Raw genomic sequence first — 52,316 nt, 5'->3', positions numbered from 1 at the left:
AAATAAGTTATAGAAATGCAAAATTGTAAAAACATCACTAGGTCGTAAAAGGTGACTGAAACAAGGAAACATTTGTTCAAAATCTTTGAATAATTTCTGAAATCTAAAAGAGTAGACCTTCGCCTGAAATCGACATATCCATTCGAGTCAGCAGGACATCTTCTGCAGAATGATAGAAAAATGGACCATGGGAATCTGTATGGTTGTACTAAAAATGCTTTTTCGAAGCTTAACCCTGGCAGTTTCGAATACTTTTAAAAGCAAAAACTGAAACACAAGTCATCCAGAATGACAGAGTGAAGTTTCCGCTTCTTGTTAGAGGTTGTTGTCTGTAAATTTTGTCATCGATTAAGCGTCGCTGAAGGAAAAAATGCCTTTGATGTGAGTTGTTCAAGCTCACGCTTTAAGAATTATTATTGGACCAATGATGCTTCCAGCTTAGCAATCAAGGTTATCTAGACGTTCTAAAGTTTTATATTTCACTAGCCTACTTGTTCTATCGTCGTTGTTTTGTGCCAATAAACAAACGTTGATAAAATATCAGAATGATAAGCAAAACCATACCAAGTTTGCAATAACGTTTCAAAGAAGGAATTAATATCAAATAGGTGTCGCGTTATCCGGACGATCGATAATTCAGTTAAATATTAAAATCGTCATTTTTCGCAAACGGAGTGTATAAAGCTTAAAAAATAACCGTCAGAGGGAAACCTTGAGCTGTCCTGTAACTTCACTTGTGCATTTGCATTCGTGTAGTGAGGCCTTGGTCTGGTTAATTCAGTGTTTTCGGTCCACGCCTCTGTTTTTCGTAGGCTTTGCTGATTTCAGGTCAAGTCATGTTATTGATCCTAGTTGAAAATACTTGAGTAACGTACAACCAGGGCCGGATTTACCAATAGGCTAGACAGGCTGAAGCCTGGGGTCCCAACGTCCAGGGGCCTCGAAATTCGGTTTCGAAGTTTGTAACTCTTTTAAAATTTCGATAAGTCTCGATTTCGAGTAATGGGTAGTACCAAATTTAAGTCATAAGTAGAATAGACAACCGAAAACAGACATTGCCGTTAGCTACAGCGTGGGTCAGGTGTACGTCAGAAGGCGTACACCGATGCATAGCGCTCAAGTCCGTTTTCCCGCAGTGCAGGATAAAGATATGAAAAACAGAAACAAAAAGTTTAAACCCTACCTAAACTATAGATCTACACATACACTGTTGGTTTGTGGAAAGAATTATCAAATGAAGAAATAGCCTAGCCTACTGGATAGAGAGAGGCCCTTCTGAAGTTCAGCACAGTTGTGGTACATTTTCTAGTTCCAAACGAGTGTACAAAAAGCAATCCAGGTTTTGCACAAAAACTCTGTTTTTTGCAACGAAAGTCAATGGTGAAACATATAGCAGAGAGTGGCTTGTATATTCCTCTGCAAAAGGACGCGTAGCCTATATTGCTTTGTTTGTAAAAATTTTCCAAATGATGCATCTTCTTCGGCTTTATTAGCTTCTGATGGTTTTGATGACTGGCACAACTCTTATCTTATCCAAGTTCATAAAAACTCAGAAAAACAAACAAATGCCATGTTAACCTACCTAACAAGGCAGCGAGGATATACGCTTACTTCAAAGCTGGAGGAGCAAATAAAAGCAGAACAGCAGTATTGGTGGCATGTAATGGAAAGAATCACAGCTGTAATTTGTAGTCTTGCAGCACGAGGTTTGCCTTTTAGAGGGGACAATGAACGATTTGGATCTTCCAAAAACGGCAATTATCTTGATCTTTTAGAACTAGTGGCAAAATTTGATCCATTTTTACTTGCTCATATCAATCGCTATGGAAGTTCAGGATCAGGAAATCTCTCTTATTTGTCAAAAACTATTTGCGAAGAGATGATTCAGCTCATGGCCAAAAAAGTTAAAGAGTCAATTGTAGGTGCCGTGAAAAAGTCGTGATATTTTAGTTTTTCTGTGGATTCTACTCCCTATATTTCCCATACCGATCAGTTAACTTTGATTATCAGATACGTGTCTCCTGTAAACGGTTTACCAAGTGAGAGATTTATAACTTTCCTTGAGCTGAAAGACTACTTTGGGGTAGGCATGGCAGATTTCGTGCATAAATATCTCACTACTGAGGTTCAGCTTGATTTTAATAAATACCGAGGGCAGTCTTATGACAATGCTGCAAACATGGCTGGTAGGTACAACGGTATGCAGCAAAAAATCCTAGAAAGAAAAAAAATTGCAAAATCTACTCCATGTGCAGGTCACTCCTTAAATTTGGTAGGCCGTTCAGCTGTTGATTGCTGTCTTGATGCAGTGAACTGTTTTGGCATTATCAATGAAATTTACACCTTTTTTCAGCTACCACAAAGAGGTGAGCAGTTCTAAAATCATTTTTGCAACCTCAATCAAAAGTGCCAAAACATTTGTCAGATACTAGGTGGGATGCACATGCTAAAGCCACGGAAGCTATTTTGGAAAGTTACAGTGCCATCACCAATGCTATCAGTTATTTACACGCCAATGTAAGTGCGAAAGGTGATTCCAGACTTCATGCTAAGAACCTTTTGCAAAAAAATGAAAAAATTGGAATTTGTGTTTATGTTGCATTTTTGGTCCAGAGTGCTAGGTCGTTTTCACAGTGTTAGCAAAGCCCTTCAGAAATCTGAATTGTTAAGTACTTGTGCCGAATTGTACAGTTCACTTGTAGACTTTCTCAGCGAAATTAGAGATGAGTTTGACGAGTTTGATCAGCAAGCAAAAGCAACCTTGCCGAATATTAACTACAGAGCTGTCACTAGGAGACAAAGAAATGCACCTGACGCTTTAAGTGAACTCTCTTCAAAGGAAAGATTTAAAATGAATTATTCCTTTATCCCTATGCTCGACGCACTTGAAGCCAATTTAAGAAGACGAGCTAATATGTACAGCGACGTTGCAGAAATGTTCCTCTTTCTTGCCAATCTGAAAGCAACTAAGGTAGAAATTGTACGAGGCGTAGAACTTTTAAAGGAAGCGTATCCAGAAGATGTTGACCCGAAACTTATTAATGAACTTCTACATTTTCATTTATACGTGAGACAAACACAAAACCAAGGGCTCACCGGTACAGAACAGCAATCTATTTCCTTGTTTCATGGAGACCTTTATGAAATTATGTGCAAGGAAAAAATTAACACTGCCTTTCCTAATGTAGAAGCAATATTAAGACTGCTTCTAAGCTTAATGGTCACTAACTGCTCAGGAGAGAGATCTTTCTCAAGGCTCAAAAGCATCAAAAATAAACTGTGATCGACGATGTCTCAAGATAGGTTGTCCGCACTGAGCATTCTGTGCATTGAGAGTGAGAAACTTAAACAGATAAATTTTGATAAACTATTGCATGATTTTGCTTTGACAAAAGCTAGAAAAAAAAATTAGTAGCCTAGTCTTACTCTATTTGATGGCTGTAACTATTTCTTATATCCTCGTAAATAAAATTTACAATTATTGTAACGGTTGTTTGATCAAAGAAATTAAAATTAAAAACAAAACTGCCTTAACAAAATTTATATTCTTTTAATTAAAAATTTGCACGCATAAATGTGAAAAATGAAAAGAACGAAGAGTTTAATGCACTCATATTTTAACATTAAGCAATGACATGTGATGTTGTTTAGAGAGAAATTCTGAGCTCAAAAATAGGGAGGGGCCTCACAAATGGAATAGCCTAGGGCCTCTCATGGTCTAAATCCGGCCCTGCGTACAACATACTGTAAGTGCCATGAATAAGCCGAAGCAGATTGTAGCATGAGCAACAAATCAAAACATTGATGATTCCCAGACTTTGCATGCTACTGCATTCTATTTACATGCAAGTCACTGAATTGTCTGCAAATTACATATTTTTTCCTAAAGGATGCGATCGAGCCTAGTCTGCTAAAATGATTGAAGTTTAATATCTATGTGTTCCTACATTGAAAGAGTTTAGAGTTTACGGTCTGCAGCTAATGCCTCTACACCACACTTTCGAACAGGCCTATGGTTTGACAAACATTATTACAAAACATTTTACGAACAATCATTAAAAAAATTGGGGGCCTCTATAGATTTTGGGGAGAAGAGGGGTGAGATGGTGCTCACACGTCCCTGGTTTTACCGGTCTACTGTTTCGGTCTACATTTTCGATGCTTTGAATTAAATTCTTTAGGTAATGTACTTGGTTAGATTGTAGTCAAGGGTAGGCTATTTGCATGAGTTTTAACACATTAAATGCTTCTCTTAATGTAAATGTCATTGCTGCAGCGCATCTGAAGCCAAAAAAACATGAATGTAAAATATTTTGCACTCGCTAATAAAATTCGAAAGGCAACTAGATTGAATTATTCGAGTTATAAAAAAGACAACTGGTCGATTTAAAGTATCTTGTAATAAAGCAAATCGCAAATTTAAATCTTCCAACAAACCATCTTAAACACAAATTGAAATGAGCTTTTAGCGAATATTGAAATTTTAACAATAACATGATTTTGATTTATGTTATTCCAACGACTTTTTGGTCATCATGATTTCGCCTCTCATACGTAGCCTTTTGTCCAGCAAATGCAAAAGTGTAAATTTTATAAGAAATCCATCACGTCTTCATTTGACGTCGAAAAAACGTAAACGCGCTTGATATTACAACACAACCTAATTTGCGACTCACAGCACTAACTGATCGCAAACTAGGTAGGAAAATTAGTTCTCTGCATTGATGCAATGTCTGCAGACGTTGAATCAATGTAAAAAAGTTTCTGGTTAGGCAACATTCTCAGAAAAACCTGTTCAACACATAAAACCCTTTTGCCATGACGGTAGCTTTCAAACTCCATTCAATATTGATGAGCTGCCATATTGGCTTTTTTCTTGCAGATTTTCTCAATTACACTCTAATGTTTCTCATTAGCAAAGACACGACTGAAGTTTTCGGTAGCTGGCCACTCATAAGATACCTAAGCTACAGTGCTTTTACAGTACCAACGATCGTTTTAAATACAATCAAAAAGTAATTGATATTAACAATTAAATGAGTGTAATAAATCGCATAGCCCACTTCAAAAAGCGGAAGGCCGTTTGTCTGCAAGCTACTTATTTTCCAAGCTTGTGTCATCATCTTATGATTGTGTTCCGTGACACATTATCATTGTTTTCCGTGAGACATCATCACTGTGTTTTGTGAGACAATGATAACTGCTTTAGGCGTGTCATTGAATAAAGAGAGCACTTCAATCTTAGTTTACTTTTTTAGGTAGTATACATACGGCGTTGGCTTTCCAATTATGCAAACCTGGTTCGACTCCCGGCTTGAGCTGGTTGTTGAAAGCACCGCTCACCCAGGGTATAATAAATTGGGTGGGCATAGTTGCTGAGAGAAAGGTGGCCGAGAGAAAGGAAATGGCCACCTTATTCTATTTAGTGCCGAAAGATTAATACAATGAGTACCTTATCCCCCGACAATTGGAATCAAGTATGGGATCACCTTTACCTTTTAAAGCTCATATATTTTTCAACTGGCTTTTAATAGCATACGGTATGTATACAGTGTACACGTTTCCATTGCATCGGTGATTGTTTTAATTAAAAATTCCAAGCATCAGCAGAATGTCTAATACATTTTCAGTTTTTCTGCATTTTTAAAGTTTAGATACATTTTTGATCTAGAATGGTGCATTGTTTCTTGTAAACAAAAAAGTGCAGAGGACCACAAATAAAATTTCGACAAGACAAGCGATCGATAGAATACAATTTTACGTTCGTGCGCACTTCACCATCTCCGTTTTCTTTACCGACACATCAATTAAATTCCGCATAATGGAATCTCATTGTGGTATTGTTGAGTAGGCTATAGAATATTGCACCAAAATAGCTCCATAAGTAAGTTATATTGATAATGCAGTTAAAATGCCCTTGTTAGCGTCCTTTTAGATTAGCTCAAGCCTGTCTACATTTTGATGGAGTGTGGCTTATATCAACTTGGCAAAAAAACACCATTTTAAAAATAGTTAGAAAAAAATTAAAAAACAATGTATCTGCTTTTCCGTTTATTTACATATTTTCTTTTTATTTCCCAAAGATGGACTGACGACTAACAATACAATAGCATCATGTTTCAAATGACCTATGTGACAATTTGCAGGCTACTTGCAGAATCACATACAGATTCAAAAATATCAAAACCTGCGTATGTTTGTGGTTGGATACGTAAAAAACGTAAGACACTCTCAAAAAAAAAACGTAAGACATTCTCAAATACTTTTGTCTCTGAAGTGGGAATCACCGGCTGTACTTTATTTGATTTTTCTTCTAACAGAGTGTTTCAGCCGTGCTTGTGTTAGGGATATAAATAGTAAGTTCTATAAATTTGGAGTAGCCGAGATGGCAGCACGCATTGACGCATCGTAGTGCATTATGAAAGTGACAGATTTGTCGATGTGTGAGCATGGTTTAGTGCGTAGGTAGACACGAATTTGCCTCTCGGCAGGAGAGCACACGCGGTCGTTCTCCGATTACTTCACGGCCGAATTAACGGAGTGCAGGCCTTTTTTGGACGTTTTATAAATAGGCTACAGGGTATTGAACGGTTGCTTCAAATGCAAACACATGTGAAAGAAACATAAAAGTAAAACGCAAGTTCGTAGCAATAGTATCAGTCAATTCTCGGTTTTAGAGAGATTTTTGGACGCCTTGAAATTGGTAGTAACTATTTTAGCTGTAACAAAGCAAAAAAGGATAAGTGAGTTTTAGAAGGTTTAAGAAGTATATAACGGCAAATACGTCCAAGCAACGTTGTCTTCAAGTACTTGCATTTGTACTAAGAAAAGTAGATAGCCTACCATAACTGGAAAGCATAGCCTACTTCTAGCTGTCATCATTTTAAATTGGAAAACTTTTAAAATGGCATATTGAGCGAGCTTAGTTTAATATGAGATAAGTATGGTTGAAAAGTTTAGACTGAAATTAGTTAAAACATTCTAAATTTATCCTACTCAATAAAAAAATTGCTCGAGGGGCTCAAAGTATTATAAAATAGTTTTGTATATTTGTAACCACATACCGTGTTGATATTCGTTGTAGTTAAGAGTTGACCAAAAATAACGTAACTTTCATAAAAGAAAGATGAAAATACGATCGGGTCTATCAAAAGCCATGAACGCAAGAGACCGGTGGTTTTGTTTAGTTGCTTTTGATTGTGACCACTGGATAAGAATTTTTTTGCTGGTTTGATGAACCAGATGAACCAAAAGTGACATGGCCAGGAATGTAGGCCAAAGAGGATGTCAAAACCCTATTTGACATCATATGTGTTAGAGCTAGGGAAAAATATGTATGAATGGTGAGTTGAGCATCTATCACTGACAGGGGTGGGGCTAAGAGACAATGGGTAAATATGTTTTTCTGGCACAGTATCAAGAGGCATCAAACTGACTTTACATTCTTTGAGACAATGCATAGGGTGTAACAATAATGGCTCACACACTGTTACCAGATGGCGTAAAAATTGTCATTTCTAGGCAGTCTGAAGCTTTAATTACGTCACTGATTACGTTGAGTCAACTACGTTGTAAAACACTGGCGAACGCAACAGCAGTGTGCCAATGTAGTATGTGTTCTGTGAACGTCAATCAACCGCATTACAGTCTAAGATTGAAACGACTTTTCAGAAAGAACATAACGATCTCTTCCCTTTGCAGAATCCTGGCTGCGATAGGCTACTGGCTATAAAATTTGTTTCCGAAATTTTGAAAAGTTTTAATTATTTTTGTGACGTTCCGCACGTAGAGGTCATGACACATAACCACATTTCATCTCAAGATGACGAACAAATAGAATCAGACTTAAAAACCAGCAAAAGAAAAAGCTTGTTGCCAATGGAACTTCTGTTCAAACAACACAATAAACACAATTCAATGAAAAATATTAACAGTGAAATGACTAATGGAGTTTGTTGCGAGGCTGATGGACCTTCCGTGGAGAAACAGGATCTGACAAAGGTGAGTTGAAAGCAATGGCTTTCGGTGACCTACTACTACCACCACGTTTAGGCTTGTTGAAGGTTTAAATTTCGTCATACTGTTAACACGAGCTTCTAAAATGAATGGATTTTGCATTTGCTACCTTCGCTCAATGAAACAAATTTGTTGTTGAAGTGAAATTTCTTTACTGATAATTTGCAATATGAACTCCAACTACTTTTTTTATTGCTTCTTTTTTGAGTAGTAAAATTTTCATCTTAGTTTTTCATTATTTTCACGCTGGTGAAGAATGACCTGTTGCTTTGTTTCACGAAATACTTTTCTATTTGACAGGATGAAGACAAGGAACTGAAGCCATCTGATTTTATTTTCTTTGCTTCTAATTCCACGTTTCATGGCATTAGTCACATATTTACTTCAAGTCCATTTTCGTTTAGAAAAGTTCTTTGGGCAATGGCTGTACTTTCCGCACTTGCTCTTTGTATATATCAGGTTTGTTAAAATAATGTGTAAGCCTAAACCTTTTTTCGTTGCTTTTAAGTTCAGTGGCAAAGAACTTACAACTTGTGTTGGGTACAGTATTAGGTAGTTGAATACTAAAAGGGTTGCTTTCGTTTGAAATCATGTAACCACAAAAGCATTAAAAAACATTCGACGAGTTGAAAACAATAAATTTTTATTTAGCAAAGAAGCACTTTTCCAGTCAAAAATGTCTCTCCACATTGTATGTTCGCTGTTGAGCAAGAAGTTGGCTTTGACTTTCGCTTAATTCTATGATAACGTTTAGCTTATGATCAAGGATCATCAAGTCAATCATAAACAACCATAGTAGACTTCCCTTGCGTATGTAAGTTTTCTTGTCTAGTAACTTGTCTTCAGTTGTCTGATCTGATCAAAACAAAATCCAGAAATATTATCAATGTTTGCTGTGACGTTTGATCGTGGTAAGATCGACGAGGCAGAGTGGAAACAAATGTCTAGTCGTACCCAGGGTTGTATTTGGTGGTTTAATGCTAGGCCACGGATGTTTGAACGTTGAAGGCGTTAATAAAGTAGACAACAAGGCAAATAGCCTACGCCAATCTTTGTGGCCACATTCAAGCGCTCAAACATGTGATTAAATGTCTTGGATAGCCAGGATAGTCGTGTACTTTCGAGGTGTCGAACTGACACCTTACCGAGCGTGTGTAAAAATTGCATTTTAACTTGGAATCAACGACATTTACTGCTGTGGCAACATGATTCTAATATATTTTAGGCTTACGACCGCTACGTTTATTACCGATCCCGACCACACGTGACAAAGCTTGATGAGCAGGAAGCGTCAGAAATGTACTTTCCTGCTGTCACCATTTGTAACATGAATTCGTTTCGACTCAGCGCAATTACTACTGATGATTATTATTATACGGGGCAGGAAATCTTGCGGTTATTTGCCAACGATTTCGACATACCTTCAAAGTAAGTGATAATAACAGCAGAGCCGTTTTTATTATTTTCAAAGTATTTTATAATCAAAAAAGTGTAAATGTTGTTAATTAACGGCAAAATATTGTTGCACACTGGAGTTGTAAGAGACTTGAAAGCAATTTATTGAGTTTAGTAATTTCAATTCAGACGTAGTCAATACACAACACATGCTCATTCGCATAATCTGAAAACCACACAGGCTTCGTAACTCGTACAGAATTTATTTACACAAATTATTAACTCAGGGTGTAAACTCAATTTAATAGGAGTTTTTCAACAACATAAATTTATTGCGATTAATTTTTGATGTTATTAATTTAAATGTTTGGTGGCAGCTGACTTTGGTGATCATTTGGTCTTTCGTTGGCATCTAATTTGCCATTTGTGTTTGTTGTGCTTGCAGATTTTTTTTTGTCAACAAAAACAAACAGACTGAACTAAAATACAATTATGGTTTACAGCGGATTTCGGGATGACAGAACCTGGCCGATCGTTGAAAGACAGATAAAGCCAATTCAAGAGCAAAGAAACGACTACAAGCCACAATCTGATAATTTCAACATGTTTGAGTTTTATAACCGTACGGGTCATACAATTAAAGGAATGTTGAAAAGTTGTAAATATAGAGGACAAGATTGTTTAGACCAATATTGGACGCAGGTAAACGTAATCTTAGTGTTTTGTTTACTTGTAACTTTAGAAACAATGGCTTACCATAAAAGTCAAAATGAAAACATGTCACAAAGTTGATGTACATGAATTAGCCTACATGAAACAAATTTCGTTAGTAAAATGCAGTAGCCATTAGTTTGCCATTTTTGCTTCATTTGTGTTTCAAAACGCTCGTAATATGTTTGAGATGTTTTCTTTACTCTCGAAGCATTGCAAATGGCAAACTGAGTCACAAGAAGACGCAAAGGAACTGTTACCATCGTCATTGCGATTCCTAGCATGATTGTGTTCTCGCTTTGAGTCCATGATCATAGTTCGCTACATAGCTGCAGTAGGCTACATAGCTGCGTAACAGATTTCTGTAACTAGAAGTTCATATCGTTCGGTCATACCTGAGATTGACATAGTTTTGCTGAAAGTCTTGTTTTGGTTAGCCTATGTCACTTTCTTCTTGTTCGTAATCCGTTGATCGTCTTACCAGCCAGAACATCAGTCTATTTTTACATTGGCTCAACGTCCGCAGACGTTGATTTGATTGTAAAACAAACGATTTTCCTGGCTGGGCTAACAATATTTCACTGCAATGCTTTGTGGCAACATTGTCATTCAAAGTTGTTTAAAACTGTTTTCACACTGGTTTTGTGATGACGTCTGACATCATGCAAGATTGCTGCATTAATTTGCCAAGTGAATTTTTCTTTTAGTGGAGTATAATTTTTGTATTTGACTCACCTACACCTTAATTACTTTCGCATCTATTGCAAACAATTGAAAGAAGATACAGAGAAAGAATTTCTCCAAGCAATTGCTGCTAATCAGTTCTGTACTTTGTCATTTTTCCACTTTCTATGTTGTTGTTCCAGACAATGGTTCACCTAATCAAACGTCATATAAAAAACCGTTCAAGTCTACTGAATATTACGTCATGGAAGTTGCTAGAAAATGTGCCAAAATTGCACCATCGTTCATAAGACTTGTGTCAAACCTGTTTGGACCTGTTTGGGCCTGTTTCAGTTTGAAACTTGTTTAAACAGGAAATATTACATCAGCTTTAAACACCTGTTTGAATGACTTCATAATTGTCTTTCATTATTGCGTCACAGTACTGCATATGTGAGTTTGAGATATTGCTATCTATTCTGGTCATTTCGTAAAATGATTGTTTGAAAGTTGGCCGCACATTTAACTGTTTGCTTAGTGCTTGCTAACTGGACAAAAGTTCCGTCTTTTATCCAAGTAATCTGTATCGTAGTGACAGTTTTTAGAGGTGTACGGCGTTGCATCTCGATTTCGATAGCCGCGGGCTAATTTTACAGGAATACACTTATTGAATAGACGTTTCAAGGAGTGTTTCTTTTTCGGTCGATACATACAGACGAACGGATTCGGGAATCTTATGTTACAATTTTTCCACGAAGAGATTATGGTTTACCGCTGTGACCATAAAAAATAAAACACGTTTTTGTTAGCTGGTAGGCCAAGAAGCACTTGAAGGCATAAAAAAAATAAAAGACGTGTTTGTTGTCAGCTAGTGCAGAAGAACTACTTAGAAGTACAAGAAATAATAAAAGAAGATTTGTTGGTTGGTAGTCTACACTCTTACAGAAGCAAGGAAAAGTAAAGACATTTCTTCTCAGTTTGGTACTGAAGAAAAATGACTTTGACATTCATTGGCAAGAAAGAAGATTAAAGACAATCCATCTGTGCTTGTAGATTCAAGTAGAAGAATCCAAGCAAGTTTTGTGGACTTTAGGACTTCATACTCGTACAGCTACGGTATCGTGCATTTAAATTCTTTTTTGTATTTTTTACGGTCTTTACAGTTAAGTTTTTTATAACTTAAATTTGTGTGTTTGTGTAATTTAACTTTTTAATTGTTAAATTTAGCCCCAACATTTAATATGTCTACACTCGGTGGCGACAGGGACTCGACCGCCGTCGACTCGACTGAGTTTAAGCCTGATGATGTTCTTTGCGGTCGGGCAGGCCATTCTGGGGAGGGACCCAGTAACGATGAGGCTAAGTCAGTTCGAGAGGCCCGGCATCTTAGACGGGATATTTTGACTCAAATTGGGAAACTTTCTGTAGCCCTAGGTTCTTTGAGTGATAAGCAGGAACTGTTAATTTTTCGATCTAAGTTCTCTACTTTAGAAGAGGAATTAAGGCATTTCCATGCTCTTTTGAGTAAAATTGTTAACTCTGCAATCTTGGCAGAACTTCGTGATAGGGTAGATCCCGAATTTAACTCGTTAAAAAATAACTTCGAACAAAAAGAAAGTGAGTTCTCAGATAGGTTGGATGCTGACATACATCCTGAGGATAGCGCCTCAAATGTAAGCACTAGGATGTCTGAGAGCTCGTCACGGATAGTTACACAAATTAACCTACAGTTAAAACGAGAGGAGCTCCAGATACAAGCTGAGGCCGAAGCAAGAGCTGCTGAGGCCATCGCGAGAGCTGAGGCCATACGAGCTGAGGCTGCCGCGAGAGCTGAGGCCGTACGAGCTGAGGCCATCGCGAGAGCTGAGACCGAAGCGAGAGCTGCTGAGGCCGCCGCGAAAGCTGAAGGTAGAGCTGCTGAGTTCGCACTCAAAGACGCTCAGTTGAGGGCCGAACAACGTAAAGAGGTAGTTTTAGCTGAATATCGTTCTGAGTTGGGCTCCCGGCGTAGCTCTAGGAAGGGCTCTTCTAGGCATTCCAGAAGTGAACATCAATCGCAGTTTAATTTACCTAACCTTTTCCAGACGCCTGTTGAATCCGTAAGTGGACCTGTACAATCCACATGTTTTCCAGCTGTTTCAGGAGGTCTCGGGGCCGCGGCTAAGGGTCTTCCGAAGGCTGTAGAGCCAAGGTCTGCAAATTACAACCGAACTCCTCCCCAGAGCGTACAGGTCACGGGGCCGCCATTAGCAGTAATGCTTTGCCCCCTTCAAAGTTTTCTGCGCCGCTAGTTGTTGATCGCCCAGCTACACGTAATTTGGGTGGTTGTGAGAGGCGTATCGTGTCTCCTGATTTTAACGTGTGTGAGGATCGTGATCGGGCTGTGCATGTGACTGAGCCCACTCAGCCCCTTAAGGGATATAGCTTGTCTTCTCCCGCTAAATCGAGTTCTCAACAGCAGGATTGCTTTTTTGAATACCAAAATAGTAGGACGTTTTTGATAAGGCGGCCTTGATTGGTTACGATGGTAATAATATGCCATTTATCTTCTTTAAAAATCGTGTTACGGCCTTAATGGCAGCTTCGCTCTTTAAGGGGACTTGTTTGACTTTGTTACAAGCAGCTTGTGTTAGAACAGCTGCGCAAACGATTGCTAATTTGGTTTCCGACACTCCTGGCTTGTCAGAGGAAGACAGGATAGAAATGTCATTAGCTCGCTTGTCCCAGCGTTTTGAGGTTCGTGGAGGTCTTTTCGCCGAACCGGAAATTAGAAAGTATCGTTATGGTAGCAAATTGAATTCAATCTCTTCCAGTGATTTGAAAGAGTTTAAAGATGAATTGTCGCAGTGTCTGCTTTACGCGCAAGCTTATGGTCAGCGTGATAAATTAGAAGGACGTTTTGTTTTGGATTTGGCTAAGCGACTCCCGTTTGACGCTAAGCAGCGTTATCTTGACTTTTTAGGTGATCAGTATGGTAGCACTGAGGAACCTACTTTTCAGAGTTTGTTTGAATTTGTAGTTCGAGAAGAAACGCGTAAGTCGACTGATTTTAGCATTATGCTAATGGGCGATTCTGGTGAGTCGCAGCATTTTAAAAAGTTTGGCAAAGGAAAATTGCCTTCATGTCCGATTAGGCAGACGTCCGTAAAACCCCATGATGATGTGATGTCAGGGAGTTCGCAGTACTCGACTGCTGTTGGCGCACCGCGCGGTGGTGTGGCCAGACGTAGAGACATACCGGCATGTTTTTATTGTTCGTCACGTGGTCAAGTTGAATATCATTTTTTGTCTAATTGTAAAGAATTTTTGCGCTTGACACCTAAAGATCGGAGAGATGTCATTGTGAAAGCTGGCAAATGCTTGAATTGTTTGCGCCAGCATATGGTTAGGGATTGCGTTCATGCAAATAACTGTCGTAAGTGTGGGCCTAACAACGATAGGAAACACTATTTTCTTCTGCATGATTTTTATGTGACGTCACGTGATTCTCTGGATTCGGTCGGCAAAGATGATACTGGTGCCAGAGTTCCTGTGCGTAATGTTAAGATTGGAAATGTTAAAGCAGCTTTTAACCGCGTTACTGCTGCTCGTGTTTTGAATCCAATGACTGGCAAATCGAAGTTGGTGTATTGTCAGCATGATCCTGGTTCGCAGTTGACGTTTGTTTCGAGTGATTTGGTGTGCGAACTTGGTCTTAAACCGTACGATAAAGCGTCGTTTAAAATGGATACCCTGGCTGGTCAGAAACCTACTTGTGCTAACCTTGTTAAACTCAACATCCAGTCGTTAGAGACAGATGAACTGTTTTGTGATATAACTTCGGTGGTTAACCCAGCTTGGGCTGACGATGTTAAAACTTTACCGCATAAACAAGATTTAAATGGTTTCCGTCATTTTTATGACGTGAATATGTTTCATTTGAATGATTGTAGTACTGTAGATGTACTGATTGGCAACGACAACGCTTATTTGATGTGGGCCAAAGAGGAGCGTGTTGGTGAAAATCGTAGTGAACCGCATGCTTTACTCACTTCTCTCGGCTGGTTGGCTTGTGGTGGTAAGTCACCCTTAGATGAAAGCGTTGCTAACGTGTGCAGAGTGCAGACGTCTTCAGAGTCGGATGTCATCTCTGGCTTTCAGCGTAAAATTGAGTCTCGTGATATGGAAATAGCAGACCTGAATAAAGTCATTCAGGATTTGACCTTGCAAAATGAAACCTGTGAATTGTCTCGCAATGACATTTTGGCTAGAGAACTTGTTGAACCGAATATTGAGTTGAAAGATGGTCGATTTGAGATACCTGTTCCGTTGAAGGAAGATATTGATCTACCTAACAATTTTGTGTTGGCGTCAGATAGAGCTGCTGCTTTAAGGAAGAAGGCTTTAAAACAACCTGAACTTCGTGATTTCCTTACTGACACCATGAAAGATCTTAAATCTAATGGCTATATTGAGCGTGCTGGTGAAGCAGAAAATGTAAAGGGATTTGAATGGTATTTACCATACTTTGTGACGTCACAATTAAAAAAGCGTATTGTTTACGATGGCAAGTCTGAATTTCGAGGAACTTGTGTTAATGATGTAATGTTTTCTTGTCCTGATTTTTTAAACCTTCTGGCAGATGTCTTGGCTAGATTTCGGCTTGGTAGGTTTGGTTTCATGGCCGATGTGATTAAATACTTTTTTCACATTTTGGACTCTTCAATTAGTAATCCCAATTTTATTGAACTGCTTACGTACACAGGCAGTGCCGTTCGGATCGTGAACGAACGCCCTTTGGTACCTTTGAGTGACGACCCTAGGGATTTTACTGTCATCACCCCTGCCTCACTTTTGACCCCATACTTAGACCCATACTGTGCTGTTGGGCAACCACATGATCGTGACCAACTAAGAAGGGATTATCGGTTCAATTTGTCACTTTATCAGCAGTTTTGGAGTAAATGGATCGATTTTTACTTGCCAGGTCTTCAGGGCCGGAAAAAATGGCTAAAAATGGCCGAGAATTTGGAGCCTGGTCAACTTGTAGTGGTAGGTTCTCTCCAGGACATTGGTAAACGTGGGAAGTATCAACTTGGGAGGGTGCATGAGGTAGTTCCACAAATTAGGAAAGGGAAGCCTGTGGTTCGTAGAGCTAAAGTTGCCGTCTGCAACTATGATGAGAGTACGGGGAAAGTGAAAGTAGACTATGTGTTGAGGGATATTTTGTGCCTCGCCCCCGTAAAGAACACCTAAGTGTTAGGGTTTGAGCCTGGTTTTGTCTGCGGTGGCCGACCCTTGTCTGAGCCCGGAACAGTCGGTTATTATCGCAACCATTGTATATAGCGTCATTTTAGTGTGTACCTATGGTACCAATTTCATGTATCGTCGTGTTTATTCTTATTGCTGTTCATTCTTTGCATGCCCTTTGTATTTGCGTATTAACTTAAACGTGAGTGATTCAAACAATTTGTGTATCATGTGTTTTTATTCATTGGCTCACAATTGTCGTCAATTCTTTTTTAGTTATGCCATGTCAGACTGTCATAACTAGGGGCCGCTATGTTCCAGACAATGGTTCACCTAATCAAACGTCATATAAAAAACCGTTCAAGTCTACTGAATATTACGTCATGGAAGTTGCTAGAAAATGTGCCAAAATTGCACCATCGTTCATAAGACTTGTGTCAAACCTGTTTGGACCTGTTTGGGCCTGTTTCAGTTTGAAACCTGTTTAAACAGGAAATATTACATCAGCTTTAAACACCTGTTTGAATGACTTCATAATTGTCTTTCATTATTGCGTCACAGTACTGCATATGTGAGTTTGAGATATTGCTATCTATTCTGGTCATTTCGTAAAATGATTGTTTGAAAGTTGGCCGCACATTTAACTGTTTGCTTAGTGCTTGCTAACTGGACAAAAGTTCCGTCTTTTATCCAAGTAATCTGTATCGTAGTGACAGTTTTTAGAGGTGTACGGCGTTGCATCTCGATTTCGATAGCCGCGGGCTAATTTTACAGGAATACACTTATTGAATAGACGTTTCAAGGAGTGTTTCTTTTTCGGTCGATACATACAGACGAACGGATTCGGGAATCTTATGTTACAATTTTCCCACGAAGAGATTATGGTTTGCCGCTGTGACCAGTTGTACATATGACAACTGATTCTGAGTGACTGTAGATATGTATCGTTTTTTTTTTTTTTGTGAAATACATTTGGTAGAATAGGTAATGGGGTGTCTTGCCTGCTTTCACAATGAGAAATATGATGAAATAGATGATGAAATATGATGAAATAGAGAAGGAAGCCTTCGATAAATGAATTCTAGATAAGGCTTCAGTTAGTTTTGTTGTTTTACTTTTCAAAATATTTATTGCAGAAAAGAAAACACCTGTAGTATTATGAAAAAAAAAAATGTAAAAAGACACTTGGTTCAACGCACTCTTAAGCTGCCGAGCAGATCAAAGACAGAACTTTTTTTCGTTGTTCATACGTGTGTTGTTGTGCTGTAATCAACTAAATCCAAAATGGTTAATATAAAGCGGTGATCTTGCTGTTTGCTTTGTCCATCGAAAATCAAAAGGTCAGCCAAAATTACGAAGATGCTTATACATTTCAGGTATACACGCGATATGGAAAATGCTACACTTTCAACTCAGGAAAAGAGCATCCTTTATTAAAAACTCTCAAGGGAGGTATTGGCAACGGATTGGAAATTCTTCTCGACACCGAACAGGACGAGTACATGCCAGTCTGGGCTGAAACAGGTAAAGTTACTTCATTAATCGAAGCGTCCTGTGCAATATAAAATATATTGCACAGGACGCTTCGATATTTAGTATATTGATTTCCTGATGATCAATTAGTTGCTTGAAGTATCTTTAGGCTACGCAGCCTACGCTTAGAGAAAGATAGACTTACTTTGAAGTAAATCAGAACATTTAAATCTTTGACAAGAACAAATATTGTGATTTACAGTATAACAGGCTGGTATAAAGAACTGTTTTCTCGATAGCCTAAACTCTAAATCTGTCGTTTACGAAGAGCACTACTATAAGTAGCCTACTGAATATTGCTGAAAAACATATACTGCGTTTGTTTGGTATAGCTTTTGTAATTTCAAACGATTCGCATATCTCCAATTAAATGTGGAAATGACAGCTGGCGTAATATAAGGCATTTTTCTGCTAAAAACTTGTAGCAATGCCACAAACACAGGGATATCTAAAGATATCTAAAGATATCTAAAGATATCCCTGCACAAACATCAGCTACACTGTCTCTAAAACGAAATAATTTAAGCTTTGATCAACGTGCGTATTGAAAGCAAACGGACGGGCGAATATACAACCAACTACTGCGTGGGGTGCATGTAAAAATATTAAAGCTGATTTTAACACTAAAAACAGTTTGTATACAAATTTTGAAGTGTGTTTAGTTAATCAATGATTAGCCTACTTTTAAAAATGCAAGATAGTTTAATCATAAACCAAAACTATTCTTGTATGTTGAAACAATCATCTTATCACTCCTGTCGTGTGCGGCAACCTGCAGATGAAATTTCAATCGAGGCAGGTTTCAAAGTACAGATTCATACTCACACGGAGCCCCCTTTTATTCATGAGCTTGGTTTCAGCATTTCTCCTGGATTTCAAACTCTGGTGGCTACGCAAGAGCAGAGGGTAAGAGCATGCTCACCTTTTGACTTTTGTTCGGAATTCAACAAGCCTGAAACCAATTTGAGTTTTAGACCACTAAGATTCAACCTACAGCGGTGAAGTCATAATTTAGATCTGAATTTATGACAGCTTATTGATATTCGTGATGTATTTGCCAAGTGTGTTAGACTTAGCTTACCTTAATAATTATTTCATCTATGTTAGTGTGTTACTATTTTAATTTCAAAGTTGTGTAGGCGTAGATAAATTTAAAAAATATGGCAATTCAGTGCAGTAGGTACACTGGTATGGCCATGAAGATATATACCTCCATGTGACATTTTCTCATTTGTGGAACCTAAGCTCCAAAAATGGTACTACTGCCAACCTTGCCAAAGTGCTCAAACTGCAAGCAGTGAGCTTGCGCAATGCACAGCAAGGTTCCTCCAGTAAAGTGCTCAATCGGCGTAATCCATGAGTGTCCATAATTGCAGACAGTGCACACCGTTTCGGCCTACCTATATTTTTTTAGTTTTCCTAGCAGGCTACGTAAATAAATTTAAACATAAGGCACAATATGGGCAGCCATCCAAAACGATATAAGTAGGTAACATTTCGCAAAAAAATAAAATCTAGAAAAAGTTGGCTTATTACATTCCATGATAAAACTTTATCACAAAACCATTTTTAAAACATGAAGCCGCGTTTGTGTGAAAAGTAAAAGCTTAAAAAAAAAACTTGATTTCATCAATTTACCGTGATAATCTCTGCTGTTTCTTACATACTGTAGCAGTTGATTCAAAATGTTTACACGACTTCAAAGGTAGCAACAAAAATGTTTAAAACTATAAGCTATTCCTATTTTTATGGAAGCTAAATTAGAAGTAACATACTGTATGAACAATGTATCAACAGGTTTAGAATTCCATGTTTTTTTGCAAAGATAGCTCTTGAAGTACTGTGAGTTATGGTATTTATTTTAGAAACTTGTCTGACAAAAGCAAAGTTCATGACAGCTACTATTTGCTTTCAAATGATTAGCTTACTTTTGCATGTTTTTTTTTCAGATAACATTTTTGCCGAAACCGTACGGATCTTGTATATCGGGAGTGAATAAGTCCAGACATTATCACTACAACAACTACAGTATATCGGCTTGCCGGATTACCTGTGAAACAGAGTTTGTGGTAGCAGAATGCGGATGTAGAATGATTCACCAACCAGGTATAGGCAATGTACGAAGATTAATCAGGTATCGGCATTGATTTAACGTTTGCAAAGCTTCCCATGTCATTTTCCTCAAAGTCATGTCACTGACGGTAGACACTACCACAGTCATTGATTGATTGAATCTTTATCCTCGGACTGGGAAGCTTCTTGCAGAGCTTAATCCTGGCAGTTTCGCATACTTGTAGAGGCTTTGAATCACTGACGCAGGCCCGGTCACCGAGATTGACAGAGTGAAGTTTCCGATTGTTGAAGTCTTGTTGCCGGGGAATTATTCCATCCATTAGATGCCGCTGAATGGAGAGCAGTCCTTAACATGCGTTGCTCAAGCGCACACCCCGAGAGTCGAACCAGCGCCGCTATTGATCTTGAAGTTTCTTCCTTCAGAAGTGACGCGCTAACCAATTGAGGTATCGGGGCGGACAGAATTTGCTGTTGCCAGAATTTGCTGTTGTATGCCATAAACTAATGTACCCTGCGGGCAGTGCCGAATTTACCACTAGACTGGAAAGGCTGAAACCTGAGAACTTAAAGACTTAGGGGCCTCAAAAATTTAAGATGTAGGCCTACCACATTAAGCCTATTAAAAAACGTTTGAACGTATATTTGCATAAATTTTCACTTGGTAACAATGCAAAAAGTTTAAAACGCAACCAGTTCTAATAGTAGTAGATGTTAATAAACAGGTCATAATGCCAATTACCGGTAGTTAAAAATTGAATTTTCTATTGATTTTTTCATGCATTTTGACAAATATAAATACAAATACGGAAGCTCTGAGAAACAGCAATAACCAACTTTCTTAATGGCTTCAGGAAATGCTTCCTTCTGTAGCCCAGAGACCTACAAGCGTTGTGCAGATAGGACATTGAATTTTCTCGAGCAAGAAGATGAAACATACTGCGTTTGCGGAACACCCTGTGACGTAACAAGGTCAAGAAAAAACATAGCTTACTGTTGAAAAGATTCCCATGCATTGTATCAATATCAATATGGTTGGAGCTTTATTAGCTGCTTTAGTTTATACGGTGTTTATGGTTGTGATTGCATTTGATAATTAAGATGTATCATAAAATTGCCTTTCTTGGCGTTTTTACAAAATTGTCACCCCGGTCGCGGAAATGTAGACTACAAATATATCTGAAGAAGTAAAATTAAGCCATGTGGTGCTTCAAAAATTCAGATTTCAATCTATTTTAATATTTTTTGTTTTCAATGTAGATCATAACTAAATTGCTTAGCTATAGCAAAAAGTCAGATATCGCTTTACCACAATTTACTTTATTGACTCACAACATCGGAGAACATTTTGAAAGTCTGCTATATGATAACAACGCTAGCTTAAGTATGCTACATAGTTGTATGTACAACTTGTGATGTTTTTCAAAATACAGTACATGCGTTTATATAGATTTTTCATCGCAATCGATAGACCGTCCTTCCTTTTCGTGTTTTCTTTGCACTTCTTACAACCTTCTTGTTGAATGTTGATTCATTTTTATGTCTTTACAGGTACAACTTACAATCTTCAACTCTTCAGCTACCCAGCACACAAGCTCTCAGCTACATGGCGTACAAGTATAAAAAAAGTGAAGAATACCTGAGGTGTTTTGCAAACGTGTTATGTAATTTACGTTTGATTTCAATGACTTTTTTTACGGAAAAATTTTCACAGCAAGCCAAGACTTTAGTTCAGACCTAACTGAAAGCTAGAAAGTTAAATATTTTTAAACTGACCTTTTTTGGTGATGGGTTATGAACTTTATTTGGTTTAAATTTTGACGTTTGTTTAAAACTTTAGTAAATTATAATTTAGTCCATTCAAAGAGAATTGAAAACCGCTTTTTAGCAAAGTTGCATGCAACAAAAAACCTCTTGAATGGATTTTAGGTCAAAAATTTTGTTACCTCCTTTTAACATCTAAGTTTAATGTAGATTATGGGGCATTAATTCCTTTTTCGGATTTAAGGCAACGCTACCCATAAATTATTCACGTTTAAAGATTTTTATTTTTAGGCAGACATATCTTCGAAATAAACACGATTTTGCGGACGTGTTTTTGCTTAGATTGCTTTTTCGTTTACCTATCCATTTGTTACTCTGCTAATATTTTTCTTGAAAGCAACCGCACTGACATCATTTAAGATTAGATACAAAAATTTCGGTTCGCTACCACAAATGCACTAAAAGTGCTCACCATGTCACATTTTAAAATATTATTGTAACAAATGTATCAATACTTATTTGTCTTCTAATTCAATTCTCAGTTCTGAAAACTAAACATCATCGAGCAAAAAATACACAATGTTGATTTTGTTTTGATCTTGATTTTCTTTTTGATATTTTCGTATTACATTGAGTAGGCTAACAATAGACTAAAAAGAAAAAAATTGCAGTGTCTTTGCAAGTTTGTGAAGTAGGTCTAAAGTACAGTAATTGACGTAAAAGAAGTAACTATGCAGAAGGTTTTGAAGATGAAATTTAGCATTTTCCTCTCCGCCGAACAAAAAAAGAAGCACGTTGTGCATTTGATTGCTACCCCAAAAACAAAGTATAGGCTAACCCAGCACAGCTTCATTAATAAACGACTGCTTTACATTTGATGCTGAATCTAGGGAACACGATATGAAACCGTGGATAGGCTAATACTAACCACACGTTGAAGCAACCTAAATAAATGGGAGTGCTTTGAAAAGTCGTCAATTTTGTTTTGCCACATAATAATAGTATTTGCCGAAAGCTATTGACGTAAGTAACTATTCTCGTAGTGTTGAAAATGTGAAGATTTTAACATTGCGTTCTAAACTTTTCAGAAACAATTTTGCCAAATTAAACGTCTTCTTTGAAGCTTTGAATTATGAAACAATTGAGCAGAAAAAAGCGTACGAAATACCAGGACTGTTCGGTGAGTAGCAATAGTCTTACCAGGTGGCACTTTGTTTGTTAAAAGCAAGGTAATGTTTTCTGCTAATAGTAATTTTATTTCACAAATTCAGCTAAGTTTCTTCCTAGGGTACGCTAGGTAATTTTAGCTTTCAATAAAATGGAGCATGTGAATACGCTATTATGGTTTAACCCTTCCGGGGTTCATGAATTGTCACCTATCTTATTCCATAACCTTATAAATGGAATGAATGTTTGAAAAAAATTAGGTTGAAGTAACTTTAAGTTGTTGCATATCGCGTGTGTTGTCACTGCAGCCTTCTTTCGGAATCTCAGTTTGGCATACCAATGCATCACACTTCAGTCAATGTACTAAATACCATGATCTGGTGATTTTTGCACTGAAGCCACACCTACCCAGACAGCAAACTCGGTCATTTTTACACACTTTTATACACTCGACACACAATCAAGTCAATTTTTTTTCATGTGAACTTTTTTTTTACTTGAATCTTTTCACCCCGTCCTTCTAACTTATTATTATGTACAATTGTTTGAAGGTGATATTGGAGGCCAAATGGGTCTATTTATTGGAGCCAGCATCTTAACCATCTTGGAATTACTTGATTATCTTTATGAAGTATTAAAAGTAAGTGGTTTGGGCTCATATCTTAAAAACCACCAGAAACGTATGGTAGCCTACACATTTTAATGACTTTTATGTAAAAACCTGCAGTTTGCTTAAAATAATGCAGATCAGTTGAATAACACCGCACGCCAACAAACATATTTAAAAACTATTTGCAAAATCATTATGAGAAATAAGTCAATAGTTTATTTTTATTTTTGTAGTGGAAAATATTTGGCAAGCCCGCAAGAAAAAGGAAGAATTCTCTTTCCACTAAATCTCCAAAACAATCATCTACAGAAATGGAAGGTAAAAATTATTCAATTAAATTCAACAGAAAGCAACAAATATTTTTATCTATTTATCATTTCTTTCAAAATCGGCTACTTATCTATTAAACAAGACAACAACTCCAGATGGATAGTCCTGCAGTAATGTTCATGTAGCCTTGTAGTCTTGTAGGAAGGACTAATCAACACCAGCTGGCACCATTGATAGTTTGGAGTGTCCGCCTACCACTCCTGAAAGCAACTTTGAAGTAGGATTGCGTGAAGAAGACTTTTCTATATGCACTCTTCTGGATTCTGTAAAATTAAACCGCAGTAGCCCATTGTGATTGACTACAAGTGCTGCTACTCAACTGCGCTTGCCAATAAGGCTAATTTTTAGTGACTTAACCATGGCGTTTAACCACTGCATTGTGGAGCAACGTTTAAATGAAGGCTGTTTGCGCAATGAATGTATTTGTAGATTTTGCATCAAAGGCAAAGGGCATTTGACAGAAAATCATCAGGAAATTTGCTTAGAAAGCAATTGAGATAGCTACAATACCAACAGCAGACGTAGCAGAGGAGACGCTTTTGTATAAAAGGCTACTTGTACGGGAAGTACACCCACTAAAATTTTGAAAAGTACAACGTTATGTGAAATGTCGTTAAAAAAATAGTCCTTTATGTGAAAGCAGTCCAATTGATCGTTGTTTTTTTTTTGCATTTTCAGTACTCCACTACCCACAGCAGCAACGAGATGGAATACATCGCAACGACATGAATAATCGAGCTTCTTATACAAACTACAGCCATATGTTCTCATTGCCCGAGTTCGACTCTGCTTCAAAGCCTTTCCTTGAAACTCAGACAAGTCTCGATGAAAGAAATTCTCAGTTAATGCATCCCGCCTCTCAATATTTGGGAAATTCTTTAGTAACGCTGAAAGAGGACACCAGGCCTGAAAAGATTTACTCACCACTAACATCGCCACCCAGGGAAGTACCCATAGATTATCCTCCTCAAATGTTATCACAGAAGATGCAAGACACAAGTTTGAGCTACGGTGACTTTTACAAGAAACCTGAAAGTGAATGCAATAATTATGAAAGCCAGTCCTCTCCATCTGGTTGGCTATTCAACGATACCATGGATAATTCCAATTTGGGTTATTCAGGTGCAGCTGTAACTCCTGTGACATCGCACAGTTCTGTTAGACAAAGAGTGGGAGAAAGCTCGAGGTCAAATGGAGCATCACAACAGCAAGGAGTTGCTTCAAGTAACTGCCCTACCTACAGAATGGCTGTTGATTTACAAGATTATCCTATGTCCATTGAAACCGACATCAACTGAAGAAAGAAAGAAAGTACAACGTTGACGAAAAACATATTTATTCTGCATGTTGTGTGGAAATAAAATGGGCACCGAAAATAAAGATTTATTAGTACTTTACGAAAAGCATTATCAAAAAGGTTTGGTTAAATTCAGTAAAATCAAGTTAAGATTTTTCTGGTACGGTGCAATGAGCCACTGCCGGCCGACAATATTGATTCTTAAAATTTTTGCATTGACATCGAGATAAAGGAGCTAGATCTCAGGCTTCGGCTCGCCTCAGTAATCAATAGAAATATAAAAAAAAATAAAGAGCAAGTTGAGACTCGCAAAAACGTAAAAAATGCTGTCAAGACCATCGTTTCAATTTCAGTCTACTTTATTATTATCACAGCAGATGGCCATAATAACACTTAAAAAATACAAAAACACTTTGATTAATCAAAATTACGTTTAGACCTCGTGAACATCATGTTTCTAATATCTGTGTTGGTTTGGATGTTGTCTCTATGTGCATGTGGTGTTATTCTCCTCTAAGAGCCTGGTATCCATGTTCTGCGCCACGATACTACAATCTTGGCTTGGAAGTTATTTGTCATGCATACGAGATTAACTGAAGCGTGATATGAAACTTCTTTAGGGATGACCGTTGTCAGTTTGAAGATGATGTTTACGATTGCTTTGCCAAGTGTCATCCACGCCACTCTACTACGTTTGTAGGGTTTTTTACGTTTCTAAGCCCCTAGTGTAGGGTTCTGCCTTTCTAATTGTTATATTTTTTGTTTATAAAGGTAAAATTTAAAAAAGAATATATTAAAAGGATATTGAGGCTCTCTGTCTCTAATTAAAAAAGGATAATTAAAAGGATAATTTAGGCTTCTGGCTGTCTAGTCTAGGGGTATGACTTCCTACAAAAAAGCAAACGAATTAAATAGAATGATACATTTTATTGTTTATCAATGTTACAAGTTTTAGTGTTCGGGGAGTTGAGAAAATTGACTAACTAATCTAGTTTATTGAGACGGGTGTCGGATGAGTGACATTCTCCCGGCGTGAATTTAACCTTCTCGTTCTAAAATTCAGTCCGTTCGTTTTGCCAGTCTAATTTCGAATTCCAAGTCTGAGTGTTTGCATTTTTCAATTCCCCGCTTATATCATAATATCCCGGTAGAGCCTTTTCATGAATAATAGCTATCGTAAGAATCAAGGGAAACGCTATACCGGTTTCATAGTTATGTCGCATTAGAAATACAGATGTGTTGAGCTAGATTCTGTGTGAGTGGCGTTTGTTAACAGGAAGCTTGACTTATGTTCTATGAGAACGTTAGGTTTTGAATTTGCAGCATTGAAATGCATTTTGCAATAATGATGAATTTCGGTTAAATGTTAAAATATAAATTTGTTAGTTAAAAACATGGTACATGTTACACTAAGGCGTGTCAATTTAAAGAGAAAAAATGATTTTTTTGAATTTCAGATAGGAACTTATTTAAAAATATGTGTATGGCCGTGAATATACCAAATCCAAACTTTTTTTTTGATTGAACAAAATTTTGCTTGGTAAATCTTTGTTTGTTTTAAATAGTGATAAAAAAACCACAAATATAAAAACATTTTATTTTTTCCCCGATTATTGTTTCTAATGAGACATGTGTTCTTCAATTCCATAATACTATGGTGTTTATTAATTGCTAGGAAGTTTTTCTCCCTTTAAAGATCATTTTTCAGGTTCTACAAGCTATTTTTTTCCCAGATTCACATTTTAGAAAATTTTTACAGTTGTTTCTCAATAGTTAACATTATACTCGTTAGTGTTATAGCATGAAGATAAGCATGCTATTGCAATTTGTTAATGTAATTTTTTCCATGAACTAATGTAAAAACATGTAGACCAAAATTAAGTCGCCTACCAAAAACAAATCAACTAACATTAACGATTACCGACAGCAATAACCAACGATAAAATGACAATATAAAACACAAAATAATGGTATTTTCTTGACAAACAAGTTTCATCAAGTCTTGTTTTGATTCATTCCTTGACGTCATGCGCCGACTTGCTACTTGGCCCCTGATGCAACCCTCACGTCTTTCATGCCTGTACACTTTTCCAGCTGCCTCAGTGACTTGCTTAACGCACCTTTCAATGGACTGACCATGACAAGGCCACTGTGGAACTTTCATAGGGTCGTTAATCAAGCACTTAACTTGCGCTATTGAAAATTTGCAAGTCAAAGGTGGTTCGTACTTGGGGCTCGTCCAAACACTCTGTCGGACCAGTCGATTAGCTCAATTAGAGATGAAGCATCTGGGTTAATGAAAGGTGTCTTTCTGGGTTGTACTGAAACATCTCCGAGTGTGTCATCATCTCCTCCCCTCAGATCTATAATATTTTGTACTCCAGCTTTTCTCTTCTCAATGTCTTCTGAGCACAAAAGAGTCTGGATGATGTTTTCCCTGAATGCATACCATGCTGAACGTTTGATGGTTGGCATGACAGCATCCACTACTGTCTTGTTTTGCATCCGGAGTTGGCGCAGAATGTGACGTGGCCCTTCGACCCAAGAGTGCTTAATTTTAATACTGAACCAACAGGGATAATATACCCCGACGATAAATTCTACCAACATTTTTAAATTATGAAGAGTATTGCCTTCAAGGCCATGGTTTGAGATCCATATTCTGCAAACCCTATTTGCTGTTGCCAGCCACCTGGAATGGCTCACAGGACTAATCTCAAGGAGAGTCAAATCATCAGGAAGCTTTCCTATTTTAATGGCCTCGGTAATTTTATATCTGTGAGCTTGATCAGTAGACAGATCCGTTATAACATTTTGAGATAAAGCAATAAGGGGTTCTCCAATGGGAAGTTTAACAAATGAGGGTCTGTTACTATTCGGCTAGTCCAATTCGGCTGGTCCGATTCGGCTGGTCCGATTCGGCTAGTCCGATTCGGCTGCAGTCTTTTTCGGCTGCAGTCTTTTTCGGCTGGTTTGTTGGATTACAGAAGGATTATGGTTGGATTTTCAAAAATTTGACAAATAGGGAACTAGCTGAGAAAGACTGTACCCGAATAGGGAACTAGCCGAATCGAACTAGCCGTAACGGGCCATCCTGAGCAAATGAAGTATCCACTTCAAGTGTTGTGGCAATGTCTAACATCTTCCCAATGTCACCTGTCCACTTGTTGTTAGACAAGGTCTTTCCATCGATTGTTTTCATTAAATGCCTTAAGGGTAACTCGTTGGTGTGGAGGGCACAAATCAACCATATCAGCTTGCGTCTGAGCTTCACTTCTACCCAATGGATAACACCACCCGCCCAGCCAGTATTAGCGTTCGTGGAATCGTTCCAATTGCCTGCAGACTTGTCAATCTCTTTATAAACGAAAAAATCCACGAGATTATCTGCAATCCCTTCAGCTAGTCTTTGTTAGAAGATCCTTTCACAGGAGTGAAATGATAAAGATATCTTCCTCCTGGTTCATTGCATACTGAATAGTGCGCTTCTTTGATGACGCTCGGGAATTGTTTGTCTGAATTGTCTGCTTTTATTAGAACCTTTGTCATGTCTTGGCGGCCGTCAAAGAAGATTCATTTAATGTTACCATCCTTGCAAAACTCATCAAACTTTGCATCCAAAGCGTTCATGACTTTTAATTGGGCTCTTTTGACTTTACTATGATCAACTACAAGTCTCTTGTCTTCTTGTGTGATCAATCCACCATCCATAAAGGCAGCAGTAGTCATAGCAGCCGCTGCATGTAGGCCAAGACCATATCTAATTCTCGTCATAGCCACATTACGTATTTCTAATGTATTGTAATTTATTACAAGATTTGCTTGGCATTTCTGTGCTTGATGTCACATATTGAACATCATCAATGTTTTCATCATCGGAGGACATGGTTTCGTTAGATGATATTGAAATCTCTTCCCTAATTGTTTCAAAATCCTCCACAATCAGTCTTCTCTCATCTTCTTGTCGTTTCTGCTTTCGACCTGCCTGTTGTGCTCAGGTATATCTGGCAAGGCAATCTGATGTGGCCCAATTGATCCGATCTTATTTCTCTGGCCGTTGATAAAAGCAAGCTCTTTCCCTGGAATCTTCTTTTCCTTTGGGCACGCACATATTATGTGAATTTGTATTTTGCAAATATCTGCTGAGCAACCAAACTCGGAACACGGAATAATGTTGCATGTACAATTTAGGATATCAAAAAGCCTGTCAAGCTTTGCAATAAATGCCTCTTTGACTTGAATCTTTCCTCTTCCAAGAGATATATTTTTTGCCTGTTCCCAGCTCAAACGAATCGTTTTTAAGATTGCGGGTCGGCACGTAATAATTAGGTATACAAAACAAAAATTTGCTCGGCCCCATCTTTTCAATAGTTTAGGGTATATGTCCATTGCCAGATCGGATAGAGGGTAGTTTCTCACATCCTCACAGCTTCGTTCTCTCAACAGTAGCCCATATCTCAGAAGACATCGCAGAGTGGGAAGCTCAGAAGGCAACATTTCTTGACCTGTTCCAATAAGATTGCTCATATGCGTCAAAGTCCCTTGTCTTGTCCTCTTCGAAGAAGCTATCGAAATATTTTAATCTTGAAAATAAAGTAAAATACAGCATGATAACAACGTGATAATAGCGTGGTAACAGCAATACAAAACAACGATATGGATTTACAAAAATAGGCATCTGATGAAAAGAACTTTTCATGTTGAAAAGTTGTATGAAAGAAAATAACGGAGTCTGATCGATGGATAATTTCAACCATAATAATAACAAGAAATTATTCCCCCCGGGATAAGTTAAGTCCGCCGTGGGACTAATATCAGGTGTTTAGAAGCACATCAAACCGTTTGATGCTGAAACATACAATTTCTCACAAAATTTCGTGGGGGAGGGTGGTCCCCCCTCCCCCCTCCCATAAATCCACACCTGGCATCTGATATAAAAAAAAACTTGAAAGCTGAAAAAGTATCTTTAAATGAAGACTAACAAATTAGAAACAATTTAAAGTCATATCTATATGGAATTGAAGAAATTTTGACGAAAAAATGACCATAATCGTAACAATTTTTTTTTATTTGTTGTATTTTAAATAAACCTAAATTTACCAAGCTAAATCTTGTTTCCTCGAATAATAATTTTGGATTTTAAATATTGATATCTATACACATGTTTTTGTATACGTTCCCTAGCAAAGTTCCAAAATAATTTAAATCAACACGCCCTAATGTTACACACTTTCCTCCTTACGGCAAAATAACGGATAAATAATATTACAATATCTCGGTTATATATGTTGCAACAATATATAGGTGTGTGGTTATAAGATATGTACTTTACAAAGAAACTTGACAATTGTAGGCTAACAATTGCTAGGGGAAGACACATGACCCCCCTCCTTTCGTGGGATGAGGAGATTAAACGCACACATAAGTTAACAAGTAGTCGATAACGTGATTGCAGGGATAACAGTCGTTTATCATAAGAGATAAGGCGATGTCTTAAGTTCCCTGGGAGCCATTTTGGCTTAGTAGGCTACGATATACAATAATTGCAGGACTGTAATAGGCTACAGTAGTTGCGGTTACAGGGGTAACAGTCGGTTATCATAAGAGATAAGGCGATGTCTTAGTTCCCTGGGAGCCCTTTGGCTTGGTAGGCTACGATATAGGCTACAATTATTGCGGGACTGTAATAGGCTACAGTAGTTGCGGTTACAGGGGTAACAGTCGGTTATCATAAGAGATAAGGCGATGTCTTAGTTCCCTGGGAGCCCTTTGGCTTGGTAGGCTACGATATAGGCTACAATAATTGCGGGACTGTAATAGGCTACAGTAGTTGCGGTTACAGGGGTAACAGTCGGTTATCATAAGAGATAAGGCGATGTCTTAGTTCCCTGGGATCCTTTCGGCTTAGGATGATATACACAGATTGCACTTGCAAGATAAAATACACAAATATGGCAGGCTAGGCTATATAGGCAGGTGAGTGTCCTTGACTGTTCATGCCCCGCGTCCGGGGAGATAGGCTTGACACTCCTAGAAGCAACCATAATAATAATAGAATAGCGGTAAGCTACGCGTGCGCGAAGGTTGTGCGAGACTGACATGGCGTTCATGAGAGTAATGTCTTTGAGGACCAGATATGCTATGTATACAGTTCAAGCATGTTGAGTTCGAGACTATGACAGACAGTGCTGATGAGCAGTTCAGTTTATGTCTGTTGACGGATAATGAGCACGACATGGGAGTGGCCAGCTTGTAAGGTCGCAAGCTGTAAAGCAGACGTCTTGAGCAGCTGAATGCTGGATAGACAGTGCAACTGTGGTGCACGTCGATGTGTCGCAAGCAGCAGTGCTTCTTGTGTGAAGAAGGCTTGGGTGCGTAACAATGTAACTACGCGTGGTGTCGCAATGCAGCAGTGGACATGGGATTGACCATGTTGAAAGGTAACGATGCAGCTTTGGTGCATGTTGGCGGCTATGCGGTTAGCCGAGTTGACGTCGTCTGCGCAGGGCTTCTTTAAGTAAAGGCATCTCTGAATAGAGGCATCTCGCGTGGAGGTAAGTTGATGAGAGTCACCGTGTGGTGGCGATAGAGAACTCTGTCGTGTCATCCGTCGTAGTGCTGTAGTCTCTCAAGGTCTCTCAAGGTATCTCGCATCTCATCTAGCAACAACCATGCGGTGAGGTGGCGCATCTGCAAAATTCGATACAGAGTAGCATCCGCAAGATACATAATTGCAGTATAATAAGTAAAGTACGTACATGGTAGTATAACACAGTAACAAAAAATATAGCATAAAATTGATGAAACCACTAGGCGACATGATTTAGTCATGGCGGCAATTGCCAGCTTATGCGTGAAGCTGTTAAAATGCGAGAACAGGCGAGAAATAAAGCTACCCTTGTGTAAGTTGGGCTTGTGGGGTTTCTCCCCCGTTTTCCTGTGTGGGTTGACGCTGGGATTGTCTGCGCTGTTGTATTTTACCAACAGATGATCGCAGGCTTTTAGCGATGGCAGGAAGATAGTACTTTAGCGCTACAATAGTAAGAACAGCACTCCAAAAGAAGGATAAAAACAGCAGTACGACTAGCAATGTATTAATAAATGGGCTTGTAATAGAGGAAAGAATTTGAAAAAAAACATTTGACATCACTTGGCTAAGCGTCGATGACCCGAATTGCATATCTGCGCTATCGTCGCCATCGATGTTGGACTGTAAGAAATCGTGAATGCGTTCATTGTCAAGTTGAGAAGCACTGATAGCGATCAGGATTGATTGCAAATCTTCGAAACCGTAATTTGATTGATTGTATAGAGATTCGATTTCAAGAAAATCTGGGGAGTCAACCGGCTGAGTTAACGGTGCAAGGTGGGCTTGAAGCAACTTAATCTTTTGTGGATGTGTGTTAGTGAATAGTTTTCGTAAAGATAAAATGCCTCACCGATGCGGAACGTAAGAATCTTTCCAGGCATGTATTTTTCTAGAAGGTAGACTCCAGGGTAAGCATTTCCGTCTCTCATGACTTGACCGGTCTCTTTGGAGCCATTGTTTAAATATTCTATTAGCGGACGTTGAGAGTAATAATTACCATATCGCAAGCTGGGAAGAATGGTGCCGTTTATTCTAATGCACGAAATTTTTGTAATTAAATCTCCCTGGGTAATAGCGGCGTGTGTTCCACCTAACAGGGCGGAAAGTGATTCACCTGGGTATTGCTTTGAAATAAGATGATACAAGGTGGTGAAAAGAGATTGAATTTGGCATTCTAGAAAGTGAATCTCGTTGGTTTGTTTTTGAAGAAATTCAGTGATAGTGTCAGACGCTTCCTGTAGCAGGCGAGTGGGGACCAAGCCTAGTTTCCTTCTAGTTATTGGGTTAGCATTTTTTATTGTTTTTCCCATAGTGTCATGAAATGCAATTGAAGAAATATTAGTACAATTAAGTGGTTTTAATATTAAGCCAGCTACGTCACACAGCGCATTTTTTCCATAACAAGAGGAGGTTTTTGGGGGACACTTTGCCTGTTGATGAAGACTGATTCCCAGATCCTTAACTTCTATACGGTATGGTTGTAGCGATTCGGAGTGGAAATGCATTAATAGAGTATGATTACCCATTGGTGTTGTTTTTGGACAGTTTATGCGTGGTGGGACACTCCAAACGAATCGTCTGGATCCGACAGTACAAGAACCCCGATTAATATTACATTTAGACATTGTAGCTAAGGCATTAAATATGGTGTTTGTTAATGGGTCGTAACGGGATTTGGTTTGAGTAACTACTGAATTTAAAGTCTTCCCCTCGGTAGTTGTAGGCCATTTATATTCTAATTTAACTGGGTTATGGGTGCCCCACATATTTTTAGAGATTTGTTTGAGGGAGCCTATATTGGTAGCGTGATGTGTTTTTGTCCAATACCAGCAGCTACTACTAGATGGCGGCGTTACTGATTTTGTTGTCTGATGATGAGTTTGCGCTCCGAAAAAATAGTGCGTGGTCGACCATGTTGTTTCAAAGATTTGACACGAGTGAACAGTTAGCGGGACATAAGCTGCAGACGGATTATATACTTCAGCAATACAGCTGTGTACTGAATTATGTTGATGTTTGATGCATCGTGTAGGTTTTTCTATAAAATATTCAGCTTCTGTCAATTGAGGTCTGCACAATTGAATTTCTATTTCCTGTGATTGGCCGAGTGCCAAAAAACAGAGACCCAGTAATGTATAGACAGACATCATGCAACGTAATCACTTAACTTTGCAGGTCTGTAAATGACTCTTCCTCTGCGGCTGACGTGTACTGGCAGTTTCGATAGGCGTGGAGAGTGTTGTTCGTCGTTGCGTTCCGTGGATGGAGACGTGACGTTTGTCTTCGTTGTTCCAACGTTTGGCGTGAGCGAGTTGGATAGTGCGGAGTTTTCTGCAAAGGAATCGAGTGTAATTAAGTTTGCTAGTCCAATTAATTGATTACCGTCGTCTGACATTTCCTCATTTCTCTTTTCTTCCAACAGATGTTGTGGGAGTCTGGCTGCTTTTAATCGGTCAATTGATACTGAATCAGATTTACCGTTTATTGCTAAAACGAAATACTTTGACTTTTTTTCTAATACAAAATAGGGTCCTCTATACGGCGGTACTAACGTCCCTGCCTGCAGGTCGGTTCGTACAAAAACGTGCGTGGACTGCCAAAGTGCATTGTCGATGTATGGTTTCCTTGACGTGTTGTGGTGGCGTGTTGCAGTGTACCTTAAATTTGACATAATTTGCGATAGTTCAGCGGCATAATCTGATTCTTTGTGTGGTGGCGCTATTTCGTCAAAAAATTCACCTGGCAGCCGTAATTGAGTGCCGTACAGCATTTCTGCTGACGAACATTTTAGGTCCTCTTTCACAGAAGACCTGATGCCTAGCAGGTTTAAGGCTAGATGGGGGAACCAATTAGGGGTGTCTGAGCATGCTTTTAAGGAGGCTTTTAGTTGCCTATGGAATCTTTCTACCATGCCATTCGCAATTGGGTGGTAGGCGCAAGTTGTTGAATTTTTCGCTCCTAGTTTTTTACACATTTCTTGCCACACGTGAGATGTGAATTGTGCGCCTCGGTCCGTTGTTACAATGGCAGGGCAGCCATAACGGGCGACCCAGCCCAAGAGGAAATGATCAGTAACTGTAGAGGCTTGTATGTCTCTTAGAGGTATTGCTTCGACGAAGCGGGAAAATCTGCAAATGCATGTTAATAAATAGCGGTAGCCATGGCTTTCGGGAAGAGGGCCGACGATATCTACATGTACGTGCTGGAATCGTTCTTTTGGCTGCTCAAACCTTTGAAGTGGTGCTACATTATGACGCGTTATTTTAGAGCGCTGACAAGGGATGCAGGAGTTACATCGCAGCTTGACGAAATTGCTCAGTCCAGGCCATATAAAACGATGAGATATCAAGTCTTTGGTTGCTTGAAATCCTGGGTGCGACAAGTTGTGATAAATGTCAAAAACAAGCTGTCGGTGAGGCGTTGGTACGAGTGGGCGGAAGTTTCCTAAACTGACGTCACCTTTTAGTACGAGATTGGTGCCTGGTAACGCCCTGTCTTCTATCATCATGTTGTCATGTGACTTGTTGAGAAGTTGACTTATAGAGGGGTCTGTGAGTTGGTCCTTTGCCATTTCTACATAGTTAAGCTCTCCCTCTGGTAATTGAAGTGAGTTAATCTCTATGCGTGATAGTAGGTCAGCGACGTGATTGTCTTCGCCTGGAAGATATTTAATCTCAGAAGCGAATTGAGAAATAAAATCATAATGGCGGACTTGTCTCGGAGTCATTGTGTTTGGCGGTCGGTGGAATCCAAAGGTTAGGGGTTTGTGATCAGTAAAAATTGTAACTGATCTGCCCTCGACGTCATTTTGAAAATATTTAACGGCGAGATAAATGGCCAACAGTTCGCGGTCATACGTACTGTAGCGCTTTTGTGCGGGAGATAGATTTTTGCTAAAATATCCGAGGGGTTCGCATACCCCGGCTTCATTTACTTGCTGTAATACAGCGCCAACGGCGACGTTAGAAGCGTCTGTGTTTAGTTGTAGTTCCGCGCCGTGAATTGGATGGGATAGAGCCGTAGCGTTAGAAAGCTTTATTTTTACGTCTTCAAACGCTCGCTTGCCTTGGTTAGTCCAAGGGACAGCTTTTTTGCACTTTTTTGGGTGATTACCCAAGTAGTTGTTGAGCTCTCTAAGAGTGCTGGAGCAGTTAGGAATAAACTTGCGGTAAAAATTTAGACAACCTAGAAATTTGCGCAGCTCGGTGATAGTTTGCGGCAGAGGCGTGTTTCGAATTGCTGCTGTCTTGTCGTTTAAAGGCGAAATGCCTTCTTTGGAAATGTGATGGCCTAGAAAATCGAGTTCTGGTACGCCAAACACGCTTTTCTCAGAATTTATGTTTAGACCATATTCATTTAGGCTCTCAAACAATTTTTTTAAGTGGCGAAAATGGTCGTCGTGCGATTTGGAAGCGATTAAGATATCGTCTATGTAGGGAAAGCAAAATGGCAGTTTTTCTGTTACCTCGTTTATCAGCCTTTGAAACACGGAAGGGCAATTTTTAAAGCCAAATGGGGCGCGGTTGTAAGCAAAAGAACCTAAAGGCGTGCATATTGTTGTTTTCTCAATAGAGTCGGGGGCCACTGGAATTTGAAAAAATGCGTTTGTTAAGTCAATTTTAGAAAAAACTGTGCAATCACGTAAATTGTTGCGAAAGTCTTGCAAGTTTCTCAAGGGGTATCTGTCTGGTTTTGTAATATTATTTATTCTTCGGACATCTGAACATATACGTATTTTTCCATTTGCTTTTGTGACCACATGTATTGGAGAAGCCCAACTAGATCCAGAGATTGGAAAAATGACTCCTTTCTCTTGGAGGCGAATTAATTCTGCTCGAACCTTTTCGAGCATTTCTGGATGGAGTCTGCGTGGCTTGCTAAAAATTGGTTGCGAGTCATTCGTAATAATATGCAATCTGTGTCGATGCTTTACTGCTTTCGTACAATCGAATTCGGCTGTTAGCGCAGGAAATTCTGCTAATAGGGTGTTGTAAGTATCTGCGTGTGAAGGGTTTGCGTTGCGTGAAACGTGATTTACTGAAAAGGTTTTGATAGAGTTACGTGCTAATTTTTTGTTGGCGATGTCAACGGTTATTTCGTTCGCCTTTAGAAAATCGCAACCTAAAATTCCTTTATTAATGTTGCACAAGTAGAAGGTTTGGTTGAAAGTTTTCTGCAGTCCGATATCTATTTTTGCTTCAATCAATCCATAACATTTGACGCTTGGTCTACCAGTTACGTCGCTGAAGTGCATAATTGGTTTACGTTTAGTTTGACGGCTGTTGGCTGGCAGAATTGACACTTCCGAACCGGTGTCGATTAAAAACGTAGACCCTGTATTTTTGTCGATAACATGGAGTAGGTTTGTGTGGTTTTCACAATTTTCCTTCCCAACAACCCTACTTATTGTTGGGTAAATTGCGCGTTTTTTGGAAAGGAACAGTTGCCTTCGCATTTTCGTGCTCTGTGACCGAAGCGAGCGTGGTAAAAGCACGGTTGTCTCGGATTAAATTGCGGCCTAAAACCGCTTTGATTTGGCGAAAAGTTAGGTCGATTCCCGTTCTGTTGCGAAAAAAAGTGCCGATTCCAAATCCTAGGTTTAGGTTGGGAAGGCGTATTTCGGTAAGGGGGTTGGAACGGTTGTCTCGGAGACCAATGAGAGGGGGAAGCGCGCGGGTTATTGCTTGCAACGTTGTGGTACGGAGGCGTATGAGTTGTGCGCTCTTGAAAATTTACCATTGTCTCCAATTTTTTTGTCAAAGTTGAAAGTCGTTGCTGGAGATGATCGTTTATCATAAAAAATTTATTACTTCCCATGGCCGAACAACAAAATCAGTTACGTTTGACAAGCAATGAATTGCCGGAAAAGTACAGTAGGCTACACATAGTTTGTTGGCGAATCAACGTGTGAAATGTTATCAAGTAAGTTAACATGTTTTTAAAAGATATTTATGATAAAACTGTAGCATAGGGTACTTACCAGATTTTCTTATAGCTAGTTTGAAGAATATTCCTAAACTTACTTGTTTGAGTGTCACCAATGTGGTAGGCTAATGTTTATATTACATATGTTAAATTAAAAGTTTAATAAGTTAATTATATTAAGACTGTCTGACTACCTGATAATTATTCTGTCTAATTTGGCTACACTAAATTTTTTTTCACAAACTAAAAATTTTTTACTTTGTATGGACGAGCCCCCAGTGTAGGGTTTTTTACGTTTCTAAGCCCCTAGTGTAGGGTTCTGCCTTTCTAATTGTTATATTTTTTGTTTATAAAGGTAAAATTTAAAAAAGAATATATTAAAAGGATATTGAGGCTCTCTGTCTCCAATTAAAAAAGGATAATTAAAAGGATAATTTAGGCTTCTGGCTGTCTAGTCTAGGGGTATGACTTCCTACAAAAAAGCAAACGAATTAAATAGAATGATACATTTTATTGTTTATCAATGTTACAAGTTTTAGTATTCGGGGAGTTGAGAAAATTGACTAACTAATCTAGTTTATTGAGACGGGTGTCGGATGAGTGACATTCTCCCGGCGTGAATTTAACCTTCTCGTTCTAAAATTCAGTCCGTTCGTTTTGCCAGTCTAATTTCGAATTCCAAGTCTGAGTGTTTGCATTTTTCAATTCCCCGCTTATATCATAATATCCCGGTAGAGCCTTTTCATGAATAATAGCTATCGTAAGAATCAAGGGAAACGCTATACCGGTTTCATAGTTATGTCGCATTAGAAATACAGATGTGTTGAGCTAGATTCTGTGTGAGTGGCGTTTGTTAACAGGAAGCTTGGCTTATGTTCTATGAGAACGTTAGGTTTTGAATTTGCAGCATTGAAATGCATTTTGCAATAATGATGAATTTCGGTTAAATGTTAAAATATAAATTTGTTAGTTAAAAACATGGTACATGTTACACGTTGGTTTAAACGTGATATTAACATCTCTAACGTCTCAACGATGTCAAAGCATAACATTGCAGGCTACAGTGCCATTTAGTTTCCTTCTCATGTTTAAATTTAAACGGAGCTAAATAGATTGAATTATGATGATATTTTTTTTTGCGAAGTTATCACTCATCTGAAACAATTTATCTTTAAGCAAAAGTGCTATGTAGTGGTCGAAGAAGTTAATGACAGTGAAAAACACATTTCAAGCATTGCTTCATCTTACTTGAAGTGGAAGCAGTAGCGCACCCAGAAAAAAATTTAGGAGGGGGCTAATTCAGAAATTTCGGCGGAGTGATTTGCGACAATAGTGACAGTAGGCCAATGCCCATCCCTTTGGTTAATATTCAAAGGCACTCACGGCCCACTACCCACCGGTTGCCGATACATCAGTATTCGTTCTCTCAATCAGATTAGAAGTTGGCCTAGTGAACCCCATGCTATTAGAACCATCAGCACTCTCATTCCTACGTCGACTCTCGCAACCTTCTATAGATCTCGACTTTTTTGTCATGTACGACAAAATAGAATTAGTTTTCCGTTTGCCAACACAAATAAGTGCGAAAACAACAACTAGCACGAAAACAGTTTGAAACAAAACACTAATTGTGTAAACAATAAATTTGATGTGGACATTTTTCCTACTTACAAAACATTTAAAATTAGTTGGTATTTTCAATTAAAGTCCCAGACGCCTTCGTCTCTCTGCTCAAATGTCGTATACAGTTTTACACCACGAGAGTACGGGAGCATCTGAACGTTAGAGAGTTAAATAAAGGTGCCATCAAAGACCATAGGCCTACCATGGAGTGTTCTTTTTGCACAGATCAAAAATTCTCTGCTGACTCATTTAAAATTTTACGCAAAGGCAAATCCCAATTTGACACCAAAATTCAAAAAACGCTGTTAACGCTACAACCCAAATTCAAACAAACAATTACTTGCTGGAGGCCCGTCCATTCTCCTTAACATTTACTTGATGTATCATGTTCCCTGTGGTGCAAATTTTTTTGTAGTTATGTAGTTGCCTTTTCCTAATGTAAATTTACCTTCAAGAAGTTGAACTTTATCGCATTTTTTAATTACCTTATTTTCAGATTCCTGATGAGGGCTCAAAGTTTAGCCAAAATCGTTCGACTGGTAAAACTATTTGTAAATATGTAAAATATATTGTTATAGTTCTCTGCCCTGTTGTATTGTTGTGTCTTATTTATATCTAACCTGTAAGCAAAAGGTATAACTTAGCCCTATCTGAATACAAGCTGTTTTCGTACGCGGAAAGCACGTCACGGGCTATCTTAGCCCCATGCTAATTAATCGTTAATAACGGGAGCTATGAAAATCACAGAGCCAAAATACTTTACAAAATAATAGCCATGTGTATTGTGCATATAGAAATTAAATTTTTATCCAACCAATTTATTGGAATAAAGTGTTTGAGATGAAAAGGCGTCAGAAAGTATTTATTCTACTTTCCAAAAAATAGCTTCAAAATTGAAATTTTCGAATTATAACACAAAGTAATGCTAAACTAAACAAAAAACTACTTTTTTCCATAATTATAAGGCATGTTTTGGCGTTTTTACATTTCAAAGTAATTGCACTAACATTTATATTGCCCTTACATTAAATTATATATATCTAGCATGGACGAAAATGTCTAGCCACCTGAGACGAAATGCTTATATTGTGAAGGGCAAGAATGTAGAAAAATGACCAGTGTAGGTTTAGAAAATTTTGCAAAGAACAAAAACTAAACGTCAAGAAATTTCACATTTCTAGCACATTTCCTTCTGTAAAATATTTTACTACTAGAGTGGGGCGTCCTCATAAAGCCGGTGTCACTACAGATAGGGTTAAATGGTGAATATACAAAAACTTCATTTTTTGTGGCGGGTTTGGGAGGGGCTTGAGCCCCCTGAGCCCCATGCTGGGTGCGCTACTGAGTGGAAGTAGCCTACTATGGCATATTGCAAGCAACAAACACAATCTATAGTTGTAGAGCATTATAGACCGGGAGCCCGCGACGTCCACCCTAGGTGAAAAAGCTACCAATTTCTATTCATACAGCGATGTCCGGTGGTATGTGGGTACTCATAATCTGGAAGTCTGCCGGGCCGCCGGTGGTGGGTATGGGAATGGGGGGCATTTTTCATGGCCCAAAAAATGCGCTAGGTCAGCTGAAATAGTTACCGCTTGAAACTTAGTTGGTTGTAAAGTAAATTGTTTCTAGATGATTGTCTGGTATGTGACAGACATTTTTTGTGGTGGGGGGGCTCTGACAGACAAGTTTTATACCCCCCAAAATTTGCGCTAGGTCAGCTGAAAAAGTTACCGGATAAAACCAACTGATTATTAATCTGTGAGTGTAAAGCTTCACAAAAATATATGTGACAGACAAATTTGGTGGTGGGTGTCCCCTGACAGACGACCTGAAGTAGGTGACCCCCCTAACTTGAGCTAGGTCAGCTAAAATAGTTACCGGATAAAACCAATTAAAAATTAATGTGTGAGTGTTAAGCTTCACAAAAATGTATGTGACAGACAAATTTGGTGGTGGGTGTCCCCTGACAGACGACCTGAAGTAGGTGACCCCCCTAACTTGAGCTAGGTCAGCTGAAATAGTTACCGAATAAAACCAATTGAAAATTAATGTGTGAGTGTTAAGCTTCACAAAAATGTATGTGACAGACAAATTTGGTGGTGGATGTCCCCTGACAGACGACCTGAAATAGGTCTAGGTAGCCTAACCCCTTCCCTTTTTCCACTAAATCAATGAAAGGAGTTCCCGCTAAAAAAAACTTAAAGAAGTGTTTTGTTTTATGTGTGCACAACAGAAAATATGTATTAGTATTACGTATAACAGGCCATTTAACTACTAATGGAATACCGGAATAAAAATGATGCAAATTGAGCAATCACCCAACTTGGGTTAGGGTTAGTTAGATCTATAATAACAATCACTGTTAAGGATAGCCTATTAATACTTGAAAAGTTTTTGTCTGAATTTTTCGTCAACACTGAACAGTCTAGCCTATATAAGAAAAAATGTTTGGCAATGGTGGTGAGTCATTGACTAAAAAAATAATTCCAAGTCAGATTCATCTTCCGAGTCGGAATCTCCGCTCCACTGTTCATCACAACTCTCAATGTCATCCTCATCACTTCTTTTCTCCGATTTACTAAATAGCTCAGATAGTATAGCTGCGCCTTCAAACCAGCCTGGAATGATAACTTCATTTGTTTTTGACCAACCATAATAGTGACATTTGCTCGTTTTCTTTAACGATTCTGTGATTGCGTAATTGTTTCGCGGCATGCCGGCATCTTCGACTTGTTCTAAACCTGCAAGATATCTTAACTCTGTTACAGAAGCATGTCTCTGTGTAACTGTGACACAACATCTTTTTATGGCACTTTTTGAGTTCCGAAAGCCAATTATTCCTTTTACCTGCGACGCAGCGTCCCTATTCGCAGTTTGCTCTAAAGACAGATGGACTGCCGTCCTAGAGTAATCCTTTTTGGTACGCCTAACTGAGAAAGCACCATTATCCAGTATAGCTCTCAGTTTCGAATCCCCATCTTGCATAATTTAGACAATTCAGAGCGAAATATATTTCTAGAAGTATTGGTACAATAACCATGTAACCACTTGCGTCATTCATCCTGACGCATCTCTGCACTTCTCGATAGAGTCGGTTTATTAAGAACACGTAGGACCAATCACGTAGAACCTATAGTGTCCAGAATCGATAGGTTTCACTAAACACTTCATTCATGGACCTGTTAAAGCATTCTTCATACTTTTCCCGATGTTCGGTGACGACTGGATTGGCTAAGCATACTTCTACTTTATCAGGGTCAGTTGGAATAGTGGACATGACTTGCTGGAAGTTGTCAATTTCATCTGCATCTAAAGTTGTTAAGAATCAATCGTATAGCTTTCTTTCCATGACGTTGGCTGTAATTTCGTGCACACGAGTACAATAGCCTACATCTGTTGTAAAATTTCCTGTAATGAACCCTTGTAATGATCCCTCGGCAAGGATCTTTGACTCCGACAATATGGACTCTATCCCGCAATCATTTATGAAGGTTCCTTCTGCTCCGAAAAATGCAAGATCCATGTGGAAATTCCCAAGCATAATGAGGAGATTGTCAAAAAGAGGGGCTTCAATGGCTTGAATGGAGTAGGCTTTTTGTGTAACCAGGGGTGTGCATTGTGCAAGAGCTACGTCATGCGTCACCACGGCATATTGTTGGTGAGTTTAAGTTGCAACCTTCATGGTTCTAACCAGTAACCAGTCTTTCTTTAACAACGTTATTGTTGGTTGGTAATCTTGTTATTGGGTCCATGTAACATATTCGCTGTAGCGGTAGACAATCCACTCTATTATTGCTCATGAAACCAGCATAGAGTGGAGTTGCAACATCTCTACTTTTGCTGAACCAATACATATCTAGCGGCTTCATTTTGCATGTCAAGATGGACTCTTTCTCCATTATTTCCTGAATATAATCAGATGCTTCTCCCACGGAACGTGATTTTTACTTTCTTCCTGTGCTAAAGCGGAGTATGCAAATTCCGGCTCTAAACTTTTCACATCATTGTAGTTAATTGTGTGGCCTTCCCTGTCAGGTATCTGCAAAGTTAACTTGGAACCTGTCATTGCTCCTAAACCAAGTATTGTGTGCTTCCATGGCTTTACATGACCTCGACTGACGTTATACACAGCATCTGACTACATTGATTCAACTTTTCTTTCCATTGTGTCTGTGTGAGAATCACTGAACTTGGATTTCAACCCACATAATCGTGTGGTATAGAAGAGTTGCAATCATTAAGGAAGTTTTGGGGCCATATCCTTCAAGCTCTCTACGATTGTTGGATTTGAGGTTTTGGTTTTGAGTAGCTCGTAAGCTCGTAAGTAAGTCAATATTTCACCTCGTAAGAGAAGTGCCACTGCACGAATCTGATCATCTTGATTGGCACTATAATCACCTATCAGAGCATATTTTTCTTCTTGGGCGGAGAGAAGTGAGGTGTAAATAAAATTGCCTACTTATTGTTAGTGCTTTACCAAACTTATGAGAAATTTTCCTCACAAGGTTCTGTGTGGTGTTAGACCATAGCTCAACATCATTTCCTCCATTTACCAAATACTCATCTTCGTAAAGATCAAATAATATTGAAAATAGCATTGGCCTTTGCTTTTGCATCTCTTCCTTAACAAATTCGCATATTATTAGGAAAGAAAAGTTGTGAGTTTGGAAAAATGAAATATTCCAGTTTGTGGTGGTTTGGGGATTGTTTTTAGTCTCTCTATCAAAATGAACCCGGCAAGACTACGAATTAGTGATTTAATCCTTTCGTTTTTAGAAAACACTGCTCTTGACTTAAATGATTCGCATCCATCCATCGTTGAGACCTTAACGGTATTTTCTTCTTTATTTTTGTATTTCTTTTGCTTGGGACAGCAAAATATGCAGGATCATTTCAATAAACCTATTTTGTTCGACTAAGGGAGCGAGCTTCTGCATCTTGTTAGGGAGCGAGCTTCTGCATCTCGACTTTAGCAGAAGATAAAGCAACTGCCTTAGGTTGAAATGTTCTTTTAACTGCTGTACAGCTAAACGTTTTGTGACATGACTGATGATAGACACCTATGGGTAATGCAGAGGAACTTGTCTGGATGATTTTACGTGTGGTGACAGAAAAGAAATCGGATGATAATAATTGTAGTCGAATGCTTGCAATGTTTTTCCATGACCGTTTTTTTTTCATTGATTCAACCTCTGCAGACGTTGAATTAATGTAAAAAATGGTTGATTTGCTGTCAATGTTTTTTCAAAAGGTTGCTTCTTACACTGTTTTTATATCATATTCTTCAACTTAGCCTACTAATATTTATCCATACTCGTTAGATCGCCAATTTGTTGCGTAGCTTAAACTGGATTGTCACTGGCTGCCTGTTTGAAAAGTCTTGTTCATAGAATAACGGTTTGGAGGAATAAAAAACGTAGAGTACTTAATTATTTATTTTTGTGATGTCATATAGTAGCTTATTGTAGGGAGTTTCGAAAAAATTGTTCATTCAAGTTAAAAGTGTATCACATAGCTAAATGGTTAGAGTATTATAGTGCTATAGTCAGATGATCAAGCGCTTTAAGGAGTGAATTGTTAGTAATGTGTCGTTGCCCACTGTAACACAAAAGCAAATAATCCCTTTCAAACTAATTTAACAGCTTGCACTAGGACTGTAAAATTCCAATCACCAAACTCGCTAAAAGTAAGACAGCTGGATTTCTTACAAGATTTAAAAGTAAGACAACCGGATCTCAGACAGCAAATCAACTATTTTTTAAATTGATTCAACGTCTGCAGACGTTAAACCAATGTAGAAAACAGTTTGATTTACTGGCTGAGATTGTAGTGAGCCAAGCACATGCAAAAACGCTTGATATAGTTCCTTGCACTGAAACTATTTTTATTTGTGCAGACAAATGAAGTAGAATAGTAGATAAATCACGTTCTATTACTTGGTATACCGTACTTCAAAAGCACAGCTAACAAATCCTTCCTATCAATTGACTTAGTGCAAACCTGGAGGTTACCTAGGCCTATTTCAGGTCGTCTGTCAGGGGACACCCACCACCAAATTTGTCTGTCACATATATTTTTGTGAAGCTTAACACTCACACATTAATTTTCAATTGGTTTTATCCGGTAACTATTTCAGCTGACCTAGCTCAAATTAGGGGGGTCACCTACTTCAGGTCGTCTGTCAGGGGACACCCACTACCAAATTTGTCTGTCACATACATTTTTGTGAAGCTTAACACTCACACATTAATTTTTAATTGGTTTTATCCGGTAACTATTTTAGCTGACCTAGCTCAAGTTAGGGGGGTCACCTACTTTAGGTCGTCTGTCAGGGGACACCCACCACCAAATTTGTCTGTCACATATATTTTTGTGAAGCTTTACACTCACAGATTAATAATCAGTTGGTTTTATCCGGTAACTTTTTCAGCTGACCTAGCGCAAATTTTGGGGGGTATAAAACTTGTCTGTCAGAGCCCCCCCACCACAAAAAATGTCTGTCACATACCAGACAATCATCTAGAAACAATTCACTTTACAACCAACTAAGTTTCAAGCGGTAACTATTTCAGCTGACCTAGCGCATTTTTTGGGCCATGAAAAATGCCCCCCATTCCCATACCCACCACCGGCGGCCCGGCAGACTTCCAGATTATGAGTACCCACATACCACCGGACATCGCTGTATGCATAGAAATTGGTAACTTTTTCACCTAGGGTGGACGTCGCGGGCTCCCGGTCTATTACAGGTAGCCTATCTACTAGGCCTACATAACAATCAACCAGTGTTTTGAGCACATCGTATTGTCCGGAATGCGGCGCTGGTTCAGCTCTCGGGGTGTAGGCTGCGCTTGAGCAACGATTTCAGTACTGCTTTCCATTCAGCGGCACCTGTCACCCAGTGCATGGAATAAATCCCCGGCAACAACATTTCAACAATCGGAAACCTCACTCTGTCAATCTTGGCAACCGGCCTAGCGTAAAAAGCCTCTACAAGTAGGCCTAAGTTATGCGAAACTACCAGGATTAACCTAACGTAATTTTGACGTTTTTTAAAGTAGCGAATTGTGTGAAAGTAACGTTCCAACAAACGTTGTAGCCGCGTAGTATTGTCACATAAATATATCACCTTTTATATAGCCTATTGTAGAGTAACATGAATACTACATTCTGACGTAGGCTAACATTATGTAGCCTACCAAGTCATAATTATTACACATTTAACACCGTGGTTTCCATGTGTGTCTTTTCTGGGTAGGTTAATGTCTTTCTATTTGCTAAATAGGCCTACTAGTTCAGGCCCTTAGGGGCAAAAATGAGCATCTTTAGGCTAAACGTGTTACACGTTGTTTTTTTGCATTTTTTTGTAGCTGATGAATCTAACTTCAATTTTAGTGGGTGCCGCAACTTTTTGGGTCACGTGATCACCCCCAAATCGGGGATTCCCCCCAAGTCAATTTTGAGCTCTTTTCACGGCATTTTTATGCAATTAGATACGTTATTTTTTTACATTTGGACTGACTGCCACTACAAACTACACGAGATAAAAATCGCACAAAATTATGTTATTAATGACGTCATTGTGACGTCATGTATTAATTTTTTGCTTGTTTTTTTCTTATTGTAGTCGCTTGTTTGTTGTTGGTGTTACTTTTTTGGTTACAATAAGTTACCAATGGTTTTTCAACTGATTTGATTAGTATTGAGTGTCAGTACTAACATATTCAAAATCTTAAGGAATCCAACTTCCGGAAAGTGGTTATTTTCAAGATGGCCGCTAAACCATTGAACAAAACAGTAAATTGACCATAACTCGGCCATCATATGACCAAAACATGTAGTTTTGGTGTCTGTATCTAGGTTTTTATACCCTGTGAAGTCAATGAGACTATTCTCAGAATTGTTGAATTATCTGATAGCCTATAAATTCAATATGGCCATCCAAGATGGCCGCCAAACCATTAAAATAACAGTAAATTGACCATAACTCGGTCATCATATGACCAAAACATGTAGTTTTGGTGTCTATATCTAGGTTTTTATACCCTGTAAAGTCAATGAAACCATTCTCAGAATTGTTAATTCATCTGATAGCCTATAAATTCAACATGGCAATCCAAGATGGCCGCTAAACCATTAAAATAACATAGTAAATTGACCATAACTAGGTCATCATATGACCAAAACATGTAGTTTTGGTGTCTATATCTAGGTTTTTATACCCTGTGAAGTCAATGAGACTATTCTCAGAATTGTTGAATTATCTGATAGCCTATAAATTCAATATGGCAATCCAAGATGGCCGCCAAACCATTAAAATAATAGTAAATTGACCCTAACTAGGTCATCCTATTACCAAAACATGTAGTTTTGGTGTCTATATCTAGGTTTTTATACCCTGTAAAGTCAATGAAACCATTCTCAGAATTGTTAATTCATCTGATAGCCTATAAATTCAATATGGCAATCCAAGATGGCCGCTAAACCATTAAAATAACATAGTAAATTGAACATAACTAGGTCATCATATGACCAAAACATGTAGTTTTGATGTCTATATCTAGGTTTGTATACCCTGTGAAGTCAATGAGACTATTGTCAGAATTGTTGAATTATCTGATAGCCTATAAATTCAAAATGGCAAACCAAGATGGCTGCCAAACCATTAAAATGACAGTAAATTGACCATAACTAGGTTATCATATGACCAAAACGTGTAGTTTTGGTGTCTATATCTAGGTTTTTATACCTTGTGAAGTCAATGAGACCATTCTCAGAATTGTTAAATTATCTGATAGCCTATAAATTCAATATGGCAATCCAAGATGGCTGCCAAAACAATTAAAAATGTACAATAACAATGTATTGTTTATTAATAAACCCGGTAAATTTCTATATGTATTTGGGTTAACTGAGCAGGCATAAAGAGCTCATACGATGTGGTCATGTAGACTCTTGACATAATCAGCGTAAAGAAAGCAAATGGATCAAGTATTACTAATGCTCATCGCTGTGACTCTCGATGTCATCGTCTGTAATTATGTGATTGCTGTATGGACACATGAACCAGTTTGGCATGGTCCACATCCAGCATGGTATGGTAGCACATATCTCCGGCAACTACAGTGAGGTGAACACGATTCGCAATTGCAGTGATCACTTTCAGTAGGTTGTCCGGGGCAGCTTTCATGTTCGTCATGATTGGAACCATCTGATTATTGTCTACTTTCCATCCCCAGTCTAGAGCATCCATACCATCGTCAGTAGCCTACCCATCCTGACCATAATCTGGTAGTAAACTCTGAGGCAGTGGAATTTGGTAAAGGATGATGTAGGTGGCAAGCGTTCAGGGTGAACAAAGGATTTGGCTGTTTTAATTTTCTTGACCAATGTATTGTATCGCTGAGTTTCTAGGTTACTACTGCCATCGTTGCCAAACATAACGGTCATAGCTTTGTTTCCAAGATCCTTAATGATGTGGTCTGTCTGATTTGGGAGAATAAAGCAATTTGCACATTCTTTGATTATTGGTTGACTTTTCACTAGTTTCTTGAAAGCGTCTTCTTCCCGATACCAAATATCCTTGACGTTGAATCACAACCGGTGAATGAATGAATGAAGAGGAGCTGTAAGCATAATTATGTCTGGTCCGATGATTGCTTTAAGTTTGTTGATGTCGTGTATTTTGGTTGCGTAAGCCTTTTCGGAGCGGAAGTAGAGGTCTTTAATGTCTGGGTCAGTGTCAGCATAGCGTAGTATCAATATTAAAAGCTCCGTGTCTTCACCAATTAAAGCCGTACTATGTCGATGAGGGCTGTCCATCTGCCGTCTTGACGATGTCAACATCTGCATTACCTGGAGCGTTCATCACATTGCAGCTTCTATTCCTCAGTTGAGCAGAAATTAATCCTTCCTTGTTGGAAGCTCGAGGCAAGAACTGCTCCTTCTTTCCAATGAACTGGGTGTCTACAGTAAAGTGAACAACCGGGTGGACATATAATGGAAACATAATGATGCAAATCAGCTTGTTCCGTTTTGTCAGTCTACTTGTGGCTCTCGATGTCCCTGTAAGAAAAAATCCATAAAATGCACAAGTCTTTGTTCATGCGAGTACGAAACATGCAATTCGACCACAAAATATCCAATCCTCTCTGATGTTTCATCTTCAATCCACATTGACGTTTCATCTCCAATCCACAATCATCATTCAAGAAATGCTTTTGACTTTCTAAACTCTATCTTGTAATAAAAACAGAGAGAGACTGTTCACCAGGCATTTGATAATAAAAGTAATTTGCGTTCTTCTGGTGACTATTTACTAGGTTACCTCCTGATGTTAAAGATGATAACTAGCTTTTGTATTTCCGACGTTTCGTCAGTCAGCACGACTGACTTTATCAAGGTGGCTAAAACAGGTTAACACAACCTGTTTCTTATTAGTGCCATCGTTGCTGAACAGGTTGTGTTAACCTGTTTTAGCCACCTTGATAAAGTCAGTCGTGCTGACTGACGAAACGTCGGAAATACAAAAGCTAGTTATCATCTTTAACATCAGGAGGTAACCTAGTAAATAGTCTATCTTCAATTACCTAGTAAATAGTCTATCTTCAATCATCTTTAACATCAGGAGGTAACCTAGTAAATAGTCTATCTTGTAACTTGAAAAAACTTGTCGTACACGATTTTTTTTAATATCAAATTACGTATGGTAGGAATTTAACATCGAAAACCGCTAGTTTTTTCATCTTGAACAGTGTTAAGACTCTGACATTGCATCATCTGGGGTCGTGTATTAATTGGATTTGTAGATCATAATTAGGGCTACATAATTATTTTAAATTTTAAAGTGGCATGACCAAAAGGGAAATTCACCCCTGGTAGCTGCTCTTCTGGTTATTCCCTTGATGACGTCGTTATTGCGTCATACTGTACTGGAATTATTGTTATTGCTTGCAATTGTAAAATTTTAAGCATTTGCAAAACTAATAATGAGAGTATTTGATCGCTTTTTTCGGAATAAACTTACCTTTGGTTCCTGAATTTGAAGTTGTCTAGTTTTAATAATGTAATGATGACGTCATAAAAGACGCAATCATGACGAAACTACTTTTAGGAATTGTGAAATGGTTTTAGTAACCGGTACTCCAACTAAAACCAACAGCAAACGACCAAAATAGGTTAAAAAAGCAAAAAAAAGTATTTGATGACGTCACAATGACGTCATCAATTAAATTATTTTGTGTTTATTTTGTCTCACTTATTAGTATGTGCTTTTTAAGTTAAAATATACAAAAATCGAATATGTAATTGCACAAAAATGACGTAAAAAGAGCTGAAACGTGATTTCTGGGGAAATCCCCGATTTGGGGGTGATCACGTGACCCAAAAAGTTGCGGCACCCACTAAAATCAAAGTTGGGTTGATCAACTGCAAAAATATGCAAAAAAACAACGTGTAACACGTTTAGCCTAAAGATTCCCCTAAGGACCTGAACTATACTGTTAGGCTACATTGAAAAAAGTTTTTCATGTAGCCTACAAATTAAAATTGATATTACTTCTTTAGTTTAATGTCACAAAAAACTTTTATCAGACTCCTGACAAGGTATCAGTTTAAAATGCGTAAATAAGTAGCCTACGTAGAGGCTAAAGTTCCGTTTGTAGCCTACATGAGAGAGGGATGTAGGCCTACCTGGAAGTTAGGTGGCTTTTGTGTTAATGGAAATGTCGCAGCTTTAGTACAAATTAGAAGCAAATTGCAGTCAGGTTTCTATATTTGCCTTATCTATATCAACTAGAAAAGGCATTTCGTCGACTGCCCAGTGCCCCTGTCCGTTACGCTTCTGGAGTAGGCTACTGTGAGGCACTTATGCAGAGGTAGACATCCGCTTAAACCTGTTCAAAATTTTTTGGCTTTTGAATCTTTATCCTCGGTCTGACAAAACCTTGGTTGGTCATTCCTGGTAGTTTCGCATACTTGTAGAATGTAGAGGCTTTTGACACAGGGCCGGTTACCGAGATCGGCAGAGTGAAGTTTCCGATTGTTGAAATGTTGTTGCCGGGGAATTATTCCATTCACTAGGTGACGCTGAATGGAGAGCAGTCCTGAAAATGCGTTGCTCAAGCGCACACCCCGAGAGTCGAACCAGCGTCGTGTGATATTGAGCCGGTCGCGTAACCACTTAGCTAACGGAGCGGATGATCTGTTAAAAGGCAAGATATATAAGGGCAATATATATTAAAGGGCAAGATATTTAGCTCAGACTATTTTGTAAAACTAGACAGCAAAATTAGTAGCCCACATTACGGTATTACTACTTCCTATCCCTGTCAAATTGCAAGAGTCAAAACAATTGAACTAGGCCTACTCAAATAAGAATTTAAGAAAGAACACTCACTTTAAGAAAAACTGTTGCTGTAGGCTAATAGCCTACCGATGTTAGCAGTTTTTTTAGCCTGGTAGCAACCGACTCCCCCGCCCCCATCTCCTACTACAGCTATGTTTACAATTAGTTTCTTGTTTATTTTGAGGAAAGAGAAAGAAAGAAAACTTCTATTTTGTCTGTTGCTAGAATAGTAGGCCTACGGTAGGCCTACAATAGACAATACGAATAAAATAGGACCATAGCAATCTAGGCTACATACCACAACAGACAGGAAGTTAAACCTTAGGCTACGCATCAAGAATTGTGTTCGCCACGTTGACCACCAACACTCTTGGCCGACCAAGACACTAATTTGTGATTTGCTTCATTTCTTTTTAAATTTCTCAAGGTATTGCGCCAGTGCCAAAATCTTTCTATTTAGTAAATCATTTCTTTCTCGAGCAGGCTTTAACGCTCGCGCTTTGTCGCTTTTAACTTTTTCGCTAATTAGGAGTCACAATAAATAACAAGCTCAACTGTAGAACAAGCACATTGATAACCTTTTGAAAAAATTATCATCTTTTTAAGGCATAGCCTACTAAGTAGCCTAGCCCAAACTAAGACAATTTATTTCGAGAAAATTCTTGCAAATGTTTATTATAGCATTGTAGTCTACACTCTTACCGAGGCTACAATATGAAATTATCAACTGGGAATGCGCAATTAAAATCGTCACAGGGGCATTCGAAATGAAAACGACATTACTACCGCTCTATCAATAGACGAGTCAATATAAGGTTGAACCCCAAAAAAATTGATACAAAAGGTTTTTCAACGGATTCTGTTACCTATGGGCCTACTAAATAACATACTAAAAGTCTACCAAAATCGGACCTCGAGAAAGGGGTCATTTTCAAGATGGCGTCCAAGATGGCCGCCGGTATGTTATATTGCCTATATGTCAATTGCTATTCAAGCTAGAAAGGCGGTTTAGGTGCCTATCCCTAGGTTTTCGGGGTCAATGAAT

The 52,316-nt window shown here is 38.5% G+C and overlaps 1 protein-coding gene across 1 annotated transcript; it reads left to right on the top strand.

Moving 5' to 3' along the window:
* The first annotated feature begins 7,918 nt into the window (after positions 1-7,918).
* Positions 7,919-25,252, top strand: LOC145768325 (acid-sensing ion channel 2-like). Its single transcript, XM_082579802.1, has 13 exons — positions 7,919-8,001; positions 8,317-8,475; positions 9,242-9,444; positions 9,915-10,113; positions 17,391-17,538; positions 18,326-18,453; positions 19,497-19,653; positions 20,472-20,589; positions 21,169-21,261; positions 22,470-22,561; positions 23,100-23,188; positions 23,392-23,476; positions 24,167-25,252. The coding sequence occupies exons 1-13, from the start codon at positions 7,939-7,941 to the stop codon at positions 24,784-24,786; spliced, it is 2,154 nt and encodes a 717-aa protein (XP_082435928.1). The 5' UTR covers positions 7,919-7,938; the 3' UTR covers positions 24,787-25,252.
* The last annotated feature ends 27,064 nt before the right edge of the window (positions 25,253-52,316 follow it).

The sequence above is a fragment of the Aplidium turbinatum genome, chromosome 4 (genome assembly GCF_918807975.1).
Source record: "Aplidium turbinatum chromosome 4, kaAplTurb1.1, whole genome shotgun sequence".
In the NCBI taxonomy this organism is placed as follows: domain Eukaryota; kingdom Metazoa; phylum Chordata; class Ascidiacea; order Aplousobranchia; family Polyclinidae; genus Aplidium; species Aplidium turbinatum.
This window is presented reverse-complemented; position numbering and strand designations above follow the sequence as displayed.

What these genes read in the sequence shown, in the direction of transcription:
- LOC145768325 (XM_082579802.1), top strand. Translation starts at nt 7,939, where the DNA reads ATGACTAATGGAGTTTGTTGCGAGGCTGATGGACCTTCCGTGGAGAAA. An exon ending in AGAAACAGGATCTGACAAAG is followed by an intron (nt 8,002 to 8,316) that starts GTGAGTTGAAAG and finishes TCTATTTGACAG; the next exon opens with GATGAAGACAAGGAACTGAA. An exon ending in GATTTCGACATACCTTCAAA is followed by an intron (nt 9,445 to 9,914) that starts GTAAGTGATAAT and finishes TATGGTTTACAG; the next exon opens with CGGATTTCGGGATGACAGAA.